At 39.7% G+C, this 72,089-nt stretch overlaps 1 protein-coding gene across 6 annotated transcripts; it reads left to right on the forward strand.

Moving 5' to 3' along the window:
* Nucleotides 1–5,352: 5,352 nt before the first annotated feature.
* On the forward strand, nucleotides 5,353–60,272 carry sfswap (splicing factor SWAP). Of its 6 annotated transcripts, XM_080510610.1 has the most exons (21): nucleotides 5,621–5,701; nucleotides 6,549–6,693; nucleotides 7,161–7,324; nucleotides 8,527–8,587; nucleotides 12,789–12,920; nucleotides 15,933–16,009; nucleotides 17,975–18,200; nucleotides 18,433–18,530; nucleotides 19,083–19,221; nucleotides 25,025–25,286; nucleotides 25,623–25,775; nucleotides 25,940–26,033; nucleotides 32,706–32,769; nucleotides 33,562–33,665; nucleotides 33,758–33,887; nucleotides 40,226–40,422; nucleotides 46,281–46,696; nucleotides 47,715–47,849; nucleotides 49,265–49,405; nucleotides 51,282–51,354; nucleotides 59,547–60,272. In XM_080510610.1, the coding sequence occupies exons 2-21, from the start codon at nucleotides 6,582–6,584 to the stop codon at nucleotides 59,610–59,612; spliced, it is 2,844 nt and encodes a 947-aa protein (XP_080366736.1). In that variant the 5' UTR covers nucleotides 5,621–5,701; nucleotides 6,549–6,581; the 3' UTR covers nucleotides 59,613–60,272. The 6 variants fall into 6 exon arrangements, with proteins under 6 accessions (XP_080366733.1, XP_080366734.1, XP_080366735.1 ...); XM_080510609.1 differs by having other exon boundaries at nucleotides 5,559–6,693; XM_080510611.1 differs by lacking the exon at nucleotides 6,549–6,693 and having other exon boundaries at nucleotides 5,562–5,701.
* Nucleotides 60,273–72,089: the final 11,817 nt, after the last annotated feature.

A 72,089-nucleotide genomic window follows, 5' to 3' on the forward strand; every position in this document is an offset into this window, starting at 1 on the left:
AAGGCAATTGTATTCTGAGATAAGTGTTTACTGATCATTTCAATAAGTCAAGTGTTGTGGAGCTGTGAATGACCTATTTTTTTTTTCTCAAAATGAGAATGTGTTTAGGTGATTTGCCACAAGTTTTATGCTGAATGTTCTTCCTGATGCAGCAAGATCAGTTACGGATTAGTTACAACCAATGATGTAATCATTTACTATAAATTCAATAGGGCTGCTTCCCTAACCTTTTAATTCACCCACATTTGCTTATATTACTCAATACAAATACGAAATATCAGATGTGGACAATTGGACAATATGGTGACATATTTGATTCCACCATTTCATAATTAAAGACTTTTTTTTTTTCATTTGTTGTTCTCAGCATAGACTCATAGCAAAGCTACTCAGAAAAGCAGTTTCCTGGAAATGTTGCCACAGTATGTCATTTCAATTAGTGCCAAGAGGTTTAACAGCAGAAAATTAGCACAAGACTTTGCTTCTCTACAGATATATGTAGTTTTATTTACCACTTCTCAAAACATTATGTTATAATGTTGTGTGTTTTAATCCACTGGCAGAATTTGTACAGACTTCAACTGGGAATTCCTAGGAATTCCTTAAAACTGCTCATGTGTGCTATAGAGAAATAGTGCTGGTTTCAAGCCAAACAGGGTTATTTTCTGCTCATTGCAGTTCGTACTACATTAAATGATGAATAATATAATTTATTTGATGCCAAAAGTATATTTTTCCACAAGCTTGTATGTCACCGTTACTGACGTAGTATTTTTGCTATTCAAGGTTTCCTATTCAGGATACCTATCCTAATATCTGCATGCAACGTTAAACATGTATGTTTAACGTCTCTACTGGATGATTTACGTCAAGACAACTATAATAGCATTCCGAGTGCTGCCCTTCATGGTCTTGAGTCTCTTCACATTGCTACATCAATCTTGCGTTTGGATGTCTGCTTGTTTTGCTTCCTCCATCCAACACAGACAGATCTAAATGTATTACATATTTCAAGCATTTGGGCTATATCTAGAATTTCTCATGCGTATCTTTGCCAGAGATTCCATTGGTGTAACATGATGATTATTTTTTTTTTACATTAAGTTTAAAATCTCACCCCTCACACCTCTTTGTACGGGTGAGAACAGATTATTATACATCACATTAGAAATACCTGTCACGATACTTAAACAAACTCAAGAAACTATTTGTATTTTCACATCAATGAAGATAAAAACCTGAAATAATTATGCAATACGAATGAGTGACGACTCAAGGTGAATGGATTTATTCATTTTTCTTTTCTTTCCTTTATTGTCTTTGTTTGGTTTAGTTTAAATTGATTTATACCGCAACAGATGGTTTTCTTGCATCCATTTACAATGAGAAATGTGCACTCACATAAAAATTCACCGAGATGTAGTAGCTTCATGAAACTTTAAAATGAAACTATACATTCCTTACTGCTACAAACATCGACTTGTGTCACACTAGAGAAACAAGTACATGTGCCAGTCAGTACTCATTGTTGTTAAACACTTGTTTACCTTATTCAAAGTGCCCTGATCATTCATGTATATATATATATATATATATATATATATATATATATATATATATATATATATATAAATTCCCCTCTCGCCCTCCGCGGGCGGTCACCTGTTTTTCTATTCCAAGCTCGGGTCCTCTACCAGAGGCCTGGGAGCTTGAGGGTCCTGCGCAGTATCTTTGCTGTTCCAAGTACTGCACTTTTCTGGACTGAGATGTCCGAGGTTGTTCCAGGGATCTGCTGTAGCCACTCCTCCAGTTTGGGGGTTACTGCCCCGAGTGCTCCGATTACCACGGGCACTACTGTCACCTTCACCTTCCAAGCCCTCTCCAGCTCCTCTCTGAGCCCTTGGTATTTCTCAAATTTCTCATGTTCCTTCTTTCTGATGTTACCATCACTTGGCATTGCTACATCCACCACGATTGCTTTCCTCTGCCCTTTATCAACCACCACGATGTCTGGTTGGTTCGCCATTAGCATCCTGTCTGTCTGTATCTGGAAGTCCCACAGGATCTTGGCTCGGCTTGTATATATATATATATATATATATATAGACACACATATATATATACATGTATTCACATCCATGCAGAAGGACAAGGCAAAGAGAAATACAGAGAGAGAGAGTGAGAGAGAGAGAGAGAGAGAGAGAGAGAGAGAGAGAGAGAGAGAGAGAGAAGAGAGAGAGAGAGAGAGAGAGAGAGAGAGAGAGAGAGAGAGAGAGAGTGAGACATTGATTTTCCACATTAAATCCGTAACTGCATGGGGACTTTGTTGCCTAGTTTAACATCAGTTGGCTCTCTGGCCTTTTGCGACAACAACTCTCCATGGTATTTAATCACTGCCTATTAATTAGGAGAGGCTTATTATAATTCCTGAAGAAAGCCCGTCGACCGACATACCAGTCCTTTGTGAACAACATATCCACCAAAAGATCTATACATCACTGGTAATTAGGGGTAATTTGTGTAACTGTGGGTTCAAAACAGACAAATATGCTGCCCCTTTTGATGAGTACAACAAAGTTAGACTTGAGGCAGGTAAATGTGAATCTCCACGCAGATCAAGTACAGAAAACACATATCACATATAGCATGAGAAGGTAAAAAAAATAATATTAAAACACATTTGGTATTCATATATATTATTTCAATAAGTTTAAGTCACAATAAAAATGGAAAACATTTTCAATTGAAGCACACAGAAACAGATTTCTGTTCACACGTGATGAATGTGTTCATGACTGGACCTCACTTATTACTTCACAGCTGTGACTGTGTGAAGAACCGAGACTAACAAAGGAAACCTTACTGCATACACTGTATTATTTAATAGGCTTTAGCTCTACTGTTGAAGATGGTTACTAACAAATTGAACCATCAACATCCCATGTGCATTTCTACCACACACACAAGTGTATTCACTGCAGTGCCTCAGATCCTTGTCTGTAAAATGCCTCTCACACTCTCTTGCGCTTTAATGGTTTCTGTCTCTGCTTTCGAGAGAACTTATAGACAAACCTAACAAAACACAACAAGAGCTTGTAAATAATAGAGAGGGGAGAAAAAACCATTGTGGCGAGGGATACAAAGCCAACATGCTTTGTGTGACTGCAATGTACCAGCTGTGTACTTCTGGTTTATGAAGCCACTGTTATATGTAAAGTAAAATCAAACTATCAGTTTGTGTGAATGCATCCAAACTATATACAAAATACTCATAAATGTCTTTTATCTTACTTTATATGATGTTATCCACACGTTCACATTGTTATTCATATATGATTGTATACAAGATTTCAATGTTTTTTTTTTAACTAATAGTGATTGATATGGAATGATGTGAGTTAATGCCAAGCTGCACAGTATTCGGCAAAAACTGAGGTTTCATTAGTTTAAATTTAAGGGTTTTTAAGTAGGCTACCAATTTGCAGTGTTATGTAATGCCATAACTTTTTTTTATCAGAAGCACTTGAGTAAGAGAATACTGAGATGGAATTAATTAAACAGGTGCCAGGAATTATATAACTTTTATCCAAGTTATTGGAAAGATGTCCTGGTCTTTTATCAAGGAGGCGTGATATCTGAAGCCTTTGTCTACAGGGAGAATCAGCTTTTCAGTAAAGTTCTGTTTACCTGAGGAGGAGCGCCTCATTAATTCTGAGCTAACTCAGTTTCACTGACAGTAACATGATAGATGTTTGGCACTAAGTAACACTAACGCCTGGCTATGTACCCACGAATATGTGATCCATTATGAGCCTTAAATAAAACTCAGTCTGCTACTGTCAGTACATTATTTTAGCTGGGGTTTTTTTGTTTTTGTTTTTTAACAGCTGTGTTTCTATTATAATCATTTTCTATTATAACTACATTTTTTACAAGCTCATCAAAATTGGATGAGGGAAGATGATCAGGCACTAAAGTTGCAATCCTGTAATAGTTCTATCAATACAATCATTTTTGCATTGTTTCATCCTGTTGATCAAGAGGTGCTGGAGAAAATCCAAGGTAAGCAAGCATAAGAGTGCCAATTACTACAGCATATTCATTTCATGATATAATTTCAAGTAAATAAACCAAGGTCTGCCCAACCAAGCGTTGGGCAGACCACCCCACTGGTGACCTCCTGGTAAGGGTTAGTTTTGCTCTTAACTGTTACGTACTTAGCTTCATTAAGTGAGAATATTAATGACCACAATCAGTTACCATTTTACTGTTTACCCTCATATATTTCTTCTTAAAACAGTGTTACTAATAACCTCAAAATCAGCATCAGTTTATCTTTAAGTTTGAGCAACTTCTCTCAAAGGTGACATTTTTTCAACTAACCTCAACCTTGGGTTGCATTATTTTATAAACACAACCGTATCTTCACCTCTTGGAAAAATGTGTACCAAATGTGACATTACTGAGATATTAAGCTTGCAAGAATGACCCAATCAGATCAACATTAAGTTATAGTTACTATTTGAAACCAAAATGGCTTTGGTTCCAGCTGTTGGGTATAACAACAGAGCTGTTAATGATGTTACATGTTTTGAAAGCTCAGCATAAATGTGTTGGAAGATCCCATTTTAAAACATTACAATGTTGCTTTCAAAATCAAAGTTGTGTGGTGCTTGAGCCAATCTCAGGTCACTTTATTGGTGAGGGCAGGATACAAAATGGACTGGTTGTCAGTCCATCAGAGGACGAACACAGAGCCAGATTTAGAGTCACCAATTAATCTCACACACAGAGAAAACATGCAAACTCCACACAGAAAGGCGCCGGCCAGTGTTTGATCATTCAGCTTCTGGTGAGACTGTTAACCACTGCTCCACCATGCAGCTGCAGCCATAGCAATAATACACATTTTTAGGATTCTTCTTTTTTCCCCATAATGTTTAACTTCACTACCTTGATATCTGATATTATTTATTTATCTATCCATCTTTTTATTCACAGGACTATAGTTTGCATAGTTATTCTTCAATAGTTTGTTTCTGAGGTTTTAACTCGCGTGTATATTCACCCAACGTGCGGCCACACTTTGGTTGGGGGGGGGGTTTACATAAAGAACTGTGCTCGATTTCAGATCAGCACTTTCAGCACACACTAAAATTAACACACTGAAAAACAAGTCACTTTAAAAATGATGAATCAACTATGAAGAACACAATTAGAAAACCTTATTCATGTTGATTTATTTAGCTTTTCTTGATATCGATTCGATATTTTTTTTTAACACGTTAACAACGTTGCGAATGTGTTGAGGGAACACGCAGCTACATTCACTCTCTTTCCAACATGGCGGCACTCTGTGTGTAGAAATTTGTTTTGGATCGAAACGCTGAGGATTATTTTCACACTTGGACCGCCTGTCTGCTATTTGCTCAACACATTACCATCTCAACGCCGTCTATGTTGGTCTGTCTTGTAAGCTAACGGGATTTTATCCAAGTATCTGGGAAATGTATCGTCGAGGAGCGGCAAAGAAAGACCACAAGCCAGTGAAGAAGGATGTGAGTGACAGTGATAAATACGCCGACCTCTTGGTGTTCGGCTATGCCTGCAAACTGTTTCGGGACGACGAAAAGGCTCTTTACCACGATCATGGAAAACATCTTATCCCATGGATGGGGGACAAGAGCATCCTGATTGATAGGTCGGTTGAACAAACGTAGAGCCGAAACACTATGCTAACCATCTCTCCTGTCCGATAGCGAACCCTCGGGAGTTTTGTCTTGCAGAAGCCCGTGGACACCCCAAAATATAACGACGAATGCTTTCATTTTATTTATTGCACGCTAATGTGTCTTTGGACGTCCTGAACTGACAGTAAATTGTATCAGAAGTTACTGCGATAACATGCTAATATGCAAAAAAGCCTTCCAGTCTCCCCAGACGATCAGTCAACGGTGCAGCAGCGCTCATACAAATGACGAGAGCTACGTTTATTAGCCATATGTGCAACAGATTAAATCACTTTGTATCTGAGCTGTTGTATTTGAAACTTCCTAAATTTGCATATGGGACAATCGAATTTCTGTTAAAAAACGAAGCTTTGCATCTTGGCATGTTAGGGGAATTTCCTCTGGAAAAAATACATTATATGCACACTCTGGCTTCAAAATGGAAACGTCTAATTTTACCTTCTGATTAAGCCCCGTGTCACTACTGTGTGACCTATTATATTTGCAGATATGTACATGACCAGAGCAAATTCTGACCAAGTCACTGTAGTTGAGGTGATTCATAAGGACACAGTAGTTGGGCCAATATGCAGTTCAACTACTGAAAATGCTGAAAGTCGCTTTCATCTTCAATGTTTCTGCAGGTGAGGGAGTAACCTTGTTGTGGTCTCCTTGGAAAAAGCATCCAATGCTCTTCTCAATGCATTTGATCTTACTCTGTTGAATCACCTTGGTCTGCGGTCACTGCCACCGACTTATGTTTCATTTGTACAGCCTTTGTATGTGTGTCTTTATCACATAACCCAGTTTTTCCCACAGCAAGGTAGGCTAAGGGGTCCTTCCAAACCCCGAATGCCCTCCACAGCACCCCCTTTTCTTTGTCTCCGTGAAGAAACTGCAACAGAGCGATGGCGTAGAGGGACGAACCCTGGAAAATGTCGTCCATTTGGGTTCTTACGGATAGGTATTTATGTGCTCGGGTTTGTGTGAATGTAACTTTCTTTGCAGATGTAGAAGTAATGATGAATGTTACAGGGGGGGAATTGATCCCTGTAAGGTAAGAGGCGAGTTGCTTTGTTTGTCTTTCTTTTTTTTTATTTTGTTTTTCTTTTGTTTGGATGTAGGGTTCTTGTTTGTAATATTTGTCCAGGAAGGGAATAAAAGCTTAACGCTATATTCAGAGTAGTATTAAAAAAAAGAAAAGCTAGGCTCATATTTAGAGCATTAATGTGTTAAATGAATATTTTCAGACAATATTGGTCTTTTCTAGTATTATGCAGTTATTCTTCCTTGTGGCAGTCTTAGAGAAGTAGAACAGTTTAATGCTGTAAATTGTGGTTTTACACCCCACTACCTTGGTAAGTAGGACCATGTGTCATGTTTAAAGCTTAGTAAACTCCCTTCCCTCTAATCCTTTTTATCATTCAACAGATACGATGGGCGTGGTCACTTGCATGACCTTTCAGAGTATGACAGCGGGTCATGGAACACGTCCTACCAGCTGTCGGAGGAAGAAGCCAGGATCGAAGCGCTTTGCGATGAAGAGAGGTATCTGGCTCTGCACACTGACCTGCTGGAAGAGGAGGCCCGCCAAGGTAAATGCAAAGCCTGTTGTAACATTCAATAACATAAAATGCACTGAACTGGTTCATGAGCTGAACTCAAAAGATCTGGGACTTTTTCTTTGTACACAAAAGACCATTAGCTCTCAAATATTACTCACAAATGTGTCTAAATCTGTTAGTGAGCACTTCTCCTTTGCCGAGATAATCCATCCACCTCACAGGTGTTGCGTTTCAAGAGCCTGATTAAACAGCAGGATTATTCCACAGATGTGTCTTAGATGCGTTATTGCTCTGTAGTTTTATCAAAATTGCTTACAAACCAGTAACTGGGTAAGTTAATGTGAGTGATGTACTGATTTGGCAGCTGATTTTTAGACTTGATAGCAGTGTAATGGCTGAGTTTGCAGAACCAAACATAGCTAAAGCTTATCACCGCAGCAATGAGACACCTGGCGTTCATTATCGACTTCATCACTTGGATGTCATTATACTAATGACTTTTATAAAGTCATCTGTCGAGCTCATGTCAGTCGCCTTACTGTTTCACAAGTACAACTCTTGTAGAAGCTAAGTCAGTGTTTGAGTGAGCATCCAGACCTGCAATCCTGTTGTTGCAGTTCTCCTGCAGGTCATCACCCGCAGTCGACAAGCCGAGCTGTATAAACAGGAAAATGGCAACTTTTGCATCCGCAGCACACTTTAATCTCTGCTTGTTTACAAAATGTGATTTCCCTGGGCAAGTTCTCAGAGTGGAATGACACCCCCAACCCCTCTTTTTAAAGCGTTTTCAGCTTTCTGTCTTTAAAAAAAAAAAAGGCACCACTATGACTCTTGAACGCAAGCACTTCCATCTCTATGGAAATCGATTGCGACTCATCCAGGGCGCTCGCAAATTACAATGAAACTGGCTGTGTTGATGACAAAGCACCCTTGCAAAAGACAGACCTAATGAATGTAATTGAATTAATAAGCCACCGTTTTAAGTGAAATATGGTGTTCTATGCCCAAACTGACAGAAGAGAATGAGTCAGCTAATGGTTTGTGTCACACAGGCACTCTCACTCGCAGAAGGTTCATCCTCCAGGCTGCTTTGCCCTTGAATTTGGAGGCCTGACCTCACTCAGGCTATTACCCATCTGTCCACTGAAGGCACAATGGGAAAGCAGCAGAAGTGTTGATAGCTTTTGTTGGAATGTTGCCCTTGACTTTTTTTTTTTTTTATTATTCATTAGACTAAAGATCTTCAAGAATTTCAGAGGGAAGGGGCAGGTCACAAGGGTCCAACATGCAAAGGTCCAGACTTTTTTAAGTCAATAGTCTAATGCATATGAAACTCAGATATTTTGATTGCCAAGTACTTTGTGAGAATCTAATAACAAATAGCATATTTCTCTTTCCTGAGAAATATGCCTCTGTGTCTCTCACCTGTTGCTTCTGCTTCAGTTGGCTCTCCTGCAGAAGACTTTTGGCGGCGTTTCTCCCTCCGCCTCTTCCTCTCCCACATCTCTCTCTCTTCATTAGCAGCAGCTATCCTTTCCTGATCCTCTTTTGCTGCTTCAGCTGGCACAGCAGCATTGAGAAAAATCCAGAAATATTCAAAAGAAATTAGTTGACTAGCTAATCATGCTGGGCAGAACATTCAGGGTTTTTTTTTTCTGATTGTAAGTTTTGTAGGGACTTCTGTTCCTTATTATCTCTGGAGCTGCACAAAATAAGATAATCCCTTGCATGATTACTTAGATCATATAAGAAATGAAGATTCTCAGACACAAGGATTGTGTTGAGAACATAGACTAAACTGCGTTAATTTGAGTCAATATTTGTTAAGCTTGGTCAAATTTGAGCAGCAAAGCTTGTGATAGAAATCATTCATGAACATGAATTATTTATTTGTGTATAGTAGACCTCTGAAGGGGCTTGCCCCAGACTTTCTTGCCCAGTCATTTTGACTTGCAGTGTAAAATCTGACAGAATATTTTGTCATCTTTCATTCTTTTTCTTTTTTTTTTTCTTTTTTTTTAGAATTGAAGGACTGGTTTTACGAGACAATGCTACAATAGCTGAATCTTCTATAAATGAGGCCTGGCATCAATGTGATGATACTCTACCAGGGGCCTGCAACCTGTGGCTCTTTAGCCCCTCTGTAGTGGCTCCCTGAAGCTTTCACAAAATTTTACATCAATGCAAATTTCAACTTATTTTTTATAATATTTACCCACCCGTCATTTTCAAAAGGACTCTTAACTCTTGGTTATAAAGAGCTTTAAAAAAGTAAGTAAAATGTCAAGGCTAAAATCACAAGATATGAGAAAAAAACTACTAAAATCCTTTGCAAAACCGCTTAAAATAAGAGCCAAATCAGTAAAACATCTAAAATGTAAAAAAAAAAAAGAGTTTCAAAAATGCTGTTCTTTCTTTGTATTCTCTTCAAAATGGCTGAAAATGTAGTGCTTACCATCTTAAATCATAAATGAAACTTCATAAATGCAACATAAGATATAGTTTTTGCACATATACCAAAACTATGTATATTAAACATGAGTCGTGTCAGCCTCATTTTAAAGGTGAGATATGTTTTGCAGCTCCAGTTCAATTTTATATGGTGGAAAGTTACAAAAATGGCTCTTTTGGTGATAAAGGTTTCAGACCCCTCTACTATATTATCATATAATATGATAAAACTAACAAAAGATAGGGTTATAATCAGCCAGACGGGCAAATAATATTTGTAAAAATGTTCTTATTACAACAATGATTAAAAAGTATTTTAGCACTAGGTAACCTGGATTGATGCCGATTTTATATCTGTTGAATTGCAAGTGTAACATTCAGCTTTTGACATTATTGGGAGCAGTAGAGCAGGCAGTAGAGTGGATTGTGTCTAAATAGAACCTTGCAGTTTTGAGACCCTCCAACTGTCCACGTTGAATTGCCCTTGAGCAAGACAAGTTTGGATTGCTATAAACTTGCTCCCCGTTTATGGACTGAGTCTGTCGCATGACAGCCGCTTCCCATGGCGTGTGAGTGGGTGAATGAGACTTAACATTGCAAAGTGCTTTGGGGGCTGCTAAATCAGTGAAAAGTGTATTATATTTGCAGTCCATGTAGCGTTGAATGTATGGTGTGCTGGTGAGTCTCATCAGTGAATGAACACCCACAACGTGGGAATTTGGCCAGAGCCATTCTAATGACTTGCATAGTAGCACAATTATGTGTTTCTCTGCTAGGTTTTTTTTATATCTGTAACCATTTTCTAGGAATTATAGACAGTCTAGGAGTTATCGTTACAACAATTGCACATGGTGAATCCTGTTAGCTCTGGCAGGATAATTAAGTAAGGGCAGAAAACAAAAATAAATATATTTATGGAAGATAAAACAAAGCCATCAGAGAAATAACTGATTCAGCAGACATCATGCTGAATCTCCCCACAGTGCCAACAAAGCTCTTAAAAGTTCACATCTTCGCTGGCATTTATCTGCTTTACCTCCTCAGTGAAGAGGCAGGTTGGCAAAGGAGATACTCTTTCAATATCAGGCAGAAATCCACAAAACCCTTCAGTCAGTCATGACTTTGAGACCAAAATAGTTCGAAATGCTTTGTCACATAGTAAACATACATCCACCATTGTGAGCAATGATGCAGTCGGCCTGTGAGCAGGTACTTTCAGGCTTGAAGTTCAACATAGGAAGGAACCTCCTCATTTGCTGTTTCTCCAGCCTTCTTCACACAATAGATTGTGTTGCTTCACTTTGGCTGTGGACGTAAGCAAAGCTGCATCCGTCAGGCCGGTTCAGTTGCTGTAATCTGCTGTGGGCCACTCGTATCAACGTGAATGGGCAATTTTCCAGTGTACACAGAAAACTGACATTGATTCAGTGTGTACATAGAAACCAAGAAGTTTTCACAGTCGGTCCTGTCGTCATTGTGTTTGTCAGCGTAAGAGAGAGCAAGCAGATCAATGGGAAGCATGCAGCTCTCCAATAAAATCAGATTTGACCAATTTTAATCTAAAAAGAACAACAATAAATGAGCAAGTCGATGTGTGCCGTTCCATGCTGATATTGTGACAACCGGCCTCGAAACACATCAATGCATTGGAAACACTTGACTTTTGTTTCTGTTCTCTTTGTAATCATTGTGGATATACACTGTCTGAATTTCAAATAGAATCTGTAGTATTCATAGCATCAGTAACATTCCCATTGTCGGTATCCTGCTATTATATAGACTCTCATTAGGGCTTTGTTCTAATTTCGACCACATTAACACTGATCAAAGACCATGGGTTTGTTCATAATTGGAAAAAAAATCCTTTTAAAGTATAAATACATGTATTCAAGGGAGCCGTTTTGTCAGGTATCCAAAAATATCAAAGCCATCGTTGTGCTGTACGCTCCAAACATAAGCTTGCCTTTTTGAAATACTATCTATATCGGATGAAACAAAAAGTAGCTGCAGAGAGACCCCAGGGATCGGTCTCACTAACAAACACATTCTGGAGAGGTGTGTTTGTGCTGTGAATGCAATCTGACCCAATAGCAAGTTTTACTCTCCAAGTTGGAGCTAAATGGCGAGTGTAGCCAGGTTTTGGAAAAAAAAAAAAAAAAAGAAGCTTTCCAGCTGGATTGAGCAAAGGTTCAACCTTGACTGCCTGTGTGATGCATTGCTTTCTTAATATTTGAACTTGTACGTCTCTGATCCCTGCTTTCTTGCGGTTGCTTCTGACACTTTTAAGCTGTGAAGGGAGTGACATTTTACCCTTTTCACGATGCGCTTTTATGCGTTTATTTTTAGTCATTTGTTAACCACATCAGGTTTACTGTCGCATCCAGTGGTTTGAATCAGAGCAAACTGTTTGAAAATATACACACATATGGTCTTAGAGTGTACATCAGGCACCATGACATACGAGAGCGTCTATGTATTATTGTGCTTTTTCTACTGTCATGATTTTGTTCATTCAGCTTCAAATTGGAACGAACGCTTGAGCCCGATAATTACAGGGTTGAGCAGATAATTGCAGTCATCACTTCGTTGCAATTGAAAACTCCCATTTTAGAATTTTCAGTCAGTCATCGGATGTTTTAAGTCACAATTTCATATAGCAAACTCTCTGTTGATTACAAAACATCTTGTCTTCTTAAACATTGCTATGTCTGTGGTTTATTTATTGATTCTACACTCCAGAAGGGTTTTCTTTCTGATGCTGTACTGTGTTTGGCATCTTTTGGTCCTGAGCATGCACAAGTGCGAGAGCAAGCAGTGAGTCAGATGAATAGGTTATACATGGCATGTAGACTTCAACCCATAGGGGAGAAATCCAGATGTGTTCATCGGATTTCACATAATCGGCTAACTGCAGATACTTGATGAATCTTCTCAGAATCATGTAGTTTACATGTTCACTTGAATACTCTGCTGATTTGGGATAATGATGCGGTTTCTAACAGGTTTATGTCGTTCAAATTTCCTCTGCTCATTTCTTCCACAGAGGAGGAGTACAAGCGTCTGAGTGAGGCTCTGGCGGATGAAGGCACCTACAATGCGGTGGCTTTCAAGTACAGCGCGGATTACTACGACCCTTCTCAGCCCACCGAGGAGGAGGAGGCCAACAAGGAATCCGGTGAGTACTTGCATCACTCCAGATCACCTGACTATTGGGTTCTTGGTTATGGAAAAATGGGGCGAAATTGGAATGGCAGTACATACCTCTTTTTAATTGAAGAGGCACGAGAATGTGGAGTCTGGTGCTTTGTTAACCAATGTGCTACGTCTATGACTATACGCCCGTTTAGACTTGTGGTTCATCAGACTAAACCTACTGTAATAAAGATCTTTGTACCCATAAACAGACCTGTGTTCAACACTTTCCACGAATGTGCTCACTCTCGGGCCTTAAAACTCAAATTCACAACGCACGTAAGCACTTCTGCAACTTTAAATATTTGATGTAGAGATTGCTGGAAGCACTTGTGACCTGACAGCTGCACAGACAAGACGCCGCTCTGTCTCTGTGGGGACTTCATAGAGTTGAGTTCATGGTATTAATATGTCTGCCGAAGCTCCCGATGACAGTACAACCGGCCTTTGGGGAGTATGCCAGTGAGGGTCGTGTGTCTCATTGGCCATTTGATCTACTTCCAGCAAAACTCTTTCTTTAAAGTCTTTGACATTATCATAAATGCAAATGTGGTCTAAAAAAAAAAGTTCAAGAAAATCCTCCCCCACAGAAATGCAAATTCAATGCTGTCAAAAAGGCCACGTTTGGGCTGACGGATACAGACACACATGATCAGAATACCAGTCAGAAAACATCAACACTGTTATTTCCTCTTCAGAATAAAAACCAAACAAGCCAAAAGGTTAATTGCAGTGTCATTTTCTTATGTCTTTTTTACGTCAAAACAGGATGAACACATTTCATTGTTTGACTTGCTTAAGACTTGCACACCAGTGTTTTCACTCCAGTGAATTTCATGTCTTTGACTGAATATATGTTGTCTTTTTGTTGAGTGTTTCTTAAGTCGTCCACTTTCCTCACACCAATCCACCAGACTGTAAACACACGGTCTGACTTTTCATGCATATCAAGCTTCTGAGTGAAGGTTGTCCACACTGTAGCGTTTCAATATTTTAGAATTGTGTTGAAAAATCAATCTTGTTAAAATGTCTCACCACCAGCAAGGTTCCTAAATTTCATCCCACTAAGCAGCATGTTCCAATTAAAAGTTGAAATAATGCAGTTATGTAATTGGTGTGATGATTGAGAAAATGCCTTACAATTGCAGCTCTGTAACAACAAATAATATGATGATTTTGGCTTTTAAAAAAATGTAATTGACAATAGTATAAAAAGATATTTGATCAATTATTGTAACTAAATTTTGGCAAAATTGTAATACATTATTACGTGATTGAAGTAACATAAAAAAGAAATCCTTTCAGTATGTCGTAACTCCAGCCAATGATGTAATAATATATAAATATGGCTGCTTTTCATTGAAATAAAAATAGTTATTTTTTTGCAGGTTTTGTGCACTTTGCTTATCAAAAACAATTTTAATGTTCATTCATTGAGGATACAAACTCTACAACACTGTCAATCATGGTTGTAACAAATCTTTTACAACTTCATAACATTATTGACAAGCGATAACATTATGGGCTTTATTACATTCAGGCTCTCCAGAATTGTTACTGGCTGGTATTACATCATTGGTTGTTAAAAGCTCTTTTAGCAGGCTCCTATGTGATATAAGATGACGTGAACACTCTGTCTGGCTATAAGGCCGAGACAAAAGCCGATATTTAAGTGAACCTCACAACAAGGGACATCTATATTTATTCTTTCCTTCAATGTCGAATGTGGAAAATTAAAGGAATTTTAATCACTGTGTACATTTTCTACACTACAAAATAAAATCACAGAATTAACAAGATTTTCACCTGTACACACATTGTTATTCTGCTCGGGGGTCTGCATCCCATGATGCTTTCACCACATGCGGTTCTTCTGTAGTGGCTCCCTGTGGCTTTCACCAATATATGTATGAATAAATATCTTTGTCTTTCATTTTGGTGACGTCAGTTTATCTTTCAAAGTGACTTATTATCTCACAGTTTTAGTTGACTACTGGGACGCTTGAATAAGAGAATAGTTCATTATTGTAAAAAGATACAGTCTTCCACTTTGCACCCTGTTACAAGAAGCGCTTTTTATTGCAGGTGATGAATGTTGAGTTTCCAACCACAACAAGATGAATACGTTCAAATAAATAATTATTTCCGATTGAAATAGTTTAATTAGATGGGGAAGCTGGACAGATTAGTTTGCTTTTGCTGCCAAGAAACAAACAAAAATGTTATTTTGAAATAGTTGCATAGTTAAAAGTAGCTGCAATGCCTAAAAAAAAATAGTGAAGCGGCTCAAACAACCAAAATGACCAAAAACACAAAGTAGATATTTTTTACAACTTACGCAGATTAATGACTTAATAAATAGACTTACAAATCTACAAAGTTTATTTATCCAATGCTATTGATAATTGTGCATTGTTTGAATGTAAGACAAAGATTGATCTTATTGGCTTTGCTCTGTGTTCATGGCTTCTTGTTTAGCATTGAGATGAAGTCCAAAGACCTTGAATTGCTTTGGTGTTATGTAAATTCTGTCTTGCGTATATTTGGATACAGCTGTGCTATTATCCATCCGGCATTTCTTCAGGCTGGAACTTTTCACCCACCGGACCAAGAAATGTGCTCTCATCTATTCATGCATCACATCCATTAGCCTGCTACCGTTCTTAGCCGCTTTTCACATGGGGTTTGTTGTATGTCGGTATTGTTATGTGCGTCAGGATGCGCCAGAAAGGACAAAGGAATTGCTCTGCAAACTGCCATTTCATTAAAGTAAACAACTGCGTACCTTCAAACATAAACATGCTGGAACAAAGCTAAAGGCTGGCTCGATTCTTTTTGCATAAATAATGGCAAGCACGTGTTCAAGCTACTGAATTTGTATTTCAAATTGAAAAGAAGATGCACAAACGGTTGGAAAAACAAACAGGTGCTTTCTATAAAACTTGATTTCCGTCAGTTAATGAAAACTGCTTTTGTTGCTTCCTCACATGCACAGAGGAGACGGAGCCTGAAGAGAGCGAGGAACCGTTTGTGGCTCCCGCAGGGCTGACCATCCCTCCCGATGTGGAGCTGGTGAGTGGTAGATATTCTGCTACCTTACTGTTGTTGATACCCCAAGTGTACGGTGCTCATCTATACAGCGAGTATGTTTTTTTGTTTGTTTATATATATATACAGTATGTATGCTCCATGTGTTGTATAACCCCATTAATTTACATCCCCTGGAATCAGTTTGAATCCAGTTGGGGGAATAACGGCACACAAACTTTGTCGCAAACAAAAACAACAAAGAAGATTATATATTTGTATGCTACTGCTAATTAAAATGCAATGACATCCACCTTAAAAAAAAAAAAAAAAGTCCTAATTAGCTATAAGTCTGACTGTACACGCAAAAGTTGTGAGCAGAATCTTGACTGAAGAAGCACCCTTAAAGTGTATAATAAGAATTAATGAATCTCATAAAATGTGTATATTCTTATAAAATAGACAACGACATGCCACCCAATGAAAACTGCAGTGGCAACATTTGACTAAATAATGTAAATGGCTGCTGCTTTGTTCTATCTGGTGTCAGTAACCAAGGCCCCGACGACTCCCTCCAGCTGCCACTTTGTTATGTATGACAAGAAGGGGTGAGCTTTCAGACAGCGCTGGACTGTGTGCATATTCAGTATCTACTGTTCTCTGTAGACAACAAGCAGAACACTCTTATATGTGCATACATATACAGCACGTCGTTGCTCCAATATATAATGTCCATCTATTATTCATTGTGTTTTCCTTGCTGTACGTTTGCAAAGTAATTCTTTGTGAATATGTTGAAGTGTGTTTTTCTCATTACGCAATGTTGCTATCAAGGGAGTAAATCAAGTATGAAGTTTGCAATTTTGAGTTTCACTGGGGATGAAATCTTAATTCCTGCGCTCCGGATTGGAGTTATCCTATTTTCATTGTCACAGGTTTTTTTTTTTTTTTCCCAGTCCATTGTTCATTCATCAAATTGTTAAAGAAATAAGTAAGATGTGAGTGTTTGATAAACCATTGTGACCACTGATATTTTTAAACTTAATGTCAAAAGATTTTAATTTGGCCAAATCTGGAACATTACAACAACCATGCCAAGAAAACTTGTCAAAGGACAATCTTAGGGCAAAAGTGACTCCACACCACACAATGTACAACAGACGCATGACTAGCATATTATATAGGCCCCCTTTGACTACGTTTTTGTGCGAAAGACAGTGAAGTGATACTTTCAAACCAAATTGAATCTCTCGAATCAAAGCACGGATTACGCATACTTCAGTATCTAAATGGCCTAAGACATAGCTGTGAATGGTATGCAACACTTTCAAGGTCCTGACATGCTTTATATGTGTATTATGGTCGACATTTTTGCTCTTTTATTGATATTAAGTGATGATGTTTACCACATGTAGATCACTTGAACATAAAACGCACCCTTTTCCCATAATGGCCAAGTTCTTAAATGGAAGTGAGAAGGGTCCTTGTAAGTCGGAAAGTCCTTGGCAGATTAAAACACAATAATGGTCCGTGGGCGCAGGGGCATGGGCATCTTCTTGGCCACTGTTTTGAAAGCTGCTATTTATTATGACTTTCTTCCTGATGAGATATGTGTGTTCTTTCAGAGATTGCTGCATTTCTCTTGTACTCTTTTAGTAATGACAGTGATTAATCATTGCAAGCACACAAGGCGACCAATAATGAATGAATAATGGACCATTTCTTGTTCTGCTGATTTCCACCTCATCCGTACCTTCAGAATTAATGTCATCGCAATGAGCATGAGAGCGCCTGGAAAACGTTTCAGACACACTGAGCATCGACTCCTTTTCATAGATTTCACACTGGAATTTTAAAGCCACTCAGTAAAAACTATTGATTGATAGATGGATATTACTGTTTCTGGGATCTACAAGAGTTATGTAAAATTTTCAGCCGTGTAATTATTATTTTTTTTGGGATGTTTCAGATGTGTACTTAAGAAATGTGCCATGTTTTTTTCCTTTGTAGCCGGCTACCATCAAGACCCACAACATCATTGAGAGGACGGCGAACTTTGTGTGTCAGCAAGGGGCTCAGTTTGAGATTGTACTGAAAGCCAAGCAGTCCGGTAACTCCCAGTTTGACTTTCTCCGCTTTGACCATTACCTGAACCCGTATTACAAGCACATCCTGCGAACCATGAAGGAAGGTCGATACAACCTCACCTCCACCAGCAAGCAGGACGAGTCACAGGGTGAGTTGAAGAAACGAGCTCTCCCAATCCACTGCAGTCCGCAACAAACACGGAAGAATTTAATATGCAGAATGTGTGTGTGAATAAGTGGCATGCATACATATCAGAGCGCTGATACATAAGTCATCAAACACACAATTGTGGACCAAAGGCCCGATATGAATTATTTATTACCTCAAACATGTTTTTCATACATACATTTTTTTTTACATTTTCTGCTCCTTTGTTGCAGATTCTCACTCGGATTCGGATGAAGATGGTGATGGTAGCTACCTCCATCCAAGCCTCTTTGCCCCTAAAAAGTGTTCTCGTCTGGAGGAGCTGGTGAAGGTAATGACATCGAATTGAATTGTGAGATTCTTACCATTGGTGTGTGCAATTTATAAAACATTACACTTTCTTTCTTTTTTTTTCTGGCTCAATTTGCGAATTTATTTTCTTCAAAATCACGAAGATCCCCTAAAGGTTTTAGATGTGATGACTTACTCTATCATTTTGAAGAAATTAAAAGTATCTTCCAGGAACATGTTTTGGTTGAAGGACAGCTTACTCATAAACAGTAGGCTGTATTAGTTGTGGCATGACTCAAACATGTGCAGGATTCACTTCATAAATGCAGAATTGATTAGTACAGAACAAACACTTGCATGCCCTAATTTTACATCTTGAGGTCCAGGACCCTCCATGGCCACATTAGAGACAACTGGGTTGTAGAGGTTGAGGTCGAGGGTGGTTCCCTGATCAAGGGTGTCTGGGAACTGTGGTTTAAGTCACTGGTGTAGAACACGTGGGATTTGGCTAAAATGTTTAAATGGAACCATGATAATAACATGATTATATGAAATATTATCGTCACCATGACTGGCCTTGTCCCTTTCTCAGCCTTTGAAAGTAATGGACCCAGACCATCCGCTGGCAGCTCTGGTACGAAAAGCCCAACAGGAAAGAAATGGCACGGCAGCAGTGACAACCAAACCAGAGGAAGCTGCAGCGAGTGCGCAGCCTCAATACTCCACTGACCGTAAGTGGTCTTTCTCTCTCGCATGATAACAATCGACTGACAACATCATTGTTTTTGGTTTTAGAAAAGTTTTGCATTCAGAACACAACGTTGATAAAACACAGAAACGCCTGTTTGCATATGACACCACTAGTTGTAACTGTGTTTATGTAACATTATGTAATATTCCCTCTCATTATGTAACTTATGAGAGGGGGGAAAAAGTCTCCAGATATGATCCAGTATCGTACATTTGTTGGAGAAGTGCTGTACAATTCAATCACATTTAGCACTCTTGATTCCTCCAGTTATTTTCGATCACCGTCATGTGCTTGTGAGTTTCAGAAAAGTTGCTTAACAGAGACGGAGAGACGAGAGTTTGGAAAACTTTGCACTCTGTGTGAAGATGTTGTTATTGTTCCAGTTTCACTTTAACATTGTCGTAACAAAATCATAAATCCGAGCACAAACTCCAGTGGTGCGATCGTGTGTGTGGATTTTCTTTCATCTGTGCACCGCCATCTAAACCAGTTATTGTTTTGGCGTGGCACTTTTGCTTTTGTTTAAGCGCAGAACTCGCCTGATTTTCTTTTTTCGATTGTATAAAGCCCTTCTGCTGATGCTGCAACATTAAGCATGTAATTTACTGAGAGAATTTTGAATGCAAAAATGTATCTTTTCACTCTTGAACAACCCTTTGCTTATAGCGTTTTGACTGCTGGTTATTCAACACAAGTTCTTGTTGCTGCAGCTGACCATATTCTTCTATAGACTTGAAGCGGTTTTCACTGCCTCGGCACCACAACAGTATTGTGTTCCGAGATCGACGTAGACCTTACCAGCTCACGGACCCACATAGAGACGAGGATGTGGGTCTGCTCAGCGTTAAATAGACGTCTTGTTCTTTGTCTCGTGTAATGTGTTTCATCTAATGTTGCATTGGTTGCATCTGCTCATCAAGGGAATGAAACAAGACATGATCTGAATGCAAATGCAAACGGTGATTCAAATATAATGCACTGTTATATTTCTTCAAAATTATTAGATGAGGCTCACTGGCAGCGATATTAATTAATCCATGATTTCCAAGTTCAAACCAGAGAGGTTTTAAACTTTTAAACATTCCCATTATAGTCCCTCTCAAGAGTCACACTTTTACAAGCTTTGACAAATGGACACATTAAATAAAAAACAGAGGTACCAGAATATCACAGAGGCACAGCTTCCTTGTGGCTTTAAAACTAGTTTAACATTCTCAAGAATAAAAGGTTTTTCTGTGACCAATTTCTTAGTGGAACTGTGCACTTCGCAACTACTTGAAAGGTAGATGTGACCTCTTCAAGACAGAATTTGACCAATTATAATTTTAGGAGTTACTTTGAAAACCTGAAGCTGAGTAAAGACCCACTCAGGATGTTGTTAACCGCCATTCCTCCCATATAAAACATGATGAGGAAGTGTGAAAGGTTACACATTTGCTGAATCAAAATTACATTTTTAAATGGGAGGAACTCAAACAGTTCGTATTGTTGAAAAATTCAGAGTACAAGGCCAGGTGTACATTTTATTCAGGATTCACATCAAACCTCACCTTAATTCTAAAGTGTTTTGTACCATGTGCTTATTCATCCTGTTTTGATCCACTTGAATAACATCAGGGATTTTGTGTGACTTGACAACAAAGTGCAACTGAATAGCAATAATCCAATCAGATTTCCGAGGTTGTGGATTTAACAAAAAAAGCCACAAAAACTCCAACACCAAAATCTCACAGGGGACGGAGCATGAAAACAGGGAACAGCAACATGTACATAACATGTTTCAGTTTTTAATTTTGGTTTTGTTTCTTGGCGTTGTTTTTTTTTTTTTATTATTTAGTACCACCTTATAAAAGTGACCCAAGTGATGACTCTCTGTAATAGTACCGTATTTTCCGCCCTATAAGGCGCACCTAAATACCTCAAATTTTCTTAAAAGCTGCCAGTGCGCCTTATAGCCCGGTGCGCCTTATATATGGACAATTGTTCTACTCCAGGCTGCTATTTGACAGCTGAACAACTAGAAGCTTTTATTTGGACAACTCTTACTTTGCAACCGGATCTTCAGTGCGGACCAGACTCCGCACAACACCTTAATCACTCATGGTTGCACACCAACGTTCTAACAAACCAAAATAAACTAGATGAAATAATTACTCCCTAAACTGGGGAACAAAAACACAGCATAAACACAATCAACACCAAGCCCAACAACGAGCCACAATAACCTCCAACAACACAAAACATGAATTTGTCGCTGCAAGGCATGATGGGACATCATGCCTTGCAGCGACAAATTCAACCTGAGCTCCTCAGTGCAGCTGATAGAAACTCCCATAATTCATTGCAGCTGTTTGTGGTGTTTTAAATGCAATTATTGGGGGTTATATTTGGTTTGTGGTGTCGGTAATAATTGTGTTGTGTTGTGTTTTTGTTGCTTAGTTCATGTAGTTTGGTTTATTATTATTATTATTATTACCGGTAGTTGTAAGTTGTCAACCAGTAGTGAAGAAGGTTTTGTGTGTAGTGTGGTACTGGCATAGGCTGCAGGTAGGACTATCAAAATAAGGCATGTGCACCTCTCTGGGTGTTAGAAGCAATGGAAAATGTAACTTAATGGCTTTGAGCTATAAATGTTGCTGACCACTGGTCTGTTCCATGCGCCTTATAGGGCGGTGCGCCTTATATAGGAATGAAGTTGTAAATTATGTCAATCAATGTAGGTGCGCCTTATAACCCGGTGCGCCTTATAGGGCAGAAAATACGGTACATGTTTGGTTTTGTTTTGTCTTTCCCTGTTATTTTCAACGAGAGCATTTCTTCATGCTGTGATGCCATCTGGTGCAAAGTCATTATTCACATAAAACTTCCTTAATCGACGTAGTGTATGGAAATATGGCAAGTGCCTACAAGCTTTGCTTTTCCCTTAATAGTTTTGATTGCACATTTGCATTTTTTGAGCGCAACCGATTTGTTGTACAGGTTGAATATGGCTGTCTGGATCCTGGTACTAAGAAGTGATTTAATTGATGTATCAACGCAGCACAGAACAAAGATGTTCACACAGACAGCACACAAGACGTAACAGGTGTAGGAGCTGCTGTCTGCAGATCTGCCTCCGTGTATGTAACGACTGTCGCGTTCAGTCCTTCATACGTTTTACAAGCAGCAACGAGCACCTTGCCAGGAAAGATACTACTACAATAAAGACACGCTTGTTTTTAACTCGGCATGTTGCAGCATTGTAAGCTGTTTATTTCCCAATCATAAAAGGATTTTATATGTTGACAGCAGGTAAAGAAAATCTCGTGTTCATGCTATGCAAACTAGAATTTCTTTCCCCCTATTTTGTACAGGACTTCACTGTACAAAATTACCATTACCAGCTGCCATTCCCCTCCCTCATGGCAAGTAGTAATTATTGCTTGAATGCCAGACTTCCTAATGTTTCTGACATTAGGATATTATTAACAGCCGTTAAGATCCATCGACCAATAATACAGCAGAGCCTGTCTCGTGCTAGTTTAAGGTTTTTGAACATGCTCATCCAAACCATGAGGTGTGAATTTTTAATATGCTTAAATATGCTCAAAATTGTCTAATCGTGATTAATTGTGCACAGCTTTAGTGTGTTTGTTAGAAGATGACTGTAAAGGTGAATAACTTGTCATTTCTGGCAAATGCGATTATGTGAATATCAAGCAGTTTATTCAGCAAGTTTACTGGGCGATTCTGTGGCATCCTTGCAACATGACTGTGACATACAGAAAATACCAATTTAGTGTGATTTCATGTAAAAATTGTGACTGAAGCCACGTCCACACGAAGGTGGAAATGTTTGAAGTTACAAAAGCGCTATTTGTACACATAAAACTGCATCAACTAACGTCTGTCCACATAAAACTATCAACATTGTAGTATTTATACCAGGCCTGCCATGGCGCTTCAACGCTGCCACAGAAATGGACCTGAAACAGAACAAGACGTGAAGCATACACAAAAAACTCGAAATACAGACAATGACTATTATGAAAGTACAAGTGGAGTGGGGGGAAATGTCATTTCTGTGGACCAAGTTCAACTGCTTTGTGTTGCACTGTATTACAAAACCAACAAAATACAAGAGAATGTGATATCATGTATACAATTTGGTATAAAATGGTATAAATCAGTTCTTAAAAAAATATATATGTTTAATAAAACAAGTGATTGCTTTTCCCTCAGTATGAATCATACTGTGAATTGGAAAACAGATCTTTTCCTGTTTCTGTCTCCCGGCCGCCCCCTCCAGGAAGAGCTTGTCCTCCCTATTTTAAACCACGAGTTTAGTGGCTATAATCTCTACTCTGACCCACTGATGCTTGCTAAAAACCAAACAACAAGACTATTCGATTTAAAACCATGACTTCAAAGTGAAAGTTGATCAGAGATGTATATTGGGCATCTCATTGTCTGTGTGTGTGTCGCTCCATCTGTTTGGCATACCACTCTGCTACAGTTTGATGTTGGCACCCTGCTTACACATCTTTAGTCTTTATCTTGCATCGCACAACACAGCTTGTAAACGAGAGCCCCCGCTTTGGCTTTCAATTTTCCCGACTTGAGAAAATCGGATGTGTCATCAAAGTCAAGCAGCTCAGTGAGTAATGTGTTAATATCACAGTGTCTACCGTGACGGTGACCATTTATTTTAATCCCGTCCTTGTGCTGTCCCCTCCGATTCCTGCCTCCCTTTTTCAATAGATGACCTTTTTAAAACAAACCAAGCCTCCTTTCAATATTCCAAATAACCTTATTTGCGACCCAAACCCCGTGCTGATTTTTATTTTTGTCCTCTTGCAAATTAAATTAGTCCGTCTAATAGGATGCATCAAACGCAGCATAGAAATAAAGCGTATATATTAAACAGCCTGCTTTAGCATCGAAAAGCCCTTCACTACTATATAATGAATGTCTTCTCTGCTTAGTTTCCCACATTGGTATTGATGTTTTCAGCTTTTGATTTTTTTGGTCCTCCTTCTCCAACAGAGTTTAAATTCTTACTAATTACTCTAAATATCGCATTTGTAGAATAGAGGCAAATTATGGGTTTTGGGGTCAATGTGTCTTATTAAAATTATTTCTTGAGAAAACTTACCATGGTCATCAAGGGCTTTGTTTTACACCAGGCTTTCCAATTTTCCTCCCTGAAAAGCCTAATTTCAACATCATGATATTTCTGTGATTTATAGGCTCACTAAACAAGCCCAGTTTGACAGTTTCCATTTGCAGAGGCAGACGACTTTCCCCTAACCTCTTGATGTTCTTTACTGAGGTTAATATAGAGCGATATCATGATGCAAGGGCCTGAAATGAATCAAACGGTCAACTTTTTACTGCTATAAATGCCTCATCATCCCACATACATTATAAATCATGATTTTACATAATTTATAGCTTTTCTATTGAACTGTACAAGGGAGGGGTACAAGAGAAAACACCCCTTGCACTCAAAGCTTACAACTGAAGTACAGGTTTTTGCTGCCTGAACAAATACTGAAAATGAATGCACTTGGAGCTGGTATTTCTGAATGAAAAACATCTTTACATTGTGCTATTGGTGTCTACTTTCCTTAACAGATCCATTTATCCAATTAATTCATGAACAAAGCAGAGTTTCATCTTGTGCAGCATGTCCATCCATAAATCCTACTAGAATTGACAGAAGTGTTTGTTCTCTATGAAGCACAACTAATTTATATCTGGGAGGCGTTCTATATAATGATTTCCTCTTCATTTGTTAACAGCAAACGCGGCAGCAATGTACTATGGGTACTACATGCTCCCCGATGGCTCGTTCTGCCTCGCCCCGCCTCCACCAGGTATAGAGGCAAGCTCGTACTATAGCAACATGCCCCCAGCTGTCATGGTCCCCCCTGGTTCGACCGAAGCCATGCCACATTTGGGGACTCCACCCGCTCCTGCAGAGGCGGTCGCGGTGGCAGCACCAGCCCCGGTTCCCATTCAAGTCCCCAGCGCTGCAGTGCCAGTGACCGTGCCAGAAACCAGGTAGGAAGGAATGGACATCCGCTTGTCCTTATGAGAGCTTCATTATCATTAAAAATGTAATTTAATTTTGCTTTATCGGGAATATAGTCCTATGAATCTGATTTAATGGAGTCTTGACTAGGTCCTGTGGTGTTGATCATGTTGAATGATATGGATTCTTTTTTTGTTACTTAGTGTCTTGTAGTTTTAATTACTAGTAGGGAGAGTGTTTATCAGATTTAATGTGTGAAGAGTAATAATTTCCGTTGACACTAATGCAGAGAGTAATTAGGCACAAGTGCGAACTGACAGGTTTTAAAAGCTAAGACTGACATCTTGAATTTTCTCTTAAAACAGCCAGAAAGCTGAAACTCCAGCTCACACGGCAACGGCACCAGCCATCATCCCCCCGCCACCTGACATCCAGCCTGTCATCGACAAGTTGGCGGAGTACGTCGCCAGGAACGGCCTGAAGTTTGAGTCCAGTGTCCGTGCCAAGAACGACCCCCGGTAAGCGATCCAGCCCGGAAATACATCTGGGATTACAATCAGGTCTTCTGAGTTGCTTTGCCTTTCAGATACCGTTGAGCCTCTTCATCATCCTCTCCCTCATCTTTTATGAGTGCACACCTCTCGCCTCACTCCCTACCTGTTCTCCTTTCTATCCACTGTAGATTTGACTTTCTGCAGCCTTGGAATCAGTACAACACTTATTATGAGTTCAAGAAGAATTACTTCATGCAGAAGGAAGGAAGGGGCCTGCAAGAGGTACATTAGTGTGTGTCTGCTTCTGTGTGTAAATTGATCTTATCCTCTTTCGGTTTTTTTTTCCTTCCCCACTGGGCACTCTTGTCCTAATCCCATCACCTTCAATCAAAAGTCGTACTTTCGACACCAGAATGTGTTTGATACGGTTGACCGTACACCCTCCACATACTCATGGAATGAAGATGTAATAAACACAGTTTCTAGATAATGAATTATAACCGTTATAATGACTGTACTGCTACAGTTTCATCATTTGCATCGGAGCCGTTACAGATTCATAAAAGATTGAAACTCCCATATAAAGCCCTGAATAGCTCAATAAAGCAGTGACTCATTTGGTCCTTGAGTAGCATCGCTGTCATGGACACAGGGGAAGAACGGGCTTCACAAAACCAGTGTGGTTAAAAAAAACAAAAAAACATGAAAGGAAGATCACTGCAATTAGGTCGATATCAGTCAAGCAACAACAACGTTAAATGTTCTTGTACAACCCAAAGAGCGATGCTTGGATGCAAAGCAGATAATACTAAATGACAGCAAAGGATCTATATTGCACAGTGACATTGAGAATTTGTTAGGGAATGGGGAATAAACGTCTTGTATTCAAAGCGATGTATTCAAAAGGTACACATGCAAATATCATTCAAAGATAAGCATTAAAAGTGGTCACAGGTCAAACCCACTGTGGCTTCATATTTACTGTCCTGTTTATAAATGTCTTCTCGCATGGAAACCTGGACTTCATACGTGTGTAAATATTTCCTGACTTCAAACACAAGACATGATTCTCAGCTTCCTTAGATTCTCTCGCTGCAGATTTGCTGGGTTGGTTGCGCCGTACAACTTTAAAGTGGCAATTCCATTATGGTTTCATTTTCTCCAAAAGCCGCATGATATTTGCATTCACAATTCACTGGCGTGTCAGTGGTAGTCTCTATCGGTTCTGTCAATCTGTCTTTGCAGCAAATTTGTTTTTCTCAGATGTGGTATTGCCACATCACTAGGATATAACCATCCTGTCAAACAGAAGGAAACGTGCATTTTAAGCAATGTCTTTCTTTACTTGAAATTTGCATTCCATTGGACCAATTTTACATTGGCATTTTTGGATTGTTCTCCTTTCTTGGCCTTTTTTCCAACAGTATCTCTTCCTGTTCAGTCCAACTTAATCACTTCAAACACTAATCAGCAGATTGTCAATCAGCGCAAACCTAGTGCATATTTTACTAGTCAACTTTACTTTTGTTTCTCTTACTAATTCCTCCATCTGCTATTTCCTCCTGAGAACATGATGGTAACCTGTTGTAAAGTGGCATCATGTCCAGTTGTAATGGAGCACTCTTACAGTCAATATCCAATGCTGGTGTCAGTATCTCTGCATTCTTGAGTCCTGCTGTCTTAAGATTGCAAAAAAAACCTTTTCCAAATCATTGAACATTAAGCTAGAGAGGAGCAAAAAGATTAGATCTTGAATTATATCGCGACACCACAGTCAAGTAGTTTTCAAAGCAATGTCTTACCTGCTTTGGTAAAGTTATTTAAATAAATCCAAACAATGTAATTATTTTGAATCTAAATCTCCTCCAACAGTTTGGCTGGTGTAATAAGAGTATGCATGGGTTTGTGTCTCGGTTTGATTTCATCCCAAATGTCAAATCCTAAACACATTTTTATCCTCTTTTCAAGAAAAGTCTGACTGTATTTCCTCGACTGTTGTACCTGAGTTTAAATTCTCTCCCCAAAAAATGCAGACCTTAAATGGTGGATTCTAATGCGATGTAGACTACTAAATACTACATTGTGACATGTGATGTATTGTGGGACCAGTTGATATTGAAGGAACCAAACATCAAATATATTATGGAAGAGACATACTTATTTAAAATTGCATAACTGAACCGATAAAAGATGCTTATAATATATACACGGATGTATACAAAATAAATACAAAATAAAATTTTACTTCAGAAGCCACATACAGTCCAGTTTCATCTTGAGTGGGCCAGACTGATAAAATATTGCTATAATAACCTTTTAAAGCTACACTTGAAAGTTTTACTTTGTTGTGGTGCAAAGTGTACGTGATGAAACTGTCAATTTTGCATGGTCACACAATTACTACTGAAAATGTCTACAATCTCAACATAAAGTCAATTTCAATGAAACATTCTGCTACAAAATACAATGACATGTATAAATAATAATAAAAAAAAACACCTCCTATTGGAGCCTTTTGCGGCCAGTTTTGGCCCACGGGTCACTCTGCTGTGAAGGTGGTGTATTTGTGCCATTAAAAAAAAAAAAAAAAAAAAGTGAGAGAGAAATTTGAAGGCGCGGTGGTGAGAATTTAGGAACAGTACCACTCCTAAATGAATGTAGAGGAAACACTGATGTGTGTATATAATAATGCCTTCATCGACAACACTGTCATCTGGTGTTGGCCCGTCAGGTTTGATAAAGCAGTGGAGAACGGATGGATGGATATTCAGGGCTTTTTGGTGTGTTTTGTTGGAATAAAGAGGGAAATGCAAAAAGAGAGTGAATTTTACAGAGGGTGATTTGTCTTGCGATGAATCGAATCCATTAGTTTGTCAGAGAGCAGAGAAGTGTGGCCTTTTATGCACAGGCAAGGCTTTGCCAAGTAGCAGCTGCACAGTGTTCCTATCAAGAAACCCGCCATGTGCTTGTCTTTTGTGCTGTGGCTAATGGGATGCAGATATTATTGCTTCGAGTGACGACTGTTGAGAATTTCAGAGTTAATGAAAAACATGAGAAAGGCTCTTAAAGTCATTAGCTTTCACCAAGTGTTGCATTCTAGGTGTCAATAAGTGCTTAAAATCTTAACAAGCTAAGCTTTTAAAGTGGATGAGGTTGTAATAATGTCAGTTATTTAACCTGGACATTATCTGTTTGATGATATTTACTTCTAAAATGGAAAGGAAGGAGCTGATGTGCCCATTCTGATGTGATATTCCGCATACAACAATCAATAAAGTTATGCTTTTATTCTTGCTCTGGTATCAAAAGAAAGTTTTGCCCCACTTTTGGGAAAACTTCATAATTTATAAAGCATAAAACACCTCACTTGGAAAGAATTGAGTTTGTTTCTGGTGAAGAAGTGAAGGAAAAAAAAGTTGTATTTATTGTATTCAATGAAAAAGAAATAGTTCACCAATGTGCAGCCGGTATTTGTGAGGATGTTATATCCGATTGACAAGCCGTCCTGTTAAGAGTTGATTTTGTGTTTAGCACTGCAAGCTTACAGAGGATATACAGCACAGTCGCTTTCATCCCCGCTGCTGTCAGATTATCCGTAATTAAGTAAATCTAACACATTAAGTACAATGTTCTGAATTTGGCTCAACATTTTACCACCGTCTCAGGCTTAAGGGATATTTTGAACCAATCGGAAAGACGCAACAAATCTGAACGCTTGACACATTTAGCTGGGGAAGGGTCGAATGCCGGTTATGTGAAAGCATCCGTGAATTTAGAGCAGAGCTGCATTTTTCATTTGACATGAAATTGCAAAATCTACATGTTTTTTTTCCTGAGCGAGTTACAGTCCAGCTTATCACTTCCTACCAAAAGAAGCATTGTTCCTCTAAGGTAAAGGTGTAGATGTGAGAACAATTTGATTCCTGCATTTCTCAGCTGAGGGCTCTCCAGACAGTTCTTGTCGTCTTTTGTCCTGCTTTGTCTCTCGTGAGCTTTGATTTTAGAAGTAGTTTTTTTTTTTCCGGAGTTTTTTCTGAGTTTATTCTCCGGGGTGTTGGTTAAGTGCTTTGACAGTTGAAAGGACTGTTCAATTACAGCTGAATGATAGGAAGTTGCCTTTGCAGCGTTCTTCAAACATGATAAACTGTATTTTATGAGGGTAGAGGTTTTTTGTTTTTTTCCCCTTTCTCTCCTGTGGGATTGTCTCTCATCACTACTTTTCCTTCTCATTCCATCTGTGGTTTGTATTTGGGAGGGCCGCTTAAAGCACTCTGTACAGGTACCGTTGCAGAGGGTTGCCTGTGCATACAAGCCAATGCTAAAAGCTAAAAGGGCTTTGTCAAGATATGAGGATACCAGGCCACACAGTGTAACATTTAAAGGCTACTAATTATACCGCCAGATAAGTAGATGGGTGGGAAAAGAGAAGTGAGCAGCTGAAATGTTATTTAGATATAATTAGGGTTGCACAGATAAGATTATTGGGTTGATGTGCACAAGAACTTCAACAGTTCGTCAGTGCACTGATATTCTATGTACCGATCCCCAGCAGTCGATCAGTGAAGGAGAAACATCGTCAGCCATGGGCAGATTGTTTTTTAAATGTAGTTATCGGCAAGTAAAGTACAGCTGATTGCCAATTATGCATTATCAGCTTTTGCAGATTTGATGGGATTATCCATTCAATCTCAACTTTTGTGTTGAATGCGCAGCTAACTGCTGTGTCCATTAAAAGAAAAACAAATAATCATGACAGAGAATGTGAAATAAAACTGTTTTGTGAACAATAATACACCAAAGCGTATTTGTATTTTCTCACATACCCTCTTTGAAAGTCATGGTTTTCTGTTTGTGAGTGCCTGCTAAATATTTATTTAAACAGACATTACATCGTTTGTTCTGAGTGACTGATGTTCAACTGAACTTTTTTCCCCCCACATCTGCCTATTCACAGTTTTTTTTTCTTCCATTTCTTCAAACTTTGTAGATGAGTGCTAAATACCCGAATTATGTGTCATTTGATTTACTTTCCTACATTTCTTATGAGGAATTAAGTGGATTGAATGTTTCATTTCGCAAAACAGACCACGATTTCTTGAAATCGCTTTTGCACACCACAACATACTTGACCTTAATTCATATGGAAGAAGCTGCCGTAAGTTGATCTTTGAATACCAAACAACCCCAGCATCTTTAAGACGTATACTTGTTTAAAATAATGTATTTCTATTCGTGGATTTCTTGCAGACAATGTTCTGTTTTTTGTTGTTTTTTTTGTTTTCAAATTATGCGGAAGGTCACATTGCGATGAGCACAAGCTCCGCAAAATTAACAGACAAATTAAGGTAAACAGACCAATCAGCTGCTGATTGGACACCAGACTGATATAGTTTTTATCCAAACAAATCTATTGTGAAATTAGAGTATTTGCATGCTAATTGATTTATCATTTTAAGGTGGTTAGAACTCAAATTAGTGTTTTACATTATATTCTTTGCCCCTTGAATGGGATTTAAAGATCTGTGACGGTAGAACAGTGAATATTTCCACCCATTACTGTAGCATGACTGTAAAATCAGGAACAGTACTTCGTCTCTCACACTGGCTTGATACTGTACACTCTTCAACTTTCATTAATGGCATCCTGCTCCCTCTATGGGAATATAAAAGTACCAAAGAACAGAACATCCGGCCAGCAGCGTGACTCTCAGTTCTTCACAGCTGCTGTTGGACTCTCTCCAGAAACATCCACTGGAGCACAGCAGGGGGACGCCCAAAGTTAACCGTGCACAGCATCCCACAGAGGAATAATTAGAATAATTAAACGCAACAGTTATGGTTCCACTGGAGACTGGTGGACTGGAGGGGCTCATTTTTAGCATTTCAGATCAGTCCGTGACCAATTTTGCATAGTGAGAGAAGTCTGACCACACATACAAAATGGTGTTAATGCCAACCATCAAACCAGTATAATTCTGACCTTCAAACATTCTTTAATCCACCCTTTCCATGTCCTGCTCCAGTGTACCCAACTTACCGTGAAAGACTATCATAGAAAAATGAGGACATGCAGATTTCCATGGAAATCTAATTTTCAGCACCATCTGCCTCATGTCGAAGTGCTACTGGTTTATTTGCAACACCGAGTCACTTCAAAATTACGAGTAGAGTAGAAGCCAATCGTAAATCACAACCGTGCTGTAAGGTACTTATACACCAAAATGAAATGGCTGTTTACATAGAAGATCAATGATTATGCATCTCTATGGAGCTGCACAGGAAGGCTGATCATGAGCCACTCATGACCCACCTTTGATCTATACTATAGCTCGTGTTAAAGAAACAGCAAATGGAGGTTTCCATCCTCCAGTCAGATATACCTTCACCAAACCACAAACTAAACTATTTTGGCCTCACAAGTCATCAAGAACTCTTGTATAAGAGGCTATCTCATGGACACCAATGTTGGGGCTTCTTGGTCGAGATGTTATCATCACACCTTTGCTGGTTTTAATACCATTCCCCTGTTTCTATGTGTAAGGTTGTCCTTAGGCACCCAAAGGTGTTAGAGCACCTTTCACAGCAGCTGTTACCATTGGTGTGTCAGTGAGTGGATGAAAGCGGCTTGTATATTGATGCATTTTTCAACTTTCAAATGAATAAAAACATGGTATCATTCCTGTCTATCTCATTGATGCCAACTCAAAAATTATGTTCTGTGGAACAAGTTTGTTGTGTGATTGATTGTTGTGTTTTCTTTTGATTTGACTTGTATTGTCTTTTTGAATCTGGTCTCTGCTTGTACATCTCCCTTTCGATAAATACTCCTCACAGTCTAAGTTGTACAGTACTGAATGATGTATAAATTACTCTGCATCTGGACAAATCGCCACCTGACTGTATTTCCATTCACTGTTATTTTTTACTTTTTTTTTTTTACTCTCCTTCATGTAGAGTGTATCTGATGATGATGATGCGCTTCAATCAGACTCATCTAAAGACTCCAAGTTGGCAAAAGGTGAGACGTTAACACGAAGAGACACAGATTCACACACAACACTCCTTTCTCTTTAATTCCATCTTTAAATAAGATGCAAAGCCCCCCCCTTGGTAAATCTGAGTAAATGAGAATACGTGAGCTTATTTGCCTCAGTGTGTATGTGCATGTGCCGATGAGTTGCATGGTTAGTGTTTATGCGCAGCCGCCTGCGAGTATATTGGTATTTATGCTGGCAATTTCATTTGGCGATATCAGGCCAGAAATGTCTGTGCAAAGATGAAAGAGTCTGCTTACCACAATGCTGGCGGGAGCCGTAAACATGCACAGATATGCAAATGACGGCTTGCACTCGCACAGGCTGTTGGGATGCGACAGATCATGGAACAGGCCCAGCAAAACTAATAACTACTCACAGTAGCACACAAGTAAACTATCTGGCCCTCCACAATAAAGATCAAGGTCCTATATTAAGGTTACTTCCTGAGGGAGAGAAACACACTGCCTTTTTCATCTCTACTGGAGCAGAGATATTTGATTAGAAAATAGAAATACTTTGTATTCTGCTGCTTATGCAGCCTGTCTGTTTGCCACTCTGTGTATATCCATTTCCTGCTTTGTAAACTCTCTTTCACTTTCATATCTCTTGCTTTTCTTTTGCCACTTCAGTCTCCCAACTTGTCTTGAACTTTTCCTCTGCTCTTCATATAGTTTTCATATGCTCACAGGGTGCATTTATGGATTAGCTCTCGCCTATATCCTTTTCGGCCCCTACCAATAGCAATTTAACCTTCTGTCTCTGTGTCATTACAGCCTCCTTTGCCCCCATCTGCTTTGCTATCAAGGCAAAGGAAAATGACATGCTGCCACTGGAGAAGAACAGAGTTCGCCTGGACGATGACTCGGACGAGGACAAGGTCTAATTCCTATTGAAATATTCGCAAGGGCACTTTTTCTTCTCGGGAAGCATACTTCTGATAACATAATGGTCATGCATGTTTTCTTCAAGTTGTTGGATGACGAGCAGCTGGAGGCTGTGATTGGTGGAGCTCTGATGATCGACAAGGAGCCGCCTCCAGTCTCGACCCCAGAGGAGAAGAAACCAACGCTCAGTCTGGAGGAATTGGAGGCAAAACAAGGTAACTCTTTAAACATAAAGAACACAGAGAAAGTATGCTTAACCTCACTCAAGCTCGATTTACATAACACCTTTTAGACGGTGAAATGGATATCGAAGTGCTTCTCAACAGACGCAGGAACAGTAAAAGGAATTATAGATGCAGAAATATACAGCATAAACTTACAAATCAATCTTATGTATGTGAACAAGGGTGCATATAACCTTGTCCACATATTTACAGATATTCCAAACCATATCAATGCATGTAATTTGATAGAAACTGAAGCTCACCCTGGAGAATCAATGAAATGGCAAACAAAAAGAATACATGATAGAAGGTAAAAAGAATAAAATGCATTTTCATTCAATTTAAACTAATAAAAGGGGAAAAATGTGCCTATCTCCTCGCAGCTGAACGATTTGTATGTGCAATAATCTGTTAAGCAGGTTTCACAGTTACTGAAGAAGAGGGAGAGCTGCTTGTCTTGTTTTCGGCCTGTTGCAGTCGAAAGCATTGTGCAGCAGCAGTTCGACAGAAAAGGCGGCACAGGTCACACACAGGCTGCTAATTATCTAAATGACATTCACCTCGGCGTGATCCACCACAACCCGCTCACCAAAACTTTGACTCCAAAAACAGAATTGCCAGAGGTGAGATTTGGACTTTTTCATGTTTGGCAAGAGAAGTTGAAGTTTCTCAGTGTTTAGTGAAAACGTGACCTTGGCCTGGAAATAGTGGAAGTGGCACCAGTGAAAAGGGATCTGCAGATTTTCTTCAGTCTGTTCCACTTTGTTTGGGATTTCTGAGTCCCACATCCTTCTGAATCAAAATTTTCTTTTTTCTCATTGGAGGTTGAATATTTCCAACAAACTATTTAAAAAAAAAAAAAAGTCCCGTCTTTCATCCTGCGAACAAACTGGTTGTTTTGGCATTGGAATGACATTTCTACTACAAACAATTCAGGGCAGAGTAGGTGCCAATCCAAATCCACAAAAGAATGAGGGAGAAAGGTGGGATTACTGGAAAGACTCCATGTCTTATTTTGCCTGTGGCAGGTTGTTTAAAACACGTCTAATGAAGATTTCCACCACTCTATAGGCTTTTTTTCCTCTGTTTCAGCAGGGACTGTAAGTACAGGCGTGCACCTTTGTCACGCCTCCTTGCATATTATGGCTTTCTAGAACTTAGAATTGGTAGAAAACCCAAAAAAAAAAAAAGGACAGGGGGGTGGATGGATAAATCTACAAAGAGTGAATTGTAAATTCTCTTGACAGGACGTACTCTGCAGTGCGGGGCAAGCAATGTAGCACAATAAACGACATCATACATTTCTCCCAAAGGCGTAATGGAGATATATTCCCTTTTTTGCCCGCCCTCCATCTCTCTTTTGTTTGGTCATGAATGTAGAGCATTGCATACTGGCTCTGCTCAGTCTTCCTAACTAAAGTAATGCCTTAGTGACTTTCCGTCGTGAAAATAAAAGACAGATGCATATACAGGTCGGTACCGCAATAATAAATAATACATTCTTACTGAAAGCTACTACGTATATAACTGAGAGAATAACAATGCCATTTCTTGCCATATGCACGTTGCCCATAATGTTTCCAAGGATATATATAAACAAGCATCCATCAGAATACTCGTGTATTGTTATACGTCTTCTCGTCCATCAGCAGTACTCTGGAGGCTTTAAGTTTGTGACGTTGTGTGTCCTTACATACTTTAGATGGTCTCTTTATATTTGGCATACACATTTCATCTCAATCAGACTTTAGTTTTCTGAACATGAATACATTTATTCATATTAAACCTTTGAGAACAAAGTTTATACTCTTGCTTTTACCCATAAAAAGCATGCAGCTGTCAGACAGGTCGAACAACATTGATTCTGTCAGGATTTAACTTTTACAAAGGCTACAGATGTATTAGATTAAAAAAATTATTTCCACTGAATGTATTAAAAAAAAATATAAACGTATGTAAGATAAGGAAAAAAATGGTGCTTATAAGTTTGTAACAAATTACAGAATAAAATGACTCATGAAATTGTTTAATTAGGATGTGATGACCTGAGGTCAAACATCAAGAAAACTATGATCACATTCATTCTTTAAAATGCTGTGCGCTATTTATATTCAACTTTACTGCCAATGATAAGTATTGCTGAGAGATAAACCTGTTATGTTTTATTAGTCAGAGAATAGTAACGTGGTGGAGTGGTAGTATACATGCTGACTGACATTTTCATAAATTGTTTAATAGCCTTTTCTACATTAATTATGATTCCAGACAGATTATTAACGTCAACTATAACTTCACTAGTTGGCAGCGGCATACCAACGCAAGGTTTTTTTTCCAACTGTCATTGGATGTTTATTTAAAAAGCATATTACATTTTCTACTAGACGCAGATATACTTCACATTGATTTTATTTTTTGGTTTTGTTTTCTGCAAACTCTAAACCTTAGTTTCAAGCATTTGAATGGTCACACAGCAGCAATGGGGCCCATTTCTTTCCCCAAAATATTTTGAGTTGCTCTGTGATTCAGATCAAGGAAATTCAACTTGGCTTGACTGGTTTACTCAATGCACTGATATTGAAGTTGTTGAAACAGTTTGTTGTGCAGTGTATCGTACACTGTATGTCTTTCTGGGTTCATCAGAACTCTAACAGGTGCCACGACATCTGTGATTTGAAACCTCATCCATTAAATCTAAAATACTTCATTCTCAAGCCATAAAAAGCAAATGACCATGTACAATATTACAGCAGTTTTTCCTATAACGTGTGACTCTGGGCAATAATATCTTTAATACAAAGAAGTAAAATGGAGCCGATTTGGGAGAAATTATTTTTTTAGCAATTGGAAGTGATTTCTGCACTGTGGATTTTCTGAGTACTCCCTGTAAAGACTGTAATAAGTCTAATCTCTCTTACTAAATTGCTCTAGCTGTGCTTGTCAGAGACATGACGAAGGTGTCAGCCCTCTCATCACTTGTACAGCCAAATGCCTCAGAGACAGTGTACGCCTTTGAAGATGCAGATTTGAGCTTCTCTTTTTTTTTTTCCCTCACTGAAGCAGAAATGTAATCATCACCTTCACACCCCAAAGAAACCAGCAAAAAGTACAGAAGAAAGGCCGATTGTCAAAGACAAATTTGCCGTGCTTCAGGATCAATGGGGCAACAGGTCACTGTTGCGGTTCAATAGAACGGCCTTCCATTGTAATGGGTCCTCTCTTGGAGCTGACTGGCGGCCGGAGAAAGGGGCTGAAGGGCCGAATAAAAAGCTGACTGAATTGGCTTTGCCATGCAGCAAAGTGGCTGTCAGTCAGCAAACCTCACTTGATCAGATATCAGGAGAATCAGTGGCAGACGGCAAACACTAATCTGTATTGATGGGCTGCAAAACATACACACACACACACACACACACACACGCACACGCACACGCACACAATGCAGTTTCCAGTGATAAGTACATAAATCGTTCAGACTGCAAACATCTCCCAATGGATGTGCATGTTTAATAGTGGTGCTTTAAACTCTAAAATACCACAACGTATCTGGAAAGGCTTATCCTAAATCAGTAAGACTCAGAACGACGATAGTGAATCTTGGTTTCAGAAATTTGTCTGTCTTGTTTTGCTTGCGGCATTTCTGGCATTTAAACATTTATAGACAGTTTTTTTTCTTCTGACATAGCATCAAGTAACTGTTCTCAGTATATTTGTTACTATAAGGATAAAGTGTTTTTCAACTATCATCTGGATCAGCTGCAAAGTCCTATTTCTCTGGAGATTTGTTGTGGGTCTCTTGACAATCATTCAAACCTGGGATCCAGGTTTCCCCTGGAGTGTGGTGTAAGGACACCTTGAAAATGTGTCAAAATTTCATTCTACATGTCAAACAAAATTACAAGTTAACTCTTTTTGAGTTCTGGATTACACAAGGAAAACATTGCTTTAATAAAATTTACATTTTTGCTTTTGTTTTGTTTATATTTTACAACTGCAGCCTGGAGAAAGGGTCCTTGGCCTTCTTCAGAGGAAAAGTGAGGGGTATTTAAAGAATAAAGGCTGCTTATACAAACGGAACATATTCTGCTCTGGTTCACACATCTTCATTTAAACTTTAAACAAATCTGTTCTGACACAAAAACAACGAATTGTTTATGATATCGCGTAACATTTTGCATTCATTTTGCATCTGCACCTTCACATTGTCCAAGATGGCTCTGTATCCATAACTGGCGTATGGAAATCGGTGTTTGGCACAGAAACAAATGAGATGATTATCATTCTGCCTTGTAGGGATTTGGAAAGTTTCCATGTTGGAGCATTTTGCATCCAAGGTGGACGTTAACTTTGGAGGGGTCACACAACAACAATAAACAGGCAGCATGAGCAGCCTTTGACATTTCGTCCTTACAGTGAATAAATACCTCATTGCCACCCACATAAAGTGACACAGAGATGAAATAAAATCCACAAAATCATTTGTATTTGTACAGTACATTTGCACAAATCTTTATAGATAGCATTTGAAACGTGCAGTAAACTTGGAAGGCTCATGAAACAGAGTCCAGCAGTTTTGTCCTTTGCTGTGCCAAAGGGTTGAAGTTAAAGTCTTCCTTCCAGTCATTATATAGTAATACTTTGACACTAAACTAAATCAAGAATGAGAGATGATTACTATTAAAGAGCCTGACCAGCTCAGAAGAGATGCACAGAGTAGAGTCAAGTGATGTCAAACTTACTCCTCACTTTTCTGATGCACTTGTATAGCACCTCAATAAAATTCAGAAAAGTCATTTGAACTAATTTTAAGAAAACATAAATCTGTTCAAAATGCAGAGGTAGGAAAGCAATAGTGTCACAATAAAGAGGAATCAGCCAGTTTGTTTTCTCTGGGATTGAAACTGACATGGTGAAAGAGGCACGGCACCATTTTCGGAAATAACAGCAGAGCGAAATGTAATTTTTAAATGAACAATAATTGTGTGTGTGTGTGTGTGTGTGTGTTGGGGGGTATTTTCATTGTGTTCATCGACTGATGAATGCAGTTTTATTTATTTTTTTCATGTTGTCCTCCAATTATAAGTAAACACAATTACTTTCGTTTTCTATATGTCATTTCATGTTTTCGGTTTCGCCTTCAATCATTAAATATAGTCAAGGGAAACAAAGAAAAGCAGCGCACTCCAAAGCACTTGCACACCGGAGATTGTTTCTCATTCAGTTTGGCAAATGACTCAGGTGTCAAATTAGTTTTCAGCAAGATGATTAGTCAATTAACTGGATATTTTTATATATTTTTTATTACATATATATATATTTTTTTTTTCTTTTCTTTTTTCCCAACGCTTGTCATATTGAACAACAACTTTAATGCAAAACGCACGATGGAAAGCAAAAGAATGGAAGGCATGATTGCCTTTGGTGATAAGCGAAGTCAAATTAAGTATATAAATGCAGTACTTGGTTTCAGGCTGGGAAAGACGGCGTGCTGTGTCATTGTCTGCGGGTACAGATGGATTCTGCTCCACTTGGCTGTTGTTCACTGTACTCAAATATGATTTGCTTCAGCAGACAGCCCTATTTTTAACCCCTGAAGAGATAACAGTAGCCCCAGTGGTTGCATAACTTAAAAAAAAAAAAATCCCTTGTTTTCTTGCTTTAGACTTCCCTGTTTGTCTTCTTTCCGTTGTCTTGCTCATGCTGTTGCTCTCAGCCACCAATTTCATGCTCTTGTTCACTTTACCTACCGGTCCCTTACCCGTTTCTGTCACTTCATCTCCGTAACTCATCTCTCCAACTGAGCATTTTCCCCTTTTAACTATTGTCAGAAGTATTCTTCCTCTCCACCCACGTGTTCCCCACCTACTTCACTTTTCCTCCAACTCGCATGAGATAATACCTCACCAGCAAGTTAATCAGGACATGTATTTCAAACGAGGAACTTCTCAATATGCTGCACTTGGTAGAAACTTAAAAAAATGCCAGATTTTATCTCGGTTAGATTTGACACCAAGAGTGACAAATGACTCTCAATGTGATGTTCTCTGTACATTTTTCTTTCTTTTTTTTTTACTTTTTATATCTTTCAATACTTTTATTTACACCCCAGTATCTTTCCTTGCCTCTTTACGAATCTTCTTTATCTGGCTAAAGCTTTTATTTTATTTTCTTACTCGTGTCCAAGAACACATTTTCCTCTTTTCTCTTTTCCCTCTCCACATTTTCCACCACTTAGTCGAAATGTATCAAGCTGTGATAAAACCAAAAATGGCACTATGACTACAATGTAATTCATCTCTCCTGTGTTTACCCTCTCGTCTCTCCGCCCTTAGCCAAGCAGAAACTGGAGGATCGTCTCGCAGCTGCAGCCAGGGAGAAGCTGGCCCAGGCTTCTAAGGAGTCCAAGGAGAAACAGCTCCAAGCAGAGAGGAAGCGGAAGGCAGCGCTCTTCTTACAGACTCTCCGCAGCCCGCTCGCCGGAGAGCCCGAGGCCAAAAGAGCCGAGCTCGACTCGTGTGCACAGCTTGAGGTAGGTTTGGGCTGATAAACTCGGGTCAGTGTTTATATTTTTAACAGAAGGAGTGATCAGTGGGTGGGTTTTTTTTTTTACGGTGCCTCAAAGCAAGAAGTTTCAGTTTGCATCGTTCCCTGCTTTTTGGATAGTTGTGACTCTACATTGCCTGCTAGCCTGCCCTGTATGGTAGATGTGAGGTTGGTTAATTTCCTGCTGGACTGATTGTTCATGTCCCTTTAAATCACAGCTTGTAGTTAATCCACATCCACAAGCGAGTCCCAAGGTTTGAATATCTGTCATTTCAAAGTCACACCTCAGGAGTGTAAAGTTGTGTCACTTCATATCAGAATGTTGACATGTAATAACTTTCAAATTCATTGACATTACATAAATACATATAGTACATAAATCCAGTGTCTTGTTGTGATGCAGTACATGTGTAAAAGACATGGACACACTCTGCTGAGCAAAATCACCCCTGTCACCACTGTGCTCAGCATACTTTTTGCCAATCCAAACCTGCTTTGCCTTTCATTGCAGTCTGAGGCACAATATTAAACTGTCTTGAACCATAGCCATTATAAATGTCCTGTAAACTAATATGTTCCAATCTCAGGGATCCATCCTCACTGCCTACAGGTCCCTCAAACCCAGAATACCTCCCAGGTGCTGCACAGTGGCTGCCTGCTACTTCTTATTGGACGGGTTTAATGCAGAGAACTAATTTCCCTGTGCTTAAGGCATAAGTGTGACAAAATAATCCTAATCTTAATCCCGATAAGACAAGGTGTTTCTTTTGGAGAATAGTTGCAGGGTCTACAGGAAGCTCATATTAACACAAACTACTAGGTGAAAACATAACTTCTACTTCTACCACCTTATGTCCTTTAATTTTGTAAGCACTAAAACAGATTATGCTTTGTGATATGGAGGTGCACAGCTTTGTTGCAGTGAGGTAAAAATGATCCCTGCACAACTTAAACATCAACCCATCTTATCAGATTGTTAAGGCTCACTTTCACCTCTTTAATTTGAAGTATTGTGTTTACTCTAACGAGAGACTCAGTCAAAGAGAATGAGCACAACACCTCAAAATAAAACAGCTGCATTTTTACATTTGAGTAAACAAGTACAGATTGTAGCTCCTGAGGGCAAACCGTTGTTTTGATACAGTACATCTTTTATTTAATAGGAGCAAAAATACATAATCAAGTTTTGTGTCATCACTGATAAAATGGAAGTGAACATTTGTAGCCGTTCAAAAAAAAAGAGAAAATGCTTTTAATTCCTAGAGCATGACCACTTTGTGTGTAAGTTAGTCTGCACACAGATAACTAATTCACACTGGTTAACTAGGTAGTAAGGCACATGTCTTAGCCAATCCCTTTTATTTACTTTTCATTTTCATTTCAAGCTATGCGATTTGTCTGTCTCTCTTTACAGTGACAGCGGATTACAGGTCTTCAACATATAGGCCTCATTTCTAACACACTCACGTTGCATTTCGCTGTTGAAATGGACATGTGTAAACATTCATTCACTTCTTAATGTCTCGCGATTAAAATGTCTCTTTGACGTCATGTTTAAGTGTCTTATTAGCAAACACAGTACATCCTTCCGTGTTGAAATTGAGCGGAGTCTGTGCTTATAACTCAGTTGCAAGGCCAGTGGGCTTTTCTTATGGCCAGCTTTCTTCCTGAGGTTACATCTGTATGCAGTATAAGTTTTTCCCAGTGCAGCTGATGGCATTGATAATAAGGCTTTGCATCTATCCCGTTATCCAGAGTGCACTGTTCTGAAAAAGAAAGAAGTGACCCACAAATAAAGGTTGAATCATGAGCATCGTGTTTGCTCATATACTTTTAAATGTTTTTTTTTTCTTTTTTCCTTTTTATCTTCCTAACTTCACAAAGACATCGGTTTTCATGAAAGTCAACTTGTTCTTGACAAGACCTGCACTCTTACTATTAGTAGTACTACTGGTCAATGGGAAGAGGTAGTAATAATACATACAATATTTGGATGTGTGTAAAAAGTAGAAGAAACTTTGTTTCTATGTTTAATGCTTACTCTGTTGGCAAATCAATAAGCCTGTCATTAAAATCTTTATAGCATGCATGGTGGTTAAACAAAAGCCAATCTGCTGTGTTTGCTATTAAAGATTATCTAAAAGCTTAAATGTTTTGAACATTTTATTCTTTAAGCTGTCAGTTCTTGGTCTTGGTGTCCCAATAGATAATGCAGATTTTCTGTTTAAAAACTCTTTTATGATCTCATGATGACGTACTAATGCCAACTTTAAAGGCTACTTAGTCTGCCGCATTAAACCGCACAAAGACTTTATAGTGTAAATAAGACTCGGTGGCCATTTGATGTGTAGATCGCCGGCCTGTGTGATGAATGTCGCATGTCACCACCTCATGTCAGTCCAACTGGTGCGTAGTGAACTGGCCTCCAGCCTGTTTGGACAGGTGGCAGTGGGCAGGCTGCCGTCACTACGGCTTGAGCTCTGTCTTTCTTTTCCCCACCCAGAAACCCAGGGAAGATCCTCTTGGCTCTGAACAAGACTGAAGTAATTGACTTAATGTTACGTCTCCCCCCGAAACAAAAGTCATAGACTGGGTCGCTGGTGAGGGAAAGTAACAAATGCATTGCGTTAAACCACATCAAACAATGGCGACGCAAATACAAACAACAACAAAAAGGTTCTGAAGCCAAATCACTAAAGTCATCAGAGGAGCCAGGCAAAAAAACTAAAGAAAAGCCAAAAATGGGAGTCACAACCAGAAGAGGATATGAACTTAAAGAAGGCAAAATCCCACATACAGCGAACACAGAGCCAGCTGAAGATGGAAATCCAACAACTGAGATGAGAGCAAAGCCCTCTTTAAAAAAAAAAAACTTAGCCACTAGTAAACTTCAGGTGAGGGTGATGAGCTTTGATGCTCAGTTTGAGCTTTCTTGAATGTGTTCACAGACCCCAATGTACTTGATGTCTGATTGGTGTTTCATTAGATGCATTGACAAATACTTAATTGATGTTCCCAGTCAGTGCTACTGGAAATCGGTAGTCATACGATAGTCCACGTGCATAAGGGACACCCTGCAGGGCAGCAAGAGGTACCGTTTAATTGTTCAAGTGAAGAGGAGAATTTACCTCCTGATTGGAACACTAAATTAGAGTCGAAGTGAAAACCAGATAAATAGAGCAGTACAAGCCTGTGCATTGATTCATTCATTAAATGAAGCGCTTTGAGGGAGTGTTACCATTTTTTTTTTTTTTTTAAAGATTCAACATGCCTTTTATTTTCAAAGCTTAGTTTCTGTGAAAATTCTGGCTGCGTCATCTTGCCTTCATTTTTGGGAAGTCAGGGAGTTTAGCGTGTTGGGTCTCTTACAAGGCTGGGACTGCAAAATGTGCTGGAGTCTACCATGTGCATTACTCGTGCTCCCAATGGCCCTCAAGGTGAATATGCAGCAATTGTCCCTAGTGTAAAGTGTTAATTGGGTCTTTTAATTACTGGACATTGACATAATTTCCATCACAATAGCTTAGATGAAAAGTTTGGACTTTACACAACCTCTGCTGTGCGATTTACTTTTTTAAAAGACCTAAAGTAATTAGACATTTAGCAGCTACTAGCAGATTAAAGTACTTGGAGTTCATTTCAAGTGTGGTGTTTGCCATCAGATTCAGTTGAGGTCAACTTATAACATGAAGACCGGACAGCTGTTTGTGTGAACAAACCAGCTTTAGAGGTCCACACATATTTTGCTTTATAACTTTGAAACGTTTTCTTCTATATGTTGGTTCATCAAGGTTGTGTAATGAAAGCTTCCATCTGACAGATCATTGGTGTCGCCTGTCTGTTAAAGTTCAGGTTGTTGGGTTTGTTTTTTTTGTGATGCTATTAGTTGTGGCTGCCCTCCTCTTGAACCCTTGATGAATGACATTAACTAATTGCATTAACTCACAATAAACATAAAAATGTATTCTAAAATAATTACAGATGTATGCAGCTCAGTGTCTTAAATGATCACTTAATACGAGGCTGTTTTTAGTAATCATTAAGACGGACAGAATGCAATCCTCTCCTCTCTGCTGTTTCATTGTTCCACTTCTGACTGTGCGAACTTCCGTATCTTACCCGAGCAGGTGTGAGAAGGTCGACATTTCCCATGCCTGGTGTCGGGATAAGCCTCCCATACGATAGTCTTAATTTTAAACCAGAGCCATACTTCTTATCATTTCATTATCTCACTCTTCACCCAGAAGCCAGATGGTGTATAAACCCCCCCCCCTCCCATGTTCCTGCGCACCTTTAGATATTTACTGATTGTCCTCTTTCGTTATCGCATCCTTTTGTTTCTCCAGTGCCTCTGCTCCTCCACCATGTTTACCTCCATCTTTCACTGTCTTTCATCATCCAATCTATCTCCATTTCTCCCTGCCCCACCCCTTCTCTTTTGTCGCGCTCCACCCATTTCTTACAAAATTTAACAGATGGCGAGGATGTGCGGTTTACTGACGTGAAGAGATTGAAGAGCTCTGTATGCGTTTGGCTCGACAGGGACACGACACAAGCTGTACATTAGTAGCTAACATAATGCACTCGCAAAATACCACACCTTTCCTTTCTGACTCATATCTTCATCGCTTCATCATTTTACGCCCTGCCCGTCTCATCGTTTTATGTTAATATTAGCATATGAAGTGCGCCATTTCATGTGTCCCTTCAAAAAGAAGCTCCTACAAGAACAGAGACGCACTGGTATGTTGGCGCTGGTGGCCTCGTGTGCAATCTGCAATCCAACCCCAGAAGATAAAATCTGACCCCTGAAGATTTAGAGCCGTGTTTAATCCACTGATGGGCCAGAGCCATTTTTCCCCCCCGACTGTGAATGCAGCAGCAGCTAAAATGCTAAAATGAGCAGACAGACTCACATTGGGGTAATTAGAGGCACTTTGCAGCTGACTGTTGTAACTCAGTGTGTAGCTGTAGGGCTTCACTGTGTTGTCTAAGCTGCAACATCTTTTAATCAGCTGAGTATGTTTGTTGTTGTTTTTTTCTTTCGTTTTTTTTTATGATTGATAATTTCCCAAGAGGGACTTTGACTTTCCTGAGCAAGCCGGTTACGATCCCGTTTTGAGAACATGAATGACTATTAAAAAAGCACGTTCTTCTCCTTCAACCTTTGTCACTGTAGCTGAAGCTCGATATAGGAAATGCATCAAGAACAGATAATGTTTTATTCTCATATTTCACTGTTAAATATTTCAAGAAAAGTGTTTCAATATTTCATAAGGGATATTAATTATTTTCAAATACACGAGCAAGTCGGAGCCCACAAATGAATCAAAACCAAACAAAAAGATAAGAAAGGCAAACACTTCAGATTCTCTTTTTAGATATTTAGAACCTCTGTAGATAAGAGACGTGGTGGGGGAAAAAATACTCCCATCTTGTTTGCAGAAATTACTTCATCTATATCAAATAAAGTGTTTCTTGTTTTAGTAATTCTCCCATCACCATCAATATGTGACACTCACAATGGCGGACATGAAAATAAAGCATACGTGAGCCAATCTTGTGCTTCTCCAGCATCTCTTTGAGTGAAGCGACTTCCATATTGATCTCATGGAGATATAAAGTGTTTGAGAATTTATTCCGTCTCTCTGACACCAACAAAGAAGATTGACAGATTCATCTAATCAGTGTTTGGTTTTCTCTTTCTTTCAACCTAAAAGTGGAGATTGTCCAGAATAATAACACCAACAACAAAAAAAAAAAAACACACAACCTCACAGACACAGCTGATAACACTGATGTGGTGTCTTTGCTCTTTCCCCCTCTGTCTACCTTTCTCCTCAGCTGCAGGAAGCCTTTTCTGCTCCGCCTGATGCTGCTCCTCCTCAAGTGGGCCCGGCGCTGCCTGTGTATCCTCAGGATCAAAGGCTCTCTGCGGAGAATCATGCAGCGCACCGCAGCAGGGAGGCCGCGTCCTCGTCATCCTCTTACACTACCTCCAAAGGATCAGATCGAATCAGAGATAGAGACCGGGATCGAGACAGAGACAGAGATAGAGACCGGGATCGAGACAGAGACAGGAATAGAGACAGAGACCGGGATAGAAATAGGGATAGAGAAAGAGAGAGAGATCGTGATAGGAATAAAGGTAGGGACAAAGACAAAAAGAAGAAAAAACACAAGAGGAGGTCGAGATCAAGGTCAAGATCGAAGAACAAAGTCTCCCTGCCCAGTGCCTATAGACGATCCCGCAGGTCTCGGTAAGAAACTGTAGGATCGGTTACACTCTGACTCGCCGCTGACGTCATCCCCTCACACCCCATGATTCATTTTCTTTACAATTCAGCGGACTGGAACCTGGTCACAGGTTCTGAATTTTATGTGCACATTTATCTCACTGTATGGCTGTCGTCACAGGGGTTAGTCAGCGATCAAACATGTACTTCAAACGCAGCAATATTTTCATGGACTTGCAAATTTCAAAGACTCCACATAAACATGACACATCAAAATGTTGCACAGGAAAATGTTTGTAACATCACCAGATGGTATTTTTATCTGTAGAAACGCAATACTGCTTTATTCAGTCACAACTGTCACAAAAAAACAAACTAGAGAAATAGTTGTATTCCCTTCTATTATTTAGGTTTTTGTTTTTTTCAACTTGCTTGTTTGAGTGTAAATCTCTCGACTAAAGCTGTCCACAAGCAGTCCTCTCTCCGAATGCTCTGGGGTTTGAGCAGTGCCGTCAAATTTACTCTTTTTTTTGTCTTGAGTTTGAAGTTTAATCTCCTTATTTAATTTAGTTATTTGATATTTGTAAATGACATGCATGATCTGCATATTTCCCAGAGGGCCAGAACGAGTTTAGCTCTGCCCTTTATGAAAACAGTCTGAAATGGTAATTAATCTCCTAAGTCATCTATAAATATTTAATACAGTTTTCTTTCTGGGATAGTTCAGAAAAAGGCTCTTTTTGTCCTATTGTAATCTATTCAACACACTTTTTTATTAAAATAATTGAGTGAATCCTGTGTTTTTGCCTGTGACCCTGTTGCTGTGTTGAATCCACTTGAATGGGCCACAATTGGATCGTGAAGTAGTTGTTGACACATTAATTGTGTGTTTTGTTTGAATCAAGAGAAAGTCATTCTGAATGCTGCTTTCATTTTAACAATCTCTTCGTCTTGTCACTTGCAAATGTATTCTCTCCTCTCCCGTCGTCGGCCTCCTGTGATTCTCCTTGCCTACGCTGTCTTTGTCTTCCTGTTCGGATAGATCACGTTCACGCTCCCCGGGGAGGAGGGACCGGAGGGGCGCTTCTTCAGACAGGAGACACGAGGAGAGAGAGCGGGAACGCCATCATCCCAGCAGCAGCAGCTCCGGTGCACCGAGAGGGCATTCCAGATCCAGGTAAATCTCAGAGCAGGTGTCTTTAGTCCTTGGCGAACCGTCGCACACGCGGCTGTGTTTGTTTTAAAATTGGCGCTGCTACAGCAGAACTGAAAAGGGAATCCAACGTGATGTGGTTCTACTCCCTTTTTGGTGCCATGGTTTCCTTTATTAAACTACTTTTTTAAACCAAAAAAAAATGAATATCCAATACCAGAGGGCCAGAGTATGAGTGACCCCCCTCCATCATAAAGATATGGGAGAGTCTTGCCTACAAATATGATGAAAAATCTTAACTGTGTGATTCTAATTTAAGTTTAATGTGTGCGCTTACTCAACAGGTACACATTTGATCATTTTCACCCCAAATTCCTCCAAAAATCTGCATCATCTGTTCAAATTCTTTCTGTTAAAATGACTTTGCTTTTTGGTGGATTTCTTCGGTTAATGGCTCACGGGCTGCAGAAATGAGGAAGAAGACCACGTGACTCATGAGCCAATCTTTCAATCTCACCTCTCTCTCAATTGGACATCCATCATTATAATGCTGGTTCTATAGTGCACTCTCTTTAAAGACACTGTAAAGAAACCTCTACCTTGATTCGTGTTGCAGTCATAAGTTTTTCTTGTTTGCTTGTCGCATTAATTTGCCCTTAGTGTCTGCATCACAGAGTGGTTGCTCCACAAGAAACACTCTACACTGTGTTATTATGTCCATCTGAGATTGAAGGTGGAGCAATCATGTCAATGTCTTTGATCATGGGTCAAAGCCTGTGCTCTTATGTGGTGCATTAAGAGAGGTTCATCGACTACCATCATTATTACAGCACCACAAACGTTCAGAGATAATCTGACAGTGCCTGACTCATCCTCCGAGCTTCAGTGACGAACGACCAATAGAAATGTAGCTGGAAATGACGTGATGACGAAACAATCTTTTCCCCTGCGGAGAGAAGATTTTGGACCACATCCACATTCTGCATTTACTTCAACACCGAGCTTTTGCCATCCACGTGAATGCTGTTATAACAAGAGTTTGGTTTGTTTCCTGAAAGCACTGATGCAGTACATTTGTTTCATTCAGGACACTGTTGTCCATGATGTTTACAAAGCAGCCTTCACCTCCAATCCAGTGTACAGTGTAGCTGCTAATACACTTATAAGACTGCTAAAATGGTCTTTTGAAGCATTGAGAATAAAGATGAAAGCGACCACGTTGATGAAAACGGTACAGGGGTGTTAATGTGCTGATGTTGTTTGAATAACTACCTTTGTTTGGTTTCACTCTTTGAAATTTTTGAAGTGCATGAGGTTGTCTGAATATGTTGAAACAGGAGGTTTTTCTGCCCCTCTGATATGCTGAGTATTATGAAGCCTTATCAGCTCACTCTAAAATATTTACCTCCCTCTGCTCGCTCCTTGCTTTTGTCTCTCAGGTCGCCCGCTGAACAAAGGAGGAGCTTCTTGTCATCCTCAGGGCAGATGCTAACTGCTGTTTCCTCCGTCTCCCCTTATTCCTCACCCAGCAGAGTTTTGTCCCAGTCAGCAAGCCCTGCCTCCAGCCTGGCCCAGTCAAGGTAACCCCACTGCAAGCCTGTCAATAATTCAGGTTGGCATTTAAATACATTTCCCAGTTGCGACTCACAGTATCTTCACAGAGAGTGGAAAGGCTTGTTTGGGGGAGGACGAGAAGGTGTAAATCAGCTCCATTTCACATCTGTATTAACGCTAGTAGATTACCGCTTATTGGTCTGCACAGAATCTATTGCGTTGAGTAAACCGGTACAAAAACAACATAATTCAGCACTTCAGCTGGTGTGGTCCTTTAAAATCTGTCAACAGGCCAAACAGCCTACTGTGGGCTGGTAATTTATAGTTCTTCTGCATGAAGAGCAGTCTACCTTTAAAAACCAAAAAACGATCCACTGAACACAGTGAAAGCTCAGCTTACAGCCTTCATCTTTTAAATTCAAGGTCACAAGGCAAAGAGGCTGGGAATAGAAACAGGCCCTCTGATGTCTTGCTGCTCTGCTCTTTGAGAAATTTTCCACACTTGGAGCTGCATACATTCACTTCTGTATATTAGAGGACAAAATCAAGAACATGGACAAGTTACCCAATGTCATGCAGCTGCATAGCCCTGTAATCGTTCACTCCAAAAGACTCTAGTCACCCGGGATATATTTCTGCAGCTACGACCATCATTTACATCCGGTTCTACATTTGAACCAGAAAGTTTGTATTCTGGAGTTATTTTCTCTCTTATATGACCTCAGTCACAGATGCATAATGTGAAGGAAGGCACATTTGTAGAAGTTAATAAATAAAATATGCCTATTAGAGATTAATGCTGAATACCCATGAATATATAATATGATGATATATTGATATGCTAAATCCTACCTCTTGGGGTTCATACATATATATATACAAATGGCAAGATCAGTGCTGGTGGATTTCTCACATGTATAAATTGGAATTGGTGAACAAAGGCTGTGAGTCTGTAACATGTGGAGCCCAATGTAATTTAACATTCGCATGGAGACATTGTTAATGAGGGAAAACGGTGTAAATATTTTAACTTGCATGATCAAGAAACGTAGCGACACTCCATTATGTCCATTTTGACATTTCACGCTGAATTGTCTTCAGCAACATCCAACTTCACTGAGAATATCAGCCATGTGATAGCCTCTGTTCCATGTGAAAACCTCTGGGCTTGTATGGAGTAATTGGTTTGTTTTCTTCACAGTAGGTCACAAGAATTTGAGTCGCCCCATAAACCGTCAAAGAAGACGATTGGCTTGTTTTCCCTTATTTTGTTGTTTTCACACCAAAAAACGTGTTCTTTCCCTTCTGTGAGCACCTCGCCAATAAACTGGATGAAAGGACGCTGGCTGTCATTTTAAGTTTTGCTGTTTACTTTACTTTTATGAAGGGAATGAACTGGAGCAGGATACCATAATAATAATGCCAAGAGGGAATGAGTTGTAGCACAAACAGAAATATTTCCCCTTCTTCCCTTCTTGAGCCTCTAAACTCAACATCAGCATCGGTCTGCTCCACACTGCTGTGCTCAATCAACTTCATGCACATTCCATTTCATAAAAACGATCCTTGATGAATTATGAAATGTTTGACAGTAAAGAGTTTAAAAGCTTTCACCAAAGAGTGCAAAGGTTGAACCGAAGGCCCACGTTTCGGGCACCACCTGCCTGATTGCATCTCTGCTGCATTTGGTGGCGTTATGGCTCAAAATGTGTATTTTTGAGTTTTTGCAGCTTGCATGCTTCTTCCCCTTTTCTATCTCTTTGTTCTTTTCCCTCCTCTCTCCTCCTGCTCTTGATGCCTGTCCAATTTTCAGAAAATATCATGAATATTGTATATGCCCTCCTGTTAACATGATTGATTTTTCACTTCTCTCTCCCATGTTTTCTTTCTCGTCTCTCCTAGGGGGGCTTCCCTGGAGAAAGACAAAGCCGTGTCCTCATCCATAGTATCCTCCGTTCAGTCCAAAATAACTCAGGTATTGTTCTTTGCTTTTATCCTCGATACGTCCTTTACTGGAGTTTACAGGCACCACAATAAAAGTACTGAGTGCTGTTGTTTCATTTCCATCATGCAGAAGGGACGGATGGAAAGTGCAGTTCAAAATATCCCAAGCTTTTATAGCTTTACCCTGGGACGTCATTGTGCAGTGTTACCTAAATCCCTTTTTATATTTTTTTTTAACATACCTTCTGTACTGGCCTCCGTAGGGGTTTTACAACACATCTGTGTATTATTCAAGTTCTCGCCATGTTTTTATATCGATTTCCTGAAACCTCATTTTAATTTGTGCAGCTGTAAACAAAACCGGTTTGAAAATTTGCTGTGACAGATTTGGACTAACAGGTTCACTCTTGTCGGGTTGTTTTTTTTTAACCTAAAGAGCATTTCCAACACTAGGTAGCACAGCAGTAGAGCTTGATGTTTTTAAACATAATTTACAGAACCTGGATAAGCTCAAAAACACATCAAACACATTTTCAAATAGCAAATACCCATTAACACACCTCCGTAAACGCAAATGTCTTTACATACACATCTTTTTATTAACATGCATCATTTTGCAACTCTAAAAGTCAATTACATGTGATGGACTGGGTTTGTCCTTGAATCCAGTCAAACTAAATAAAGTCCACTTACTATTTGTTTGTGTTTTGTAGATTAGCTCAACTCTGATCTGAATTCATCTTTACAAACCTCCAAAGGGCAAGTGTGTGTGCACCTTTTAAAAAGATTTAAAAAATATATATATATATATATTTAGTTGAATAGTTGGCAGTTGACAATGTTGTTATTGTGTGTAGCAATGCAAGCGTGGGTTTCTATTAAATTAAACTCTGAATGCATGCAAGTATCTTATAAATCAGTCCTGAAACCCAAAAAGAAATAGTCAGTTTTGGCACCATTGTCCAGAAGGGGATGAGTTGTTTTTTTTCCATCAGTTTTTTTTTTTAGGGGGGGTTAGATGCTTGAAATAAGGTCTGTAGTTAACACAGTCTCAATAGAGTTCCTTTTTTTCGCTTTCCAAACCGAAAAAAAAAAAAATGTCAGTAAATACTTCACTCCTGGGTTTTGAAGCTGTTTGAAAAGGACGGTTGCTAACGAGTGGCTGAATGGGACTACAGAGGCTGTCGAAGACGTGTCATCATTATCCCTTTACAGCTTTGGTGTGTCTGCGCTCGCACTCTTACAAACTATTCCAGCTCACATGTTCAAACTTGCAGATTTATCAGTTTGAAGCACATTGAGGGTCACGTTGGGATAGAAGGTTTTCTTTTGAGCAGGTGAAAGTGATGGCGGGGCTTTGTTAATGGCTTTGGTTTGGTTGTTTATAAATCTAACCCGAGATAATACTCCTTCCTGTCAGGCTTCAGTTAGCCATGATTGTCCTTTGTTTCTTCAGTGATAACCAGCATGTGACCGTGTTCTTTATTTCTGACTAAATGGCCTTGTTCCAGTGGGGGAGAGCTGCTTGTTTCACAGCATCCTTCATGTGAAGTCGTACACATAGTCGTTCAGCTCCAACAGTGTGCTTTGACTGTTTACTGAAAGATGTTGGCGTGGTAAAATTAGATTTTAACTATAGCTCTATAATCAACAGTTATTCCTGCACCACTTTTCCGAAACAAACTCATCCATCATCCGTTAAAAAAAAAAACCCAACTACCTGTGAGCTAAGGTTGAAAAGGACAGAGCATTCTCTGGACAGATCTCCAGCTATATAATATCACACGGAGTCAACCAGTTGCATCCACATTCAACTGCATATGTCAAGCGGCTGTGGGAGAAAACACTAGTACCTGGGGAAATCCTCGTGTGTGCAGGTCGATCATGCAAACTCCACTCAGAAAGGCCCAGACCTGGATTTGAATCAGTCCTTCTCACTGTGAGGTGAGAGTAGTAACAAGATGGCCACAGTTTTTGGCAGTGCAATGCAGTGTTAACCGTGTGGTGAAGACTCCTCAAACAGCACTTAACAAAACAGTTTGACCGCAGGATCTTATTAACTTGTTCTGGAGCTTTCACGCACGAATGATCACCCTCAGCATATTGAGTCTTTCGAACGGTTGTGCAGTTGCAGACTGTACCAACGTTTTAGGATCATCGGTCGGTCCTGTCATGTAGTTAAACTCTCATGAAAAGTCAACCGAGCGTTTCTTTTCTAACTCTGCTCAAAGCAAACTGACAAAACGTACCTTTACAGAAGATTAATGTTGTCAAAGATGCCTGATAAGCTTACCGCCAACTGATTCTCAGCCTTCTCTTTCTTGTGGTGTTGCATTAGACAACATTAGTGAACCTCCTTCCTAGGATTTCATGTCTAATCTCGACAGGGTCGTATGCAATGTCAAGGCGATATGCGCCTATTTGAACACACAGACAGTTTCAAGTGTAGCAGCTCGCCTTGGCTGGAATCGCACATCCGCCCCTCGCACCCATTCTGGGATCTTAGCCAAGAGTTTAGAAGGCGCTGGGCTGAATGTGATCAGTGCCAGTTTAGCTGCAGGCGAAAGCAAAGGCCTCAGCGAACTTGCCCCCGGCTGCAAGAATCATGTGAGAGTCCGAATTTCACCTCTTTGCTGAGGAAGCAGGCTGAACTAATACATGGCCTTGAAACTGCCTTCCAGTACTTGTAAATCCAAGTGGGAAGGAGAGTTACCTCTTCTATTGAGACACTTAGCACAATACAGTAAGTTGTCAGTTTCTTTTAACGAAGCTTTGCAGCTTCATTGTTCTCAAAGGTGGCCAAATGAAAACACCGCGTTTGTTTTTAAATCGACAGTTAACGACAGCAACTGCAACTAATTAGAACCTCAATACAAAAAAATCTGTCTTTACTGACATTTATGATGAGTTTTGGCTCCTCATTTGACTTTCTAGTCTAAAGCTTTTCAGTTCTATTCCACAGTCACGACTTGTCACCGTCAGCAGTCGGTTTTTAACGAGAAATACTCTGAAAACAAACTGTAACCACTCAGCATTGTATCAGTTAGAAAGATGCCCTTAGTAACGTGAAACCTGGATGTTATTCCCAACATATTTTGCTATATTCCAGATGGTCCAAAAAAGTCAATTATTGTGGATTTCCAAAAACAAACACAGCTAAACAAACATGGAGATGGCTCTCTGATTGGATAGTTGCCATGGACCCGTCAGCTTTGGTTTCCTGTTTGGTGTTAAAGACGTCTCAGGGCACTTCCAGCTATAACATTACAGTAATCAACCACGGGGCTCTGCGGGGAGCTGCTTTCTGGCATTTGCATGTGGCATTTATCAAAATAGCATTTTCTTTGCAAGCTGCGCTTTTTGCTCGCCTCTGCCGTCACAGATTTCGTCACCGCAGCAATTCAACGTCAACATAAAATTACACCACATGCGGCGAGATGCCACCAAGAAGTTGTAAAGCAGCGGTCCTGTCATTTTCTGCACAAAACATGTCGTTCCAGTGAAAATGTGGTTAGTACTTCCTGTTTGTTTTGAGAAAGACAAGTGCAGAGCCACAAATCAATTTGAAAATTGCATTTACACACTTTCCCAGCTTTTTGAATCACTCTAGTGATGCAAAAAAAAAAAAAAAAAAAATGCTGATTCTTGACTACGTTATTCATTTACTGTGTTCAAGTGTGGAGAAATACAACCAAGTACTCTTGCTGTTATTTGTGCTGCTGAGTTGAAAGGCCCCGACGAAACATTTGTCATTGGAAAGTGGAAGTGCTGCACTGCAAGCTGGCCATGAAGTTGTATATGAATCGCAATGGTAAGGTGTTCAACAGAACATTTTTATAATCTGCATAAATAGGAAATGCCTTGCAGGCTACGTCATCAGACATTTAACATAGTTTCATTGAATGAGAATGAAAGGATTTTAAAAGGGGAAAGCGACGGACAATTTTATGAACATCTTTTAACCCTTAATATGCACTTTTGCATTACATTTTTCAGGGTTATAAAGCTGTTTCTACACGTTTATCAAACTGTGTATGTGGATATATTGTTTTCTAATCTATTCCCCACTCCAACCATGCAGTTTAGATTTATTAAACAATCGTCATGACGCCCTGCATTGAACGTGGCGACGTGCTACGATTTAAGACTTCTCTGCTTGTGAGGCTCAGACAATGACAAATTGCATTGGAGCAAAGAGGAAATAAGTATTGACTGATGACTTTGTCTCGTTGTTTATTGTAATGGGATGACTGGGCCGCTGGTGGTGAATTGAATTCAGCCAACTGTCGGCCGCCTCCCGTTTTATCTCATGCAGATGGGCGAAGCGAGGAGTAAGTGGCCCACGCTCATTACTCACAATACAACCTCGCGCCCACCTCATCAATAAGTTGTGACCTCCGGAGCACGTTCTCCCTGTTCAGAATCCCGACATCCAATTTACAGCCGCCATAACGCCGTCTTCAGACGTGCGGCAGAATCGGATGCATGCGCACGGATCACTTCCGCAAGAAAGGCGCATTGTTTGAAGTGCTCAGAGGTCAGCGCATGATTGTGTGTCCGCTCTCTCGTCGCTGTTGTCGAATGTGATAGAAATGTTGGAAAGTCTAATTAGCGTCTTCTTGCGATCAAATACAGCCTCGATTTACATCCATCTAATCAATGCCAGAACATTGAGGATCATGTTTAACGACAAACTTTGATGCAAAGGTGTGCGCACACATTGTAGAATGCATTTTCCGTCAGTAAATGACGGAGTAGCCGATGTAAGCGAGAGCCGTACTGTAGGAAGCGTTGCACCTACAAGACCTCATTGTGGAGAAACTGCAGCGTAAGATGGTATTCAAGAGGTAACCAGGAGGCGCAGTAATGGAGGTCGATAGAGTGTGAATAGAAAGCCAACAGCGGCTGTTCTGTGAACACTGGTGCAACTTGCATTGAAATAATGCTTATGTTCTCCCTTGGCCATGTCTGTGTGGGCGAGAGAGAGAGAGAGTGTGTCTCCGAATGGTGTTTGCTGAGCAGATGCAGCCCAGATACTAAATGACTGGTTTCACATCTCTCAGTGCCTTTCTCTCGCTCATCTTCAGCTCAAAACAACAAAGAAACAACACAAAACACGTATTTCCGTTTCTTGCTCCTCTCTCCACCTTTGTAGCACCATTAACCAACTCGTGGAAACGTGATGCTGCACCGTTCACCGATTCAAGACCACTAACTACTTCTACCCCATCTGTGATGTTTTACAAACACATCTTGAATAATTCAGCACATCCTCATCTGCTTAATGGGCTCAGCCTCCCTGAGGGTGTCTTCTCGTCCCATCCTTCATTTAGTTCATGTTTGTCTTTCCCCCCCTCTGTTCCCTGTCCACTCTTCTTCTGCTGCTTTCTCGTCGGCGCCCTCTTGAAAGTACATTGTCGACCTGAAATTTCTGGATATCAATCTTTAGGTTATGACAGGTTTTGAGATTGACCATCAAGTGTTTTTCATTGTGAAAGTGCTTACTTCCCTGGAGAATCACGTTTCCATGACTACGCTGGTCAAAACACTTTTCTGCTCGGTTTCTTTCTGTTTTTAGTGCACGCACACTTTCTCATACTCCGCTTTTTAATGTGGCACAAAGTGAGAGAAGCCCCTTGCTATGAGGCATAGACAGTCTGATCGTATTGAATCTTTAATAAAGCCTCGTAAACGTTTACATTTAATTCATATTTTGGTGTTTGCCAACTCTGCACAACTGGCATGAAAGTCAGCTGACCAGGAAAGTGCATCAAGCTGGTGAATGTCAGAAACAACAATACAACAACGGAGCGATCACATCTTAATAGATTAAGGAACTTAGTGTTCACTGTGCAGTGCTTTGTTTCTCAGTGAAACTAAGCTCTGAGCTGGATTACTGTAATATGGTTGTTTTTATTCCTTTTACAGAAACAGGGATATTATGATAAATATTTACATTAACATCCCATCCATTGTTTGACATTCCTCGCTGTGAGTGAGCGTCGCTCTCTTTAAGTATTACATAAAGTTATAGTCGACAATCCCAGGTTTGACGGTCATGATGTCTGATGATGTATTCATGTAATGTTGGCTCTGTTTCCATTTTATTCACCGAGTCACATGCAGCTACAAGAGCAGCTTTCCAGTCACTCGCTAATAACGGTGCATTATTGCTCGCATTGTACGAACATTTTGCACATGTGTGTGTGTACTCAAATACCACCCGGGTTTTGAGAGGAGCAGCCTTTGGAGTGATTTGATATGACAGCTCCTTCCCTCTGTGATTACAGCTGTTAATTTGTCTCGTCTGTCAGCAGAGCTCAGGGGTGGATATTTGTCCATGCGTGTATGAGTCACTCCTGGGATGCAAATTATCACTTCCTGTTCTGCTCGGCAAGCAGTTGTCGCTCCCGCCGCCCCTCCGGTCGGCCCAAATTTACATTCCCCCCTGAAACATGTGAAGTGAGAAGAAAGAGTAGCGGAGAGTAAAAAGTGGAAACTGCATTTCACAGCTCCTTTTTGCCGGCATCACTGTGCTTGCGCAGATTATTGCTCCACGCAATTTTTACAGCAGTGGTTACTTTTTTTTTTTTCTTTTGTCACCCACCTGTTTACATAGAATCTAGGAAACTGGAAAAGTGATAAAATAAGTAGTAGTCTGTAGATGTGAATGGCTCAGAGACTGTGTCATTATATGTGATTTCTATTACTGAGACCATGGGTGCCAAACGTAAGGCTCTATATTTAAATATATATTTAAAGATATACTAGTGCCACAAAAAGTAAAAAATCTTAAATTTCAAGGATATTATGGCACTATTTTACCTGATCAGCCCAGTCGAGATGAATATATGTGGCCCCCTGAAGTAAAATGTATTTGACACCCGTGGCTTAGAGTGTATTCGGCTGGATTATGTTTACTGCAGTTAGGTTCAAATCAATCACTCTGTCGTTTCTATTAAAGTTACCTCATCCTCTTAGAAGTTTATGTTTTTGCCTGAATCCTTAGATTCTACCTGTTGGTCTTCATATCCAATAAATTGGACTGCATTGACACCTGCAGTTATGTCTTTATATGAAGCCTTGCGTGTAAACTTTACCTACTCTAATTTTTCACTGTTCAGTTCTGTTGTGTGTGTTTTTAACCTTTTATAGGCGACTAATCATTTGTGATCACTCCCATATTTGACTTGGTTCTTTTAAGCCAACTGTTTTAAGCCGCTGTGTTGAGAACACAGGCTTGTCAACATATTTGCAGCACATGCGGTGAGGATCGTTTACCAAATCGTCAAACCCTGAGGGTTAAAACACAACTGAATTATATTTCATTTAGCATTTCATCCAGGATTATTCAAATTAATATCAACCGCCTTTTTTTTTGTCGCTATAGAAATGTAATACATCACACTGCTCGTAAAAGTGTGGCTCTACGTTCTCCTCTTTTTTTTAAATCCCACTTCCAGTATCTTGTCAAATCCAATCCCGCTCACAGACTTTCAGCATTCAAACAAGTGAGATGGTTCATTCATGCGTGCATCAAGGTAGCCCGTGCTGAGAAAACACTCGGTGCACTTAAAAGCACTCCGAAGCTCCATTCAGGATTCCCCATTGCAGCAGCAGCTCTTTCAAGCCTGCGAGACTAAGTTGATGATTAATTATGGCTGAAATTATTCTTCATTAAGGAGCTGTGATACACAGTTAAGAGAGCGGGGAGTTGTTCCCAGATCAACCTGATTCATCCTGTCAGCTGGTTCTTTGTTTGTGTTGGTCCTCGACTCAGCCGCGAGTTTTTTAATCAGCTTGACGAGGAGGCAGAACGTCAACAAGTTTTACGAAGAGAAAATTAATGAAAAACACAATTTTTTTCAGCAGCATCACTGCGTACGTCTATATCTCACCAGCCGGTGACGATAAATGTGTAGCGATTCATTCGGAGTCCATTCTTCCTCACGGTTCCTGAGAAGAATGGCTACAAATATAGCAAATTACATTTCAGAGTGACTTTTCTCACCTTCATTGTCTCTCAGATAAAATATCATTTGTGAGTAAGTGGCAGCAATACTCCATATTCCCATTTTCAGCGTTGCACCGTTCATAAGTACTGCAGCCACTAGAGGGCACCGTCTGTCACCTGAGCCGAATCCGTCCTCTCTCTCTCATCCACCTGCAGGAGTGAAGGCTTGTCATTTATTGTCGTCTCCCTCTGTCTCGTTTCATTTCCAGGATCTGATGGCCAAAGTGCGAGCCATGCTCGCCTCCTCCAAGACCTTCCAATCCGCCAACTCCTGAAGTGAGGACAACTTTCTCCAAGCCACAAGCAAACCTCGTCTCGGCCGGTCAGCGAATAAAAACTCTCCAACTTCTTGGAGAATCTGAGCTGTGTCTGTTTCAGATCTCAGTGTTTATCCGTTTGAATTTTGATTTAAGTGTCAACAGATCCAAAGTTCCGTCGTCTCCGTCACTGTAAGAGTGAAGTTTTCACACCTGACCACCAGAACGCAGCCCGTCAGTGCACGGATTACAGTTTGCAGGGAGCATCTGGTATGGAAATAATTGAAGTGTTGCATCTTTTTACGGTGTCAAGATGTGTTGCAACTGGCCCAGTTCTAAAGAGAAGTCCACTATAATGTTGCTTCAGATTTTAATGAGTTAAAATATATCCCATCACCTCCTGCTGCTGAAAGCATTTAGTGTCTCCTTCTATGAAGGATTATGTTTTGATGATTTCATCCCCACCTAACCCCTGTTACTTGTGTGCTGTTGTTTTCTTTCTTCTGTACCTCCCCAACACTGGTTTCTGTCCTGCATCGCTCCTCTTTTTCCCCCAAATCGGTTTCAGATCTTGCTGTTCTCAACTTTGCGTGGCCTTCGATTTCTGTTCTGCTGGATTGTAATGTAATGACTTCAATGCAACTTTGCAGTTGCCAATAAAATTTCAGTTCTGATTTACTCGTGGCTTTTCATCCTCTTTTTGTATTTACACAAAAAAAAATCTAACCTCTTTGAGCAGGTCGACTGTAAAGGTTTCGCTGTCAGCTCTGACAAGGCACCTAAAAATGTGGATATACATCTGAGTTGTATTGCAACATCATCTCAAAGTGTTAAAAGCTGACACTAATCCTTGAACATCTCTTTTACAATAAGGATGAATGTGACCCAACCGTCACACATCTGAAGACAGAAATGTGTATTAAGGTTATTGAAATGCACCAAACCCTGAATAAGCAATACAGTAAGTGTAGACCATGATTCATTTGTCACAATTTAATGGTTCTTTGTACTTTTTTCTATTCCAGCAACGTTTCTTTCCTGACAAAAGGCCAGTTGTGAAATTCTTGAGTTTTCTGCCCAGTTTTCATTAAGAATTAACATGAATTATTACATAATTGAAGTCCTTCATCAAACCTTCTCTGAAGTTGTGATTGTGAACAAACAAGCCATTTGAAAGCAGGAAACAAGTCGTCCTGTTCTTACCAAGAGTGCCATTAATCGACAATCATCTCTGGTTGATGAGGACGTGAGCCTGTGGGATAATGGCATTAACGATCGCTTTTCAGAACACAATCAGTGACAACAATGTTGGTGGCGTGTTTCAGGAAAACGTGGTCTTTCTAAAATAACATGTTCTGCTCTCTCAACAGGCACCCCTTAATTTGAACAACAAAGAGATTCATCTCGTGTTTGTTTGCTTTTCATCTTTTTACTGTCAAACGTAATTGAAAGTGTTCCATTTAAAAAAAAAAAAAAAAAAAAAAAAAGGAAGTGCCATCAAAAAATGTGCCCCCCTCTCGAATTCTTATTTTTTGGCATATTTCTCCACTTGTATGTTTATTTCCATCAAATAAATGTAAACTTTAGACAACGGTAACCAATGTAAACACAAAATACAGTTTAAAGGAACAAAATCTATCCAAACCTACTCTAACCCTGTGTGGAAAAGTAAGATTATTTAGTACTGGAGTTACTCGATGTAAAAGAAGGTGCTCCCAAAAACCAGAATGCAGATGGCTCAGAGCTCCGAGGACTCGTGAGAGCTGGAAGTCACCATGTTTAACTTGCTTCCTATAACCGCAAGTTTCAAAAGTACAAATGAAAGGACAACATTTAGTCAACAAATGAACAAGACACAGTTTGAATTCAGGAGGCATGCACCCGTTCTCGTTAGTTAGTACATTAGGTTAAATCTTTACTTCACAGATGTGATAGTTAGGGCTGATTCAGGTGGATCTGAACTATCACATCATTTATGCAGCTGTAGGTTCAGGCTGCTGGTGGACTGTGTTTATGGAGCTGTGTGTTTCTCCTCTCCTGTCCAGCATGTCTCTGTTTGTGCTCTGCACTTCATGAGCCTTCTAACCTGCCGAGCGTCTGTGGTTTGTTAGTTCTTTCTTCGGTTCTCTCAATTTTATCTCGCCCCAAAAGGTCAAAACATACAGCCTCTGACTCTGCAGTCCAACCCTGTATTATTTTCACCTGGCTCGGAGCGTGTGCTGCCCCAAAAAGATTCAGTGAAGTGTGAAACCGTAAAAATGTCTCGAGTTCTTTTTCTGTAAGCAATGGGCACTGAAGAAAGGCATGCAAAAATATTTGCTCATTTTAAGGAGAATTTGTGCAGGAAATATTGAAATTCAATGGGATGATTGTTTTTTCAACACGTGTTGAAGTCTGAACACCTCAGTCTCCTATTCTTCCCCTGCATTTGGGACACACTGATGGGAAAGAAAGAACAGAAATTGTTTTCTGCCCCGAGACTTCACCTCCACCGGCTGCATGAAGTTTTACTGTCACAGGAGCATTGCTGATAACCTTTGAAAACTGAGCAGTTGATTGGTTGATGCCCTCCGGCTCCCTGCTACTGCCTCAACTGCAGAGGTGCCGCTCGTGACCGACTGCTTGTCTAAGCGGCGGTGCAGGAATTGTTCGTAAACTCTGTCTTGATTACCCGAGGCAGAGTGGTGGCTCACGAGGGACTAAATGCTGAGAACAACAGCTCTTTTAAAGCCTTAACAGTAATCAATAAAACGTCAAAATCAATTCTCAAACAAACAGGCTACTTAAAAAAGAAACATTCACACAGTGGAAAATGTTTTTCTCTGTATTGGTTTTGTTCTTCTCACGTTGGAAGTTTTTTTTTTTGTTTGTTTTTTTTACAGCCCGCTTAATACATCAATCATTTTGTTTGATGTTTTTATATGTTGGATCACGAGAATGATAATAATTAACTCACAAGTAAAGGTAGGCATCATCTGCATATAAACATCATCAAATGAGGCAATTCGAAGGGATGTTTTCAGAGAAGAGCTGTTCTGACCATTATCAGGATAATAAATTATGACGAACTTAAACACCAGCAAAAAGCATCTGAACCACCCATCACTGCTCCAGTGTCATTTATAAAGAGGTCTATCATTTAAAGTCAGAGTTATGCACTGTGATGAATAGCTCAACTGACCCAAAGGATTTTTTTTTTTTTTTGCTTTTCAAACGTCCTCTCAGCACAGCACAAGTCCGCTCTGACCACTGTCATCAAGGAAATGCCAGCGAAGCAAAGTGAGAAGCTCCTTCAGGGGTGTCTCGAGTTTTCTTGTTGCTGGTGATCAATCCATTTTCATAAGGATCAGTTCATTTTTGTTTTATTTTTGGTTTTGTTTTTTAATTTGATCAGCTGTCACTAGAAACACTGGCTCTACTATCTATACAATTTAGCATATAAACTACTTATACGAAGCAGTTTCTCCATCACCCCACAACAACTCAATATCTGTGCTTCAGCCTGCCACAGCAATTCTAGTCCGGTCGATGGAAGCAGTGGTTTTTAATCATATTACTAATATATGAAGTCTGCAGTCAACAGTTGTCCCCTAAATCCCAACAATGAAATAGACAAAAAAGGAGCAGTGTGGAAACAAGTTATAAACGTATTGCTCCTTTATCAGCTAATGTGACTTTTAAAAAGCTGTTAACTGGTTGTTAAATCAGGTGACATGAGAATATCTTTCATTGTTAGGAACGACTGATTTTATTCATTTTGTTTACTAATTTCTAAAATTGATCAACCAAGTCATCATACCACATACATATAGATCAATTTCACTTGACATTCATCCGTCTATCTCTACCAGTCATTTTGGTTGTAATTGTGTACCTATTTTATATAATTCTCAAAAATAGCTAATATTTTCTCTCTCTCTATATATATATATATATATATATATATATACCTTTTCATCTTTAATTCACCCAGTGATGTAAAAAAGAAAACATTTTTTGTCTTATTGTAGATGTTGAAAACTAACAAAAATATGCATTTTATTCTGTGATGTGAAATAATGTAAAGCTGCATTATTTCAATTATTATTTCATTTAGTCAAAAGCTCATCAGATAAAGCATATCATTTCTAAAGTCTCCAATGTGTGATATCCCCCCCCAAAAAAACGTAGCAGTCAAACAAAACTCAACAGTAAGTTCCATTGTGCCTCAAACTATAGCAGCCCTATGGCACGTATTTTGCTTCTTGTTTGACTTCCCTTCCTGTGTCTGATTGTTACCTGCCCTTATGCGTTTCACCTGTGTTTGAGTGTGTGATTGTCTGCAGCTGGTGGTGTTTGTATATATTGAACTTCTTCTGTGTGTGCAGGTTGTTGGTTCATCTGTGTTTCTAGCTCACCGGTGCCTCTGTGTCTGGACTTTGCAGGGTCTCCTCATTATTTCCTTTGATCAGAAGCTTTGTTATGTTGGTCACTTAGGTGTTTGGTTTTTTTCGTGCTGGAAAAAGATTTGAGCTCCTTTTCTACTTCCAATAGTATCTGGTGCCTTGTGTCCTCCCCTGAGCCAAACGTCAAATCTTTATATTCTGTGAAACACTTGATGAACAAGATAATCAAACTATATAATTTGTCAAATCAGCAACAGTAAATATATTAACTCATGTGAAACACATCACAAATGAGGATATGTAATGAAAGTGTCTGTAAATATTGATGAGAAAGCAAAAGACTCGAGCTAGATTACATAATCTGACAGGGACATCAGTCAAATCAGCTTGTATTTTCATGATACCTCAGTTTATGACCAGGCAATGCATCAATTTTGACAAAATCACCAAAAAGAATGGATGTGCACAAATATCTAGGTTATTTTTCACTCTTGATGCCATTTAGCTTTTTTACTCTCCCTGCCTTCACACCCCAACTTCAGACCATAAATCCAGTTGTGTCGCTGTCTTCAAACAATTGTAACATTTTTATGTCTCATACTGTTATACCCAAGAAAGAAAGAAAAAAACCTAATTGTTTAACACAAAAGCAAGTAATGCATTATTGTTCTTAAAATTATAAGGAACTGCTCCTACTGATGAAAGATGACGATGTGACATTTAAAAATAATTACCCTTTGGAGAAATCGGCGCCTTATAAATCTGTGCAAAGCTGAGAGGGCTGTTCCAGGAGGACGGAGAGATTTCTTCCTCCCACCAGACGAACAACGAGCTGCAACAACTGAAGACTGTGTGTCATGTAGTATCACACGCACATACTACACATAAGGTGACATTTTGGTACGCAACCAGCTTGACCACTTTCAAGCTCCAGGTTCGTGGAGGAGTTTTTAAGCCCCCTCACTTGACTCTCCCTCCCGTGTTTCTACATTTTGAAGGGATGAAGCCGAACGTCTCACGGAAAAGGTCAAAAGGAGGGGTGGCGGCAACGATCGGAAGCACAACTGCAGTCCTATATTTGGCAGTACTTTTGCTTTGTTTCAGAATGGGCAGAAATGTTGTTTTTTTTATATTGATTTCACGTGAACGGTTAGGTAACTGCAGAGCTGTATTTTAAGGTTCAAGTAAAACTCAAAGAGTCATTTGGAACAAATCCAAGTCATGGACAGCAGAGTTTGTCTTGGGTTAGGGTACACGCACTACGAGGAGTAACAAGTCAAGTCCTTCATGCCGTGCCAGCACAAAGCCTTACAACAAACGACAACATAACAGCTAAAATATGCCGTCTATAAAACCATTGAGGGGCTCCCTTTACTTACCTCATCGATTTTCTTTATGTGACCACACCGTTCTGACACTGGTCTAATAAACTACTACACGGGCTGCGTTTCTTTACAGCGGTGTGCCTGCCCTGTTATTCACCCCCCCCCCCCCCCACACACACACACACACACACTAAAACTGCCTGCAGGTTGTATGCCTCCGACAGTCGGCTCAAGCTGCACTTGACACTGATGTGAAGAGTGAAATAAAAGTTATTAAATGAGTGTTTCATTGAGATATAAAGTGTTGACAATACAATGCACTCGCTGAAAAAAATTCATTAGGTCCACTTGCCATGAACTGAGGGAAGGTATGAGAAGGTTTTACTTTGCAGTGGCGTTGAGCTGGCCGGCATTAAATTAACAGGTGCACCTCTTTTCTGTGTGAATATGACGGCCGAGGAAAGCAGCGGAAACAACTGCCGAACTGAAATATGGATGAATTAAAAACTTCTGTCAGCAAAACGACACAATATCGAGCTATCGACTGATGATGGGGTCAGTGAGAGTTTTTCTATTTGGACCTTTTCAAGATGTTTTCTGTAAAGGAGGGTTTGGCGGTCATGGTATGCTGATAGTTCATTTCCCGTGCGTTGGCCTGTTGTCATGGTTTGTGTTTGCAGGTGTTTTTGTATTTCATGTTGTTTTTTTTCCTTTTTATTTTGTTCATGCCTATTCTCAGTTCGGTGTCATTGCCTGGCCTTAACTCCCCTGATTACCCTTGATTGTTGTCTGCGGTGCCTTGTTTCTCTCTTTCTTTCTTTGTGTCCGTGTCTTTCAAAGGCCTGTGAGTTGTTAGTTTGTTTTGTTTGCTCTGATCACATTGTCTGTGCACCTGAGCCTGCTTTATTACCCTGTTCTGATCTGTTTTCCCCGGGCTAGTCTCTGTGCCTTCTCTACATATTTGACTGGTTCTCTTCGTTTGTCGTTTATTTGATAACTTTTTTCAGAAATTTCATCAATTAAAAAGTGTCTTTTGTTCATTTTTTTGGTTCTCTCTCTAACAAAATCCCAAACCAAAACTGAGTTCTCATGAAATGTGCAGGAAATCGTGTCACAACGTCCATAAAATTATGTTTGTTGACCTCGGACTACTCGTAGTACCAACTTCAGGACAATATTGGGGAAACGATCGATTCCCAGATTGCCTTCATCCTCTATATATATATTCAATTTTTGATAAGAAATCAGGATTACAAATCAAGTTGCCAAAATTACTGGTGTGTGCTTTGCAGGAATATATATGTTTTTGAATTAAAAAAAAACAACAAAAAAAACTAGCTTGTCATGTGAAAGGTTAGGACAAATTCAAACCGTAGGATAAATTGCGGCTCAAAAGTGTAAGAAGTGTGATTGATATCTTTAGGAAAACAAACAGTGATCCTCAAAGTTAATAGTTCAAACCACAACATGCAAGGTTTTTAAAGAATACCTTTAAATTTGAAATCTAATAGGATTTCTTAGCTAGATTAGGAATCAATAATGACATATCCGGCTGAATTAATCTAATGCGACCTGCTCTAGTTAAATAGTTCAATAGCAACGGCAGCACCTCCTATCAATCAGACCTCCCTTTGATTGAAATGAGGGCCAGCTGTGCTTTGCAGTGATTGGTTGATGGGTTAAAGGGGTGGGAATTGTGCACAGAAACTGATTCCAGTAAAATGGTCTTGTTTGCTCATGAAACCTTTGAGTCTCCGCAGATTTGGTGCCTATGGCTCCTTGACATGTTGCGTGAGAACAGGCTGACCTTTGACCTCCACTGTCTGATTGGTTTATTGGGGAATGAGAACAAATCTGTGCCCCCGAGGAGTTTTGAGCATGTTGTGGTTGATGAAAATGGGAAAGACAGACGGACAAATTGGAATAAATATGCATGGAGTGTTTTTAACTGCAATAAAAACTCTTTAGACTTCAAGATATTGTGATTGTATTTAGTATGTGGGAGATCTGAGTCATGACTTTATGTTTTTATGTTGCTTAGTGTTGGGTGGTTAAATGTGTGACTTATTTTAATGTTTTAATGAAAAAATTGCATTAACAGTTATATGTTCATTTTTTTATCAAACCTTTCTTACTGTTTTAGAGCACTTTTGCTTTTTTTTAATGTATATATTTAAAAGACTAAAACATGTTTCCACATTGTCAGAGATGGCTCATGTCAGAACAATTTGGCACATTTGCACAAGCATCTTAAATACCACCAACGTTACTTCTTTACTTGTTCCTGACCAAAATACAGTTGACCAGGCATCAATTCTTGAGAATTACATATCAACAAAAATGTAAACTATTAAACAGCAAAGGAAAACAATTGCTCTATGAATATCAAAAAGAAAAAAAAATAGCACATAAATAACAAATCTGCCCCCCAATTATTTGATTAATTTTTAAGCTGGGCTCAGTCACTAAGTCTAAAATTAGACAAGTCTCACAGCAGACGAGTCTCAACTGTACAGCTTGGAGGAGGAAGATGAGCGGTAATACAGATATTCCACAAACATGAATCGTGTGATGATTATGAGCGATCGGAGCTCGTTGTTGCAGTTGATGAAATACTGCATGGTCGAACTCACCGGTAAATGAAGAACCTTCTGAATTTCAGTGAAAGATTCATAAAATTAACTGGAATTTTTTGGGGAGGGCGCATCCTTCATCTCTATCGGCAAATGTATTCTATTGTACGACACTTTGGTCAAAAACATCCATTTGGCCATAGACGCTCATGCAAAAAGACACTCATTTTATTATTTTTGCCCTTTATCTGTCTGTACAGCTGCACCGGCTTTGATAAGGAAGGCGAGTGATGCCTTATGCAGCATTTTTAACGGGTAATTGTGTGCTGCCGCTGAGGAATAGATAAGTATGAGTCAAACAGAGTCGAGAGAGAAAGATTTATGTGAGGGACATGCCTGGATCCCTTTATTAAGAAAGCAGATAGTCTCATCGTTCTTTTTAAGCACATGTGAAGTTTGTGCACCATTCAGCTTGTTTGGCCCACGTTTCAAGTCTTTAACAGAGACAAGAAGGAAACTGTTTTTGCCGTCAAGTAGCTTGTCTCGTGTTTTAACCCCTTCGTTAATTTTATGTAATTGGCAACATATTTCGCAAGTGAACAATTTAATTTACTCTGCCGTAACGGTCATAATGGTAAAGGTTCTATGAAAACTGAAAAGAGTTGGTCACAGCATGGACCAACAAGGTTGCGTTGACCTCCACCCCTCAGTTTCAAATCCACAGAGATGCCTTGCACACAGAGCTGATTACATCTCAAAACAAAATGTACCCCTTGGAGCTTAATTCTACAGAGACAGTCAAGAGTCAATAAATGGCTGCATTATACACGCTAGCTCTGGAGCAGCAGAATCCATTTGTGAATTATTTAATGAAAAGGAATCACTTTGCTCAGGTGATAGGTGTACCTCAAAATCCTTGACCCTGAAACTAATCTCACTGGATGTGTATAAATGAGTCTTCACACAAATTTTCCAATATATTTGCTCAGCCAATTTGAACATCGTCTCTCTTGATGTATTACCCTTAAACAGTTCTATAGACGAGCAGTAGGAGGATCTGACTGTGCCAGCTTGAATACACGATTTATGACAACCTCCAATCAATCAGTCAAACTTCATGTCGAGCACTTTTCATCCACTCAAATGTAGCACAAAGAGCTTCACATGTAAATATGCCCCAGAGACGAGAGACAATGGCCCTCATTGCAAGAAGCCTTCGTTTGAACAGATTTGTTTTGAAATGGCTTGTATGATTAATCTATTTGAAACTATCCTACCAAATTTATCCTAAACTTGATGTTCGGAGACAAACTTCTAAGTCATTCAAAGTGCTATAAAAGTCTTGCACAAATTCAAGTGATCATAGAAAACTTTCAATGAGTTTTGTGAGTGGAAAACGGTTTTTGGAGCCCCTGAAAACACAATTGTTTGAAAATGCTCCAACTCCATAAATGGAAGAAAACACAACTTCTCAGAAGTGCTGCGACTGCGCCTGTGCACCACAGCCATGGTAAACAGTTCTTCTGCACCTGCCAAGTAGATGGACAACAACAACAATGGCAGCCTCCAGAGTGGCGTGACTCCCAGTCCATGTTCTCCTGGAATTTTAAAGAAGACTGTAAACGTCAAACTTTTCCAAAACAAAAATGCCAAAACGATGCATTTTCACTTGAAATAATGCCATGTAAACGAGACCATGGGCTGCTGTTGACCAGACATCTTATTTTTCACTGAAGGTTTTTATGTTTTGTTACATTTGAAGCAATCATACTTTGTCACCACGTTTAACTGGAAACTATGTAAATTATAAAATACAGTTTTAGTCATTGAACCTATGGGTTAAAAAAAACCCAAACCTTTAGTCTTGCTAATGCTAAAATTTCAATTTTTCCTCTTTTTTTTATAAATCTAAATTGGTAAAGTTTTCTTTCTTGTAGGAGCTTTTGAAGCCTGAAATGGATAATTCGTGTGGTCATTAAAATTTCCAGTTCTTGCACACTCATTAATATAGGCCTCAAAAGAGGGTCTTTATAATGTTAATATTGTTGATTATGATGCAACACAGTTGTACCAGCTCAGAGTGAGAATTAAAAGGTAAGCGAAGATGATGACAAATGGTACTTGAGGCCCAATGTTTGATGAGGAAACATGTTAAAATCAAGGACCGGACTTGAATCCATGAAAAAAGTCCAATATGAAGCCAAGAAAAAAAATGTGTTGATAACTTTATTTGAAGGATGAACATAAGAAAAGCGGTGTCATTTTGTTTTTACACACACTTTATCCAAGTTAGGTTTGCAGAAACTGGATGGAGGCTATCCGAGGTCGACAGTAAATCAAGGACTAACACACATGTAATTTTCACACAGTGAGGCAGGTTGAGAAGCAGACACGAGGTTTATCACACGTTGAACACACTCATATTCACACTTTCAAGGGATTGTAGTGTCACTAATTATCCTTTAAACACGTTTTTAGGCTGTGGGAGACAAACCAAACAGAAAGCCCCCCCCCCCAACTGGACTCCAACCAGAGATGTTCTGGAAGGTGAACGCATTAACCACTATGCTGTCATGCAGCCTGAAAGGTTGCACAGCATGAATTACTGAATACTTACAAAGATATAAACTGAAAAATCAACAATTTATTCCTCAGGTCTTAATAATCAAAGAATTGCCTTTCAAAGACAGGTTATAGTTGCAAAAATATGATGAATGTGACAAAAGCCATAATTGTTTTTAACATCCGACATTGAATAAAGACAAAATATCTCAATAGTGGAAAAAGTACTTATTAGGCCAACACATTAGTGCACACAGGTCACAAGAATAATGGCTCTGTTTGGACCATTTATCCCTCAGTGGTGACCATAATACCCACAAGACTTCAGCCAAATATTAAATCACAACTTTATATGTAATCAAATCAACTTCTTCACATCTGCACAGATTGATTCCACACTGAGTTGCTGCCTGGCATTTGCAATTTCATTAACTCACACTGGCAGAGAGTGATTGTGCGACTGTGTGTGTGTGTGTGTGTGTGTGTGTGTGCGTGCGTGTGTGTGTGTGTGTGTGAGAGCAGGACGTTCCAGCAGAATGGGAGAGTGTGCGTGGCAAAGTGACTCAGGCGAGCAGTTAGAGCGAAACATGAGGGCAGGGGAGTGATTTGTTTGCTTTACGGGACCAGAATGCATCGTAATTCAGCGAGACGCATAAGTAGATGAGACTAGGCGGGCGGGATAAAAGAAGTCAGCGGCGAAAAGGCAAGGTTCCATTCCCAAATGGCAATTCATGTCTATATTCACAACTTTATGGCCGAGCATTACGATGATTCAGCTCCTCGGCTCACCGTGACAGGACTTGACATGCTGTCGACGCACCATATGACTCCTTCCTTTGGTGGTCTGATGTTTAATTTTGAAGAAATACTGCAGCACTTTAGTGTAATCAGTGCTTGCAGATCCAACATATTTCAGGGGGGACAGGGAAGCGCGCTGAGGTGGCTTTGACAGATGCGATCAGAGCACCGACGAGAGGAGCTGCCGCACATGGAACGAGGACACGGGGCACCTTGGCCGCCGACCCAGACAGAGACACAGTGGTCTAATTAAGACACGTGGCGTGAAGAAAGAGAGCAGACTGGCAGAGTTCCCGTTGGTAAACAAGAGTCTGGGATGAGATGGATTTCCTCTGTGTCTCTGTTTGTGTCTGCTTATCTGTTTACCTATCTATATTCCATAAGCTCAGCCCTCCGTCTGACTGTACACTCCACGTACCACCGCTGAGACTGAGTCCGAGAGCTCTTTCACACTTCTCCTCTCCACCTTGTTGCCACTGCTCTTAATTAGACCACTATGTCTTTGTCTGGAACAAAGGTGCCCTCAGTCTTAACTTCGTGTGCCTCCTATAGTTGGGGGGGGGGGGTTTAAAGTGTGTCCCTGCTCTCACGCTAAGCAGAGCAGACGATCTGCTTCAAAGCCCCCGTCCGATCCACTTAATGTGATTGCCGTCCTCAATGCTCCTGCTCTCTGCAAGGTATTTTAGACACCCTGCCATGATGGCTTGAGCTAAGAAGCCATTTTATATTATGCAGTGACCTGCTGCAGGCAGGCTGTGTCAAATTCTGTCTTGGCTGTGGGTTTAACCATCGACTTTGGAAAAACAAACAATGGAACCGGGAAGTGTTATTATGCTTGGATTTTTATTATTT

The sequence above is a fragment of the Blennius ocellaris genome (assembly GCF_963422515.1).
Source record: "Blennius ocellaris genome assembly, chromosome: 15".
Taxonomy (NCBI): Eukaryota; Metazoa; Chordata; class Actinopteri; order Blenniiformes; family Blenniidae; genus Blennius; species Blennius ocellaris.

Bases quoted from the DNA above. Each gene is read 5' to 3' on its own strand.
- sfswap (XM_080510607.1), top strand. From the start codon at position 5,508: ATGTATCGTCGAGGAGCGGCAAAGAAAGACCACAAGCCAGTGAAGAAG. The intron at 25,287-25,622 runs GTAGGAAGGAAT...CTCTTAAAACAG, and splicing joins GTGACCGTGCCAGAAACCAG to CCAGAAAGCTGAAACTCCAG. The intron at 25,776-25,939 runs GTAAGCGATCCA...TATCCACTGTAG, and splicing joins CGTGCCAAGAACGACCCCCG to ATTTGACTTTCTGCAGCCTT.